At 40.3% G+C, this 60948-nt stretch overlaps 2 protein-coding genes across 2 annotated transcripts; both read left to right on the top strand.

Moving 5' to 3' along the window:
- Nucleotides 1-26902: 26902 nt before the first annotated feature.
- mmp2 (matrix metallopeptidase 2) lies at nucleotides 26903-47768 on the top strand. Its single transcript, XM_083917455.1, has 13 exons — nucleotides 26903-27203; nucleotides 27400-27626; nucleotides 28760-28908; nucleotides 29565-29693; nucleotides 30473-30646; nucleotides 31374-31547; nucleotides 32780-32953; nucleotides 34890-35045; nucleotides 35220-35346; nucleotides 40309-40445; nucleotides 41060-41219; nucleotides 42216-42325; nucleotides 46683-47768. Exons 1-13 carry the CDS (start codon nucleotides 27048-27050, stop codon nucleotides 46784-46786), a joined length of 1977 nt encoding a protein of 658 aa, XP_083773581.1. The 5' UTR covers nucleotides 26903-27047; the 3' UTR covers nucleotides 46787-47768.
- A 1063-nt stretch (nucleotides 47769-48831) lies between these two features.
- lpcat2 (lysophosphatidylcholine acyltransferase 2) lies at nucleotides 48832-60488 on the top strand. Its single transcript, XM_083911067.1, has 14 exons — nucleotides 48832-49075; nucleotides 49426-49568; nucleotides 51188-51405; nucleotides 51929-52041; nucleotides 52233-52293; nucleotides 52610-52668; nucleotides 53905-53939; nucleotides 54118-54172; nucleotides 55880-55962; nucleotides 56326-56451; nucleotides 56680-56833; nucleotides 57482-57580; nucleotides 58499-58640; nucleotides 58827-60488. The coding sequence occupies exons 1-14, from the start codon at nucleotides 48965-48967 to the stop codon at nucleotides 59003-59005; spliced, it is 1578 nt and encodes a 525-aa protein (XP_083767193.1). The 5' UTR covers nucleotides 48832-48964; the 3' UTR covers nucleotides 59006-60488.
- The last annotated feature ends 460 nt before the right edge of the window (nucleotides 60489-60948 follow it).

Below are 60948 nucleotides of genomic sequence, written 5' to 3' on the forward strand. Positions count from 1 at the left end.
ATATGATCACTGCACACCCAATTACGCGTGCTCAAACTGAAAAAAAACAAAAACATTTAAGTGTAAAACATTTAATTTAACATGCATGTTTATCTATCTTAGCACCCCTAGACAAGTTCATATGATTCACACATTAATGATAGATACTAAATTATTCCCTATTTGCAACAACGACATACGGCCCACATCTGTAGCACTGAGTCATTTAATTGCCAGGTATGAATAAACAAGTCCAACAATTTAACACTGAAAAACCTTGCATCCTCCACCTGAGGGTAAAAGTTATATTTCAAAGCAGACGATAAGACTAGGGTCAGACAGAATTTCTTTCTGATTACAGACAGCTCATACGATAATTGTATTTTAATGGGTGTATTCAAAGCCATAATTATGAAAACAAAGCTCACAGTAGGAACCTGTTGGACAACAGCGATGAAAAGGGCATTCAATTAACAAAGCCTGGGAGTGCCTGCTACCTGGGTTGTAATTTCCTTAAACACCATCCTCAGTAGTTAAAGAGGGGTGTTAAAGAGAAAACACCATGCAGTCGTGACACACTGGGCCCTGCCTTGGGGCAGCTGAGCAAATTTATGGGTGTACTTTACTCATTACACTAGAGACTAATCAGCCTTTTATAACAAACCCATAATTTTCTGTGTCTCTGAAGTCCACAAGTCTATTCAAATCATTTTGCTGCTCACCGTACTGTAAATTTCAAACAAGCATGCCTCTCTGTTCATGTGCAATTAGCTATTTCTTATTTATTGCACCTACTTGTGTTGCTTTGTGTTTGTAGTTGCTCCACTGGAATAATAATACTGATAAAATTGTCACTGACTGCACAGCTCATTTGCACAAGGATTTACTTTACTTTATCTTTTTGATGCAACTGATCACACACTAGCATGCAAAAGTAATGCAGAAAATAGATTGACAGCCTACTCTCACATACAAGAATATTGTTGAATCTAAAATTCTATCAAAATGTATTATTTTTCTTATTATTATTATAGATAATACTGTGTAATATAATATTAATTGTATATAACCATGTGCTATGCAAAACTGTATGCTGGAGTAATGGATTGCTTTAGTTAAATATTGAAGTATGTCGTAATTGAAAATGCCAGATTAATGTTTTTTATGCACATTTTTTTTCAAGGGATGGTTATATTATGTGATTTTGTGGACTTAATATAAGTTACCCGTCTTTTATTTTACAAATGCCTCTGTTTATCTCTCTCTCATACAATAGCCCTAACAAGGCACTCATCAAATGACTGGAGATTTATAATGACAATGGTCAACCTGAAAATATAATATTGTCATCACAACTATGAATATCAGTCATGTGATATTTTCACAGAAATAACTTGCTTTAAATCATTTCATCCATACAGTCATACCGTAATCCTTGTTGACAGGCTACGAACACATACACGCAGCTATATACAGTTCACCAAACATCACTGAGACTGGAAACCTGACCCTCCATTCAGAACAAAGTGGAAAAACGCAGGCTGAGTTAAGAGGGAATCAAAACGAGAACAATTTAGAAATTCAAGGGGATCAAATGGTTGCTTTATTAGGAGCTGAAGCTGCAGGGCTGGGTGGAATGAAAGCCCGGTCTGTGCTGGGCCATACTTGCCAGGTCAGGCGAGACACCCAGTGAGAGAGAGCACTCAGGCCTGGAGGAGCCTTCACACCGTCAACCAAACCCTCAAGGGTCATCCCCCCCTCCTGCCTTAGCATGCCTCTGCACAAATGTCTTTCTCAACAGGTACAGTTAGCAAGGGGGGAACCAGGTAACCCAACGCTGATGGGATCACTCAGCCTCTCTGCAGGCAGGGCGGTCATTTTTTGTGATCATCACGTTAGAACAGTCGCATATGAGATGGTAAGCTTTTAATTGAATGGGCTAAAAGAATGAGAAAAGCACTGCTTTGAGCAGCATATGCAGGTGACGACAATGCAAGTCAAAGATTATCTTGCGTCTTGCAGGGGTGTGTGGAACAAATCCAATTTTTTTCAGCAGGGACAGAAAGTAAAGCAGGCCAAAGAGGATATCATTCATAATTACAAGGCTTAGTCAAAGTAAATGTTCCCCCACAGAGAACTGCAACAATGGCCTTAATTACATTTTTTTTCCTCCAACCCCACCTCAAAGTAAAAACATGGATGACAAATTTGGCATTGGGATTCCAGCTCACGGCTACCCTCTGTGCCAATTTCACTTTTTTGCTTGTTGCCAAGACAAATCATATTAACATGTTACTAAAGAATACTAAAACCTTTTGGCTTCATACCAGCCTCCCGTTGCCAGCAAACTTCATTAAAGCAAAAAATGCTTTTAGGAAACCTTTCCTCAGTTGCAATTATAAATAAGTTCCTTCATGGAGCCCCCCGTTATGGGTGGGCTGGCAGCCCAGGGGCAACTGGCGTGCAGACAACTGATCACTAGCCTGAATGGAAAGCAAGCCCAGGGAGCCAGCTCAAATAACTGCTTTGTTGCTGAATAAATGTCACCAGCAACAAAGTTTACAAAGGACCATTTGTCAACATGTTTATGCAATAAAGGTCTATAACTATGGTGACGACAGCCAAAAAAAAAGAAAAAAAAGTGTGAGCCCATCAGGGAGAGGAAAATAGTCTGTTCTGACATAACAGAAAATAGCCTTGGTGGGGACTGGCTAATAGTTCTTGGACTGAGGAGCACAAAAGACTCAGTGGTTGATCCAGTGTGAACGTGTAAGGTGAGATGACTGGAGCTTCTGAGTACTATATCACAGGAGACTCTTACACATTCCCGACAAAGGCCTCTGCCCCTCCTGCCATCACTACTGATAAAAACAAGACTCTCTGACTTGTTCTCCCTAATTAAATCTTACTAAAATACACTGAATATGCAATTCATAAAAAGTGTTTCACAAATCTGGCAACGCTCACAGTTTTTCAGCTTCCTTATAGGCCCCAGAGGTATAGGCAGGCACATAATAACATATTAATTTAGTCTTAAATTGCATTATTTATTACTTAATTTATTTGCCTAAGAAGCACTACCCAATCTAGGAAACCTGCATGTTTTACCTGCCTGCAAATGAGCAATCTATTGAGACTGATATAGGAAAACACGTTTCAAGCTTGCAAACAAACACATTTGAACAGATAAAGATCTGCATTACTCCATCCCTAAAGCACTCAAAAGTCAAATACAACAAACACAAAAAAATAATTACTGAACATTTCATGTTTTGACTGAGAGTCAAAATTCCCTTCTCTTTCTTTGGTGCCATAAGCCTGCATAATAAGTGTCACAGCAAAAACACAGGCAAAAAGACTTCCTTTCTGCTTCTGTCTTGGCCTTGGTCTGCCCACACATGGTGTGATAGTTAAAAGTAAATTAGAGATCATTCTTAGACATATGAAACCAATTGCTGAATTAAAGAATACAAACCTGAGCTGAAAGATGTGAAGACATAACTGCTGTGTCTTGTTTGTCAACGTGTTAGCAGCAGAATAATAACTTGTTGTTTGATTCTATTCAAACTGTTCTTTTCATATCCTAATTAGATAAGGAGAGCTGCTGAGTGTTGAGGTCCACTGACATCCTATTAGGACCTTTTCATCGGCAGCTTGCCTCCTGAGAGTTGCTAGAGACAGGGCTATGAATGAGGGTGCTGTTCGAAGAGGCCAACCAAAGGCAGTTCACTGTCTCCTTGCCGCTCCATCACTCAGTGACCCCTCCACAGGACACGCCAAACCAATCAGCAGAGAGGCCTTAAAAAAATCCCCCTACCTGTCCCAGGCGATCCCCGGTCAGTTAGCAGACCCCTCCCTTGATAGGCAGGTCCGGGGTAACTGGAGGAAGGCCTTTATTTCAGAAAGGCCATTAATCTTTCTTCCCTTCTCTTTCTGACACCTGAACCAGACTTACCCAGCAGCCAGACGTTTCGCAACAGCCTCCTCTCTGGATCTGATCAGAGCCACGCGGCAGGCCGCCCGCAGAGAGCCAGCACCACTACACTACCTCCAAACACATGTATGAAAACACACACACACACACACACACACACACACACACACACACACACACACACACACACTCACACTCACACACACACACACACACACACACACACACACACACACATACCAGGTAAAAAATACTATGTATACTGACACGCAAACATACACTTCTCAGCTCACTAACAGGAAACCATCTGAGGCTGACACTGATAGCAAGCTGATCCCTTCCCCTCCTCTCTCCCACAATCTCACACACACACACACACACACTCAAAGTCATCTCTACCTGACAATTTCTCTCATTGTAGTCAGACACCAAACGGAAGGGAGTCGAGGGTCTTTAGAGATGACTTCCGACACTCACTGCAAACGAGGCACCTTAAAGATGCTCTTGAGGATGGGGGTTTGCCTAAATGCGCGTTTGTTTGAACACAGGTGCACTCACACCCAGATGTTATTCCTGTGTTACTGACACTAAAATGATGTTTCTCACTTAAACCCCTGATACGGGCGCTTCCTCATGAACTGGGTGGATGATGCGATGACAGTAAGTTCAGAGGATGCAGATGATGCGCAGTGATACGACAGCTTACAGCTGTGATACCTGTTTAGACAAACCCTCTGACAACAAGATGTGTCACTAAGCAAGACTTTAGCACAGCCGATTCCCTCATAACAAGATGCGGATTTGCTTGCCTCAGAAGTATGGAGTCTAGTCTCACAGCCTCTCTTATGACGGTTAGCGCTAAGCCACAATGTTTACACAACCCCTTGGGGCAATTTCACTTGCCAACACCAAAATAGCAGTCATCTTCCAAATCTTCTTGTGAGAAGAGAAAGTCTCATTGGTGAGGATAAGTGGAGAAAGGGACAAGACAAGCTTGGGGATTAGAGGCCCTAAACTCCTGCACAGCACACTCCACCGTCTGGTACTGTGCATTGAGCCGTCTTGACAGGAGGGGGCCGTATGGCATTTGAGGAGGTTAGATGGGGTCATGGAGCGTTGCTCAACAGGGATTAGGAGGCGTGTGGCCCCCTTCGCTTTTAATCAAACCCTTCCAATCAGGTCAGATTACAATGGGATAAGCAGCTCCAGCACATTGTGTGGTTAATACTCTTCTCTTGACAGGTCTCCCAAGGTCCCCTCTTCCTGCAACTACAGTAGAGGGGGGCTGTATTATGCAAAGAGATTGCAAATTATTTTCATTATTGCTTTTTACAAAGTACGTTAGCCGGAAGTGATGTAGCAAAATCTAGAAATATTGTTCTAAGGACTTTTCTATGATTTTTGTGCACACCTTTTTTTTTTTTTAGAAACGGTTGCTTTCTTTAGTCTCTTTACACATTTGGTCTTTTTTTCCCCCACTACTGAGCCTCAGGGCAAATGCTCTGCCCTTTAATGCTGCCCTTGTCTTGCACATTTGATTACATTTGAAGTAACTTTATTTCAGGCAGGTTAGTCATAACTGATTCTTATTTGCTGTTCGTAAACAAGAAAGACCTGGCTGTCAGGTATAGAACAGAAAATCTGTTAATGTCTTAGATGAGTGCAACCGCTGGTTTGATTCACACACACCTCCGTAGATCCACGTCAGGCAGATCACAGAGGGGTTTTGTCGCAACTGACTGTTTTACTAGTTTCAACTCTGCAGAGCTTTTCTGAAATGTTAGGTAAACAGTGTTAACAAGGTAGAGGTTTTCATGGTCTGACTGAACAAAAGCCAGAGACGAGCACTTTGCCTGTTCTACCAATACAGCACGATCACTATTCTTAATCTGGGAGTCAGGCTGCATACCTTCTGATTTCTCTGTTAGAACATGGAGAGAAGAGCAGCCCATGGAACTTCAAAGGGGCAGGGAGACGCACATGGCTGCTAATTTTTCAGACTGGGCATATGTGGCGGTGAGCTTGGATTTGAGGCTCTCCTCTCACTTCAAAGCCAGGCGCCTTAAAAGGTCTGGCTGTGTTTTGACGTGAAACTGAAGAGGTGAATGAGAATCAAGCACCCGCTACAGACCCTTCAGAAGTCAGGCTCACTCTGTTTAACCCCCTCCCCTCCCCTCCCCAATTCTCCCTCTGCACACACTCTCTCCTCCCTGCCTTGACAAAGAGAAGAAGAAAAACAAGAAAATTCAATAATGCCTTTGAGAGGCAGGATTACCTGAGGAGACGCCTGCGCTGTTATGCCGCAAGTGAAATCTCATGTGCCCTCCTCTCCGTCTGCTCTCACAACATCCCTCCCCCTTTTCACTCCTCTCTCCCTTCTACTCCCAAACTTGGCTAAAGACAGCCCTCAAAAAGCGCATCAAAACTCTCCTTTGATGCCATGGCAGGCAATTAACCCCTTGAGTCCAAAATTACAGATTGCTAGGGATGTGACACATTTTGAATGGGTTAGGTGGCAAGTGCGTATGTGGCTGCTTGGGGAAGTTGTGGGATTGGGGTGGGTGTATTGTTTGTTTGTTTTAAAGCAGGCTACTTCTTTAATGAGTGATGCTGTGGCAGATTTGAGACAACCCATTTCTGTCAGTTTGAAAAGTAAAGTAGGGTAAACCTCCAGAGAAAGGGCTAGCTTCACCGGAGGAAGTGTTTGCACTCGATTATTTGTACTCCTGCTCACTTCTGATGAACAATGCTGCAATACAGAGGGAACAAAGGAGCCAGGCTCCTTGCGAATTTTAATTAAGTTGTGGGCGCAGCCAAACAATGATGAGGTCTATCCCGATTTCAACTGGGTTTTTGTGTCACTCGTTCCTCTTGTGTTGTTTTGCGCAAAAAATAATTAGGCTGGGTTGGAGCAACAGTGGTAGATGGAGATGGCAGATAAAGCCAGGTGTTCCCTTGACTGATGTAGGTGATGAAGTGTATTGTACATCTTTGGGTATTAACACAGATTGAACGCCATGTGCCGTTTTGGCACCGCAAAACGATTTACAAAATGACTCTATTTCAGTCTCGTCCGTCACAGGGCAGGTGTGTAACAAGCTTTGCCAACTAATGCAATGACACTGTAGTAGAGGTGCGACAAGCGCTACACGATGTGACAAGAATGGCCTAGTGTGAGCACAGCCATCCTGTGTGCTGTGACTGGTGACCCCTAGCAACAGAGGCTGTCTGTCTGATGAAGTGCTATGGCTGTTGCTGTTTATGCTGCTGACATTAAACACATCAAAACACCTGAGACCTTCATCGTGAGGCATTCAGCCCCAGCAGTGTGGGCACGCCAGATAAAACACAGCACAGGCCAAATAATGCTGTTAAAGCTGAAAAAATGACTGATGAAGACACACACTCACATACACACCCTTTCTGTTTTTGCTTTTTAATTTTATTATTCATGAGAGCAAGGACCTACCACAGCTTTCTCTCATGGTGAGTCCTGTTTGTGGCTTGCACCCATGGGTCTTTCACCTGCCAGCTTGAGAGTTAGTGATGCTGTCAGTCATGGCAGTGGGCGTCCTCAACTCTGTCTCACATATGAGGCCTCAGAGTGTCTCTCTGTGCACATTCCAGGCACTCACATGCACAATTACCTAAGTTCAAGCAAACATGCAGCACTCTGATCTCGACAATTAGCAAACATCACAGCAGTTGGGTTCACAGCCTAATTCTGCAGTTTTTCTCTGCTGACGACCAACGAGTCATTTTTCCTCCCTCGCTGCAGACTCCCTGCCTTTTTATCCTGCCAGATACAGGAAAAGGCTTCTGATCTTCTCAAAACATTGTTTTACGTTGGGCTTTTGCGCCGCCCTCCCCTGGCAGACAGTGAGATTACACAGTGATTATAAGCAACTCAATATTGTATGACAGCCTCTTCCACGTGAGGGACTTACAATCATGTTTTATTAATTCAGCTTGAATGAAGCCTCATTTCAAGCATAGAGAAGCTTAAGATTTATGTGAAATTAATAACAGAACAGATGTCTTCAGTATATTGTATCTCTGGCATAAATAAGGGAAATCTGATTTTTTTTTAAAAAATGCATAAATAAATAAAATTTAGACCTGCCTACAACCAGGCTTACTGGGGTGGCACGTAAGAGTTCAAGAGCTCTTCACTTACATAACGCATTGTACGGTACCAGAGGGGTGTCAAGTGACAAATTTGTATCAAATGGCCTTATTTAACACTGCCTCTTGGCTTTAATACTGGCAAGCCATAGCAAGCATTGTGTTGGATATTTCATGTAAATCACCCGGGGATCTTGCTAAAACATGGTATGCATCAGAGCTTTCCTGTTTTTAATTTTCATAAGTTGCCATTACCTCTCATCTATTCTTTTCTTCTGTAACAAAATGCATCTGTGTTTCGAAAAATGTCTCACGCACTTTGTTCAAGCTCAGAGAGCCCTACACAAGATAGCCTCAGGCCAGAACCGCTGTACTCCCTTTTCCTTTTGTATGCACTGTCTCTCTGCATAGACTAAATATGGGTATAAGAGCTTCACAGCCTACTGTCTTACATGGTGCTGCCCTCCCCAGGTACTCCACCAGCGCAGCTCAAACATAGGCAGTGGGGAGACAGCATTTCTCTGCTTCAAAGAGGGGGAAAAAGATAAATCATTCAGGTTGGGCTTTTGTTCCAATATGCCACGGAGCCGCGATCACAATCCCTTTTTCCACTCTCTTTGTTTTGAAACTAAAGCATCTGGATGTGACAGTGAATCTGACTTCCTCTGCAGGTTGTTTATGCAGCTCAATCACTATAATTCTTCAAATTTGAAATGACACCATTGACATGCTCGCTTTTAGAAAAGTGGAGCTGTGAAATCATCTTGTGCAAAGATCGCCCACTTGTCATTTAAGAAACAAAGTATATTCACACACATGCAGTGTAAATTACCAAACACTTAAATATATAGATATACACTGTACATAGACTATTTGATGTTTCAAACTGTACAATAGAGTGGAAGAACAATAAGTGCAAGCTCTTAGATGAAATGTGATTTAAATATGATCAGCAGAAATTAAACTGATAAACTTACAATTACCAATGTAATTCTGAAGCTATTTGAGTTGAGACGTATATTGATTTCCTCTCTAATTAATTTAATCACATTCATTCTGCTCCACTAAGTCAGTTGAACCCTGAATTCAACTTTTTGTCAGCCGTACTGAAGAGGGCCTGTATTTATTCATTGTCTCAGTCATTGATGTGAGCCCTGTGTACGTCTTTGTCAGCGCCAGCTACAGAACTCCTGTCTTTGCCAGCCTGCCATCCCGCCCGGTTAAGTCGTTTAAAGGAATACAATGCAAACAGAAAAAACAATAAAGGAAAATCTGAGTTATTAAATTGGATATTGCAGTAATGCATAATCTAACTTCATCTCAATGGATCCGATGGAAATTCTTTGTTTAGCCAGAGAGAGCTGAGGCACTCTAATAATTGAAAAACCAATTCAAATTTATATGAGAGACGGGTCTATGAAAAAGTGGGTGGATGGAAGAGTGAGGTAGGGGTGCATTAATCTTTATAACATTATTATTTTTTCTTCATTTCTAGAATAACAATTGTCTGCTGTATAATAGGATCAAAGTGAGTTTGCTAATAATGTCTTGAAGAAGAAGGGGCTTACACTATGTCAGTCAAACACTTTCTAATGGTGTCTAATTCAGTTTGAACTCAGCAACCCTTTGCGAGGCTGGCTCTGCTTTACACATCAATGGGCACATTGGCCCTCCAGCTCCTGCCGAGAACACAGTGGGGCAGAATAAAACACAGCATTGTGCTAAACTGTCTTTAATCTATTCACTGTTAGGGCTAGGCTAATGTTCAGTGTTTCTGTTTTATAATTACATCCTGACAACAACTAGTACAGCCCCTAACATTCATTGTACATTCGTTCTACATCGCACCATCACACCGTGTCTGTACAGAGAAGTCGCTTAAGCAAAGCCTGTCTGTAAATACCTTTTTTTCTTTTCTTTGACTGACATCCAGACACTTCAGGTCATGGAGGTGAGTTTGGAGATTCGGGCAGGAGGGGGTTGTGTGTGTATCAGTGTGACATGTTGTTAATTTACTAATAAATAGGGAAGGGAAGGGTGACAGGGGGTCCAGAAGGGGGAAAGTGCTCCTGCTTATGGCCCCTGGGGTGATGTGAGGAGACGTTGAGCCCAGAAGCTCTGGCCACTTGCCAGCACTAACTGTACTTCTCTCACTCCTCCCTGCTGAGAGAACATCCATCTCCCCCCCAGCCTGACACTCCGTTTATTCCCACATTCATTTGTCATGTCCCCAATCAGCTGGATGAATAGAAATGCTGTGACCATGATGAATGATGATTCTAATTAAGACCAAAAAAAGAAGAAAAAATATCCTCGCTCAACTTGAGATGCTATTTTCTCCCAACCCTTTCTGTGTATCTAATAAGAGGGTACCCCCACCTTTTTTTCCTGCTGGTGGTGATTGATGGTGTTTGCAGTCACTGTCAGTCAGCTGTAGGTCATCTGACAGCAGAGAGAGAGAGAGAGAGAGAGAGAGAGAGAGAGAGAGAGAGAGAGAGAGAGAGAGAGAGAGAGGAGAAAAGAGAGAGAGAGAGAGAGAGAGAGAGAGAGAGAGAGAGATGGAGAGAGGCTGGACGGGGAGTGGGGGGCAGATGAAGTAACTCTGGACCCAGGACGCTTTTGTTTGTTTGTTTGCTGTGTTTAAAACAAAGAGCGCATGGCATTGAGAATTCCATCTGACGGAACTCCCCTCAGAGATTAGTTATTCAAAGGCATGCAAATGACATCGCCATGTGCTGATTTACAAGGGGGTTGTGTTCATTTTGGATCTGCTTAATTGCTTCATTTCTAAAATAACTTCTCTGTTGTTTACCAGCACAATACAGATAAAGGCTGTGTACAGCACAGTTGTAGTGCATTTTTTTTGCATTGTGTGTGCATTATTTCACTGGTTGGTCTATAATATGTTTATCACAAATTCATAGGATGCTTTTTACAATACAATATTTGACTGCGGCCCTTTTGACAAATAGCAAACTCCGAAATTGAAACACATGGAAAGAAGTGAGCAGAAAACATTTCCCCCAATAAATCATCATAAAGGCCAATAACCGATTTTGATACATTTATTACATAAGAAGCAGAGCGCTAAATATATTATTTTACATTTATGTACAATTCTCTCCAATGCTTAAATCAGTAGGGGGAGTTGCATAGAAACAGCTGTTTGCACCTCTCTCTCATTACTGTCCCTTCACTTCCCTTCTGTCTGTAGATTTCTACAATGAGGGGGGAATTGAATGAGGGCCAAAAGTTCTATTCACAACCACGAAAGCAAGCTCGATAACAAAGTGATATGTCTGTGGATCTCCTCCGCGCCGCCTCAGTCAACACACAACACATAGCGATGTCTGTTGTTCTGTAACAGCTACAATCACTTCATATATATCGGCCAGTAATAAAGCTGTTTTTGGTTTTCAACAGATTAAACAGAAGGGGGAAAAAAAACTGACTGCTCATGGCACCGGCCCACTTCGAAATAATTGGAAGTCAGTCTCGCAAATAAAAATATGGATCAATGAGCAAAGAAAAAAAAAACATGATTCAACGATCAGCCGACGATAAAGTCTTGACCAATCAAATTTGACGTAAATTCTTATTTGAATTTAATATACATTCTGGGACACTCCTAGTTTATCAGTAGGCTGAGTAAATTTAGTTTTAAGGCTGTGGCTAGCTCACCAGCTAGCTATTACTTTATACAGCTCTCTTACTTTACCAGTCTTTACCGGTTATCTAGAGATTTTAAAACCAGTGTATGATTACAACTGCCTGAGCAGCAATACAAAGCCAGAATTAATTTACGATACTGAGGAATTATTGCATTTTGGCTAGATTTTTAGCTAGTTTTCATTATAATGAAATTTTTCAAAGTTGTTACCACAGAAATGATTCATTCAGAAAAACATTTTTAATGAAGTAGCTAAAAAAAGTAACTAAAAAAAGGCACATTCCTAACTTTTGTATGTCACTCCATATCAGTTAACCCCCCCCCCCCCCCCCCCCCCCAAAAAAAAAAAAAAAACGGGGGCGGGGGGGGGGGGAAGCCACAAACCAATTACATTCACATTTTAAAAGCCAAATCAGATAAAAACTGAGAGTATGTGAATGCGTGTCATTATGCATCAGATTACAAGGAGAAAGTGATGAATCCAGGAGTGGAAGTCCGGCAGCACATGTGTCCCTGTGAGTTAATCACCTTGGTTAGGTGCAGAGAAGCTAGATTGAATTACAAGAAAGCAGCATATCTGCGGAAGTAAGCCATGCGTGACATGGCTGTGCTCTTTTAAACATGCAATGCCAGCAGGGGCCTCAGCATTTTACAATCACTTTAAAATCATTGAAAAGAATCAATTACTGTAAATGCAACAGGGGCAGTCAAGCATGTAAGAAATGACATATCTACGCAGTGCAGTTTGGGGAGCCTAAAGCTGCATTTGGACTATCTATTGCGAGATTCTGTAGGGTAGCATACATTATTCTAAACTAATACCCATAATACATGGCACATACATCCCCTCAACGATGCTGGATACATTTCTAATGCATCTTTTGTGAAAGACCAATAACAGTTGACAAAGAGTGCCAGATTTTTTATATCAGATACAAAATAACATATGGCCACATGGGGATGCATTCAGCTGTCTTTCAATCATAGCAAGTTAGATGTTTTCCAATGTAATGAGAAAAAAATATTGTGCAGTTTGTGCTACCTAGCTTGCTTTGAAGGCACTCGGTTTTTTTAATACTTAAGTAATGGCACGCTGTAATATGTCCTAAAACCAAAGACTCCAGTAAAACTGAATGTGAAATCAATGGTATTTTGAATTGCTGTCCTCAGCTAAGCCTTTCAAAATAACCCCAATATTGCCCAAATATTCTCGTTATGTACATGACATAACCTGCTTTACTTCCAATCAGCCCAGAAGCCTTACTTCAGCTTTGTATCAGCAGTAACATGCCTAATCCCATGTTAAACGGAATAACACGTTATAAAAGGAAAGAAATAAACATCATTCCATGGTCAAGGCCTAAATCTCTTTTCCATGTTCATCCTGAGTGGACAAGCAGTGTTATTTATCGTAAACAAGGCAGGGACAAGGATCAGAGCTTCTCTTTGGGCACCGGCTGAGGACTGAACCACTGTTTTCCCATCATATCCCAGTGTATACAAGCTGTAAACCCGCGTTGGTATGGCCTTGGCCCTTTGTTAACACTTGTATATTGGTCCTTCTCTTGATCAGACATACTCACAAATATTGATCGCTACAAATTTCTGACATTGTCCCCATTGCCAGAACAGCAACCTTGAAAAAAGGGGCAATGCAGAAGAGGATTGCCTGTCTACTGTAGCTCGGTCTGTGTTCCCAATCAGCTACACACTGCCTGTGTATGCTTATGCTGGCTGTTCTTGTTAAGGGGCATTGCTTGATCATTCATTATTAGCTCACGTCTGTCAAACCAAACAATGAATAGACTGCTCAAAATTGATGACTATATAGAAGTGCATATGAGCAAAAAGCCTTTCATTTAGTGCCCTACTCTCCATGTAGGAGGTGACAGCCATGATGGATATGACACTATACACCAGATTTATCTTGGAAATGGAATAATTATGCACTTAATGCATGACTGGTGGTCTGCATTTATACTGATAGCTAACAGGGTAGGCAGCAGGATAAGCAGACGGGGTTACACAGTAAAATCCCTGAGGCTTTATAGCCTTGGGCCCCATTGGAAATCTTTAACTACTGGAAAACACATTTTCTTTGGTCAAGGTTAAGATAGAAGTCTACATATGCCAAGTGACACTCTGGCAGAGTCACCTCCACAGGGACGGTCGGCTCATTGCAAGGTGACCTTAGAACAGCTAATGGTGACTAATACCCCTGTAGAGGGAAGCCAAGGGTCATAACATGCCACACCACTTACAGTACGATGCAGAGACACCAGCTACCACCGATCAATATGCTGCACTACAAATTCCTCCATCTTTCTTTGTTCCTCTCTACAAGATCAGACATGGAGACACATAATGTAGAAATGATGTAGATTTCCATCCAATCTCCTGTGAAGGCAGAACACAAACACCTGGCATGTAAATGCTCACTGTTTCAAGAGAACGACTTTCCATTACAAGTTCTCACTTTGGCTGTTGCTCAGGGAACTGAACAAACAGCTTTACATGCAGCGCTGCCTTTATAATTGAATGTGCATTTCCCAGACATCAAAATGATCTGACTGTTGCAGCGGAGGCCTCTCTCTTCATTTTACCTCAGCCTAACTTCAGACAGGGTTTCTTCTTATACCATGGGGGCAGATGGAATCCCTCAGTAGTGTCGCTGAGTGTTTTGTGTAACACTAGACAAATAATCCTTCCTTCTCAGAGGCGTGAATGTATTTTACAGGTATCCGTCATTCAAGTGTCAATCCTACTAGCAGATTTCACACGTCACTGGCACCACTGCACCTCTGCCTGCTCGCTTCCTGATTGCATAAATACTCCCAGTGACACAGTGGACTGCATCCAATTCCACACCCGCTCAGACATCTCAGGCAAGTACATGCACAAGTCATGAGAGAGAGAGAGAGAGAGAAAAAAAAAACATTAACTAATAAATACACAGCGCCATTTAAGGATAGGGTGAGGCTTTTATCTGCAAGACCGGCTTTGCAACTCCTGAACTCGAGAGGTTCTTATTAAAAAACACACTCAAGTGAGGCTGTACATCATCAGCATTAATATGAGCAAAACTGAGAAATGTGACATTTGGGAAAAGGGTCGTCAGAGTGCCTAATAGCTCATATTAGCTAAATACTCTGTTCTCACACCTCAAAGACAGCTACTCTATGATTAAAGTAATTGTGGTCATTAGCCTTGCATTTTTTTAAATAATGAATTCCCAAAGGCTTAGTATGATTACACTGTTGTGCTGAGGCCCTTTGAAAAGCCACAAATCTACCCTGGTGCTAAGCTATGTAGTACAAATGTTACAATGCTAAATTCCAGGTACAGGATGATGAACAGCTGAATGGGTAAAGGGTTCCAATCCATCTGGCGGGTTCCTATTAATTTCTGTTCCTTTGGTTTTAGAAGTCTGTGGTGGAGGTGTGCAGCCGTGCCTTTGATCAGTTGATGGAGACAATGGCACTCTCCTCAGCCCTGTGGCACAGGGGTTTACCTGCTGCTAAGTCAGGTATCACAGCCAGGGACCGAGCACCTTAAAGAGGCTTTAACCCTCCTCTGGATCAGGCTGACATGATTCATGTGGGCTGGGTGTGGATTTGAGTCCCTGCTGTGGCACAGCGTCTTTCATGTCAGGCTGTTTATTGAGAATATGGAGATGGGTTTTGCGAGCTCGCGGGTGTTCCTTAAAGCAGCGGTACGACCTCAGGCTGGGCTTGATCCCTGACGAGTCAGAATCTACCTCTCGATGAATCTCTTGTAGCACACTTAATACCCATAAGAACATGGTGCATGAGGCCCCTCATCTTGGTAACAGAAAGGAATTTGAGAGCAGATTAATATTATGAACAGTAATATTCCCCCGGCGGCATCTGCATGCGCCAGGGATTACAGGGCTCTGGGGTGATTACCGGCAGGGGAAGAGGGGTTACAAGTCCAAAAAACTTTTCATCTTCACCCGGGGCACAAGAGCACACACATAGAAAGACTATAAACACACACAATAAAAGAGCATGTGTACCTGTGTGCATGTCCGCTTAAATATGTGCCTTGTTATGTTCATCGCAGCAATGCATTTCTTTGGATGAGCACTACTGTGTCATGATTCATGAATCACATTTTCTTATATATAAACTCACCTTTTTATATTTTATGTTTTATTTCCAGATGAAAGCCAGAATTCTGCATTCCTGCAAGTAGAAACATTATATTCATTTACATATCAGATGTGCTGAATTACTTTGGGCCTGCTAAATTCCATCACCAGGCCTGTCATTCTTTTGTTCATCATAGGAATAACCCCACTTCATCTAATTTTACCAGAAGCCACTTTCTGTGATTATTTAATGCTTTTTGTTCTCCCTGATGTGTAAGGTACATTATTAGTTTAGTGAATTAATAAAGGAAGCATACAAGGTGATGGGTAGCAAATCTAATCTCCCATAGGACGGCATCTGAGATCTCTCAAGGCTCCATGTCCGGCCCACTGTAGATATCAGTTTTCTGTGAGGCATGAGGACCTGCCAGGTTTAAGGCCCTACTCACTCTGAGCCTCATTATTCCCCTAGCCACCGGGCTGACGCCAGGCCACGCGTGCGAAGCAAGCCAAGGAAATCGCCTTCAGGACTCAGCAATTTCCTCAGCACCTTTTGCGTGAGGAAAACACACAGTCCACTTTGGCCATGTGCAACCAGTAAGTCGGCCTAATGAAGGCCAGGCCGTGCAGGCAAGGGGGGGGGGCTACAGAGGGCTGAAACAGGCCTCTCATGTCTGAAATTATCCAGAGGAAAGTGGTCTGACACGCTGTTCTGCTGCTAGGTGGTGGCGTGAAAGAAAAGAAACAACACTGTTTCCATTTAAAGTTAAGTCGGAATCACAGTGCGCCAAAGATTGCACACATTTGTGAGGGAAAAACAGCAGGATATTTCCCTTCTTCAGACTCTGATGTTGACTTTGTAGATTCCACAAGGTCTCAGGGCTTGAATAGAGGAAGGAAGGCAAGGGGCACTGCAGTATGCCGCCATGCAGAGTCTGAGTTTGTCAGCAGCGCATAAGCCTGAAGTTCAAAGAGCAATCTGGTAGATAAGCTGTCTTGACAGTGGTTTCCTTCTGTGTGTTTGCCAGCAGACTGCTTCCGTTGGACAGCACCCAGTAGTCATCAATTAGAAAACTGAAGGGTGCCATCCACACACAAGCAAAGCCACTATTTGGGTGTGAGTTGAGCAGAAATCCTTGCTGAAAAGGCCTACAATCATACGGGACCAATAAACAGTAATGTAACATGATATGTCCTTTTAGCTGCAACATACTTTTCTGTTTTTGATTGAAGTGACTTGTACAATATTCGTACAATACTGTATGATCAACCTGCAGCAAACTAAATAAAAGGGTAGTTTTGATAAGTAGTTTTATATTTGTAAATAGAAGACAATAAATCATCACAGTATTCTTCATTGTTTTTTTAAGTTGCAATTCATATATTATTTGGAAGTAATGCATAACCAAAGTGAGTACACCTGTAGAAACTTGACAAATTAGTTTGAAGCAGAACTCAATTCAAGTGTGATGAAAAGGGTAGAAAACATGATCCATTTTTGCTCCATATTTTTAAATACATGAAGACATTGAATGCATTAAGAATTTTCCAGCCACTGATTGGCTACTTCTGTATCAGTCAAAATGTATTGAAGATTGAGTCTGACTAATTCATTGTAAAATAATATTTTCTAAAAGTGATATTCTTTAGTACTGTCTGACAATTGATAGTTTTTAGGGTGCACTCACACTGTCCATCCATACCGTTCCCAAGCACGTTTCACGGCTAAAGTCCAAATCCGTTTGACCAGTGTAAGTGCAACCGTACCGCGTACATGCTACGGCGTGATGATGTATAGGCAGCAAGAAGCATCCCGCCGAGGCCCAGGTAGTGTGAGTACAAACAGGCCTGGGCCACGGGGGGAGAGGGAGGGGGGGGGGGGCAAGTACCCTATAGCACGGGGCACGGTACGGATGGACAGTGCGAGTGCGCCCTTATAGTAAGATTTTAACAAAGCATATTATATCGCTTTTGACATTAAGGCAAACACAAACATTTTTAAAGCCTTGGATGGCAAGTTAAAGCAGCTATAATCAGCTATAATTCCAATATCAATATTTATACTAAAGATAAAGAAGGGAGAAAAAAATGTAAAAGGAAATAAATAGGATAACTGTTTTAGTTATGCATAATTTATAAGACAAAGGCTTGCCAAGAATTCACTCTCTCTCTCTCTTTCACAAATTACTTATGGAGATTAAAAATCTCAAGTCTGCAACAGCAGCATGTGAGGTATTTAACAAAAGGCTAATGATCCTTAGACCTTTTACCTAAATATCATTTAAAGTCTTGTGTGAGGAAACATTCCAATTCATAATGCCTAAAATTTATCATTATTGGGATAATACGTTGGATGAATTACTTTGCAAAAGCGCCAGGCACCTGGAGGGTGACCTGTGACAATTCCATACAACACCTTTTCAGAGCCAAGGGAATTCATTTTCATCTCCCACTAGCTGTCTTAATCAACATGTTTCATTGTGACAGAAAGTTCACTGTGGTTGCTCACATTTAAAAAATGGGACTTTAAATGGGTTTCACTGCTGTCCAGTCACATTCTCCATGGGTAGTAACAAGGAATTTAATCAAACACAGACAGACTTGTTGATCAAAACAGCATCAATTACAGTTCACTTTCTATAACGGCCTGTTTTTGGGGGTCAGCCTATCATTTGTGAAGATGGTTTTAGAGAGTACAGAGGTGACAGTCAACATCAGACAGAATGTAACTTTTACAATATGTCAGATAATGTATCAATCACAGCTGACTGTGTGAAAGGTTGACAGGATTAGAATTCATCATAATAAACCATCTGTTTCAGCTCTGTATCCTCTTTAATCCCCTGATCTTCAATAGATATGTTTCATATCCACAATGAGATATAAAGATTTAATCATTGATTTTGCAAAACACTAGACATTACTAGCTGAGTGTATCTAATAACATCAAATAAGATATCACATTGTATTTTTGCTAAACACCATGCAAAACCATTAAACATTAATTAATTAACGGGGGTGGCCGGTGGCACAGAGGTTAGAGCAGTCACCCCATGTAAAGAGGCTGAAGGTCCTCGAGGCAACTGTGGCGGGTTCCACTTTGACCTGCGGCATATCTCCCCGCCTCTCTCTCACCCCATTTTCTGTCTGTCATATCAATAAAAATGCCTTAAAACTGCCAAAAAAAGAAAAGAACATTAACTAAAACATATAAAGACCAGCTGTGTTTTTCCTGGTTGTTTAAATAACACCAGTTTCGGGGTTAGAGATGTGGATGGAAACTGTGGGTATCAGTAAGGAGTACGGGCAGGAGCAAAAGCGAGAATGCTGTAGAAATCAATACCCCATTGCATTTGAATTGCTTTAATCATGTACAGCAGGACCAGGGGATTAAGTAATTCAGATTCTGCCTGACAGGCTGATCATTAACACTAGTCTGCAATCTGTCTGTGCATCCACTCTAACACCATGGGAAACACAAGTGTTCTACATAAGTGAATTTGGGAGGGCACATGTAAGACAGTGGCTGAAACAGGCCGAACAGCGTGCTTGGTGAGTGTTGTGTCTTTAAATCATCGTCTGACTTCAATCAAATCTAACTGAGAGCCACTTCAGTAAAGAAAGAGGTGTAGGTGAGATCAAATGCTTCAGTTTCCTGGAAAAATAATCATCGGATCTTTGTAGCTGAGGATAGATGGAATTTGGGTCAACAGTGACCATGTCGGAGGGCAACCTTTGCCCTCTGTCTCTCTCCCTGGTTCACCCTCCTCCCTTTAATCCAGAAAAGGGTAATTCTGCTTTATGATTTAGTGCACTGATCCATGGACTCAAAGTACTATTTTATGTCAGTGATATTCATGATGCTGTACATGACTTTTTTTGGCTGTGGTCTGCCACCTTTTGCGTAGTCTTAACACACACATGAAATTACAAAAAAGAAAACCAGGTCTCAGTGTGGCCGAGTTGTGGAAATCACTGTCCCTGATACATTACAAAGATATAAGATATAATGTAGTGGATTATGCTTTGATATCAGCTTTTACTTACTACTGGGTGTTCAGGAAAAACACCTGCCCTCTATTCCAATAGGATCAGCGGATTAATCTTGGTAAGACGTAACACACACAGATGGTCAGGCAGGAAAAATTAGAAAAAAATGCAATATGAATACATTTGTCTTGTGTAATATCAAATACGATTCATCTATCACAGAGATAATGGCTTGATGCATAGCCGTACTTAGCAAAGAGACAAAGTTAATTTCTTTATAGGCCAAATATTCCCACCAAGATCCCCTGTAATAAAATTGATTCTACTGGGAATATTATATAAATTAAATGTAAGCCATCTATCTGGTTTGCATAGTAATAGCAACAGCGCTACCTTGTGCATTGATTCATTTCTAGTCACATTTCAATGCTGCAAAAAAAAATGCACTCAGGAAGATATGTTACTGCCTGCCATGTGTTGTATATTATTTTAGACAGCAATATATAAATGGTGGTGGAAAATCTAGCAGAGACCAGGAGAAGACTCGTCTTTTGCTACTTCTTTTAAGGTATGGTAAAGTAAAAGAACCTGCTACATGAGTGTCACAAATCAGACATCTGACTTTGTTGTTTATTAGGATGAATAAAGAAAGATGATATGGTAATTTGGAGCAGCATGATCACTGCTCCCCAATGGCCAGTGGGCCTCAGCTTCCTGACAAAGATCTTTTTCAATATCCTGCAAACATGAACGGCGGTGACGTGCATGCTATCCGGTACTTAAAATACAGGGGGGTTGTGGGCTGCAGAGACGGCCGTACAAGACTCAGATCACAGGTAGGAGCAATAGGAGGAGGCACGACATCCTTTGCCAGAACACTGGCTCATACATCGGCACACATCTGCCGCTACATGACACAACAAAGCTGTTTTCATGCAGCATAGTCTAGACACTGGACTCATGGTTAGACAAGCCATTACTAATGTTAGGAGTGCGAAATCAGTTATACAAACCCTAATTTAGTTCCATGGAATCAACCTTCGCGAGTATGTTCTGGTTATTGTTAGCTTTGTGGAAGTAACATTTCTTAGAACGTCCTCTCCAAACAGAAAAGGCTTATTAGCAGCTTATTATGACCTATATTTACGTTTGTAGTTAGGTGGTGACATCTAGTGGCAATGAAATTATCGGGAGCAAACAAAGAAGTCAGGTGACGTAGTTCAAGGGTGCCAAAAGTCTGCTTAGTGTGGAGGATTGGGCTGTTCGATGGGTCAAACAAACACAGGACTTCACCCATTTGTGTCCCGTGTAAAGTCAACTTTGTTACTTTGACTACACATCTGTGCTGCAGTTATGTCTGTGGTTTGAAGCCTAACCCTGACCAAGTAGTTCTGTTACAGAAACCTAACCATTAGTTCCATTTCAAAATGTTAACCACCTGATTTTGGAGTCATTGGGAAATAACCTAGTGTTTTAGATATGATAATGTGTTGGGTATTTATTGTATCTTTAAGAAGTGCATGAAACTAAAATACATATTTCAACATACTGGTTAAATTGTTATCAGAGATTTCTACAAGTCAGTCTGGTGTATTTTTTGGAAGCCTATAGAGTACTTGCTGGAGAAAAAAAACTGTAATTCAACTCTCTTTCATACTAACAAGGTGACTAGGGGTCAAAGAGAAAACTTTATTGAATCATGCTCCCTCAACTTCAGAGGTGACATCGAGCTTGTTATGGACAGGGAATAGGAAATTCACTTTTGTCTGGAATTTGTGACAGTGGACCCAAACCATAATAATGAATGGCCTATTGAGCAGTAAAGGCATTACTGTTATCTTCCAGGAAGCAGGTTCGGTAAGGTGACTGTGGGGATTTGTTTGAGCCACTTCAAATGTGACAGATGTTTGACTTTAAGGAGGGGGGAAAGCAAAAGAAAAAAAATCAAGTCCAGCTGTTGAAATTTGCTGTTTTACGTAATGTAGGCATGCCTGAAGATACCCATCAAATCAAATCCAATCCTGTTAGCGTGCTCAAATCAGATTAAAGCTTCTTACCTGGGTGTATTACTTCACTTTCCCTGAATGAAAGCCTGCTAACCCCGAGGGACAAGTTGCTCGAAACCTTACCTGACTGACTGTGCCAGTGACTGACCCAGAACGGATATATTTATTAAAATGAAATGATGGGTTTGAAACTTGTCTTTCCTGGCAAGTAAGGACATTGCATGGCTATGAAACCTTTACAAGAAAGCTGGGAAGCAGTTTTGAAGCTGAAGGAGACAGGAAGGAGCTAGGTCTGGTTGTCTTCTCCTTTTAATGAGTGAAAGGAAATTATAGTGAATCTGATTTCCCAAAGGGTATCTGTTGCTTTTGAAACACAATTCCCATTCTCTTTCAATACACAATTACATATCTTTTGATTGTTTTCTCAATCCTAATTACACTCCAAAGGAGAAAAATCCCCATTACCATGAAAAGCTGGTGTTATTAAACTCTGGCTGAGGTGGAACCCACAGATTATTAGTCAAAATGTTTTCAGATAAGTTTTCCCCTAATAATTATTTTAGGGTTGACTAATTCATATTCTAAAAGCAACTAGTAGACAGACAGAAGCGCCTGAAGCCAACATGTGCGAACAACATAATAGTTAATCTGGAGCACAGGTCTCTGAACTGTCAAGAGCACCAGGCAGACGGCAGCATTTCAACTCTCCTTTCACTCACTTGCATCATGCAGTATTTCATTTTCAACAACTCAGGTAGCAATGTTCCTGACTTATCAAGGCTATCCATTTGCTGTGACGGCCAAATCAGATCACTGCTGAAAAATTCATCCCAGAGTGTCAGCCTGCGCTCAACGAGCAAGAGCCGCGGCACTCCAAAATTACCAGTGTGAATATTTCAGAATTACTAAAAGCAATCTGAGGTAGACATTCATATTTCATCTGTGTGTCCTCGTACCTCGAGACATCTTTGGGAGTAATTTGTTTTTGATGTGAGAAAGGCATTAATATTTCAATTTTTTAAAAGATCATACTAAGAGGCCAATAATGTCTCCATCAGGAAACATGGCATTAACAAACACGCTTCTTAGTTGTTGTGATAACTGTCATAGCTCACATTAAACCTTGAGCTGAGGATATATTTGGGTAAGGTGTGTATTTTATGTCAGAAGTCCTGAAGCTGCAATATTCTCTGATCTCTGATAATGCAGCATCACAAAGACCTTTGCCAGCCAACTCCCTCAGATATTTAAATACTCTTAGACATACAAGAAACAAGGCAGGACAATCAAGAAAACAGGTCCAAGAATTAAGAATTAAAAACAGAATCAAACAAGGCTTAACATGAAACAGAGATAGACAGAAAGAGGAAAGAAAGAGAAACATACTGCTGAAAGAGAGAACGGACTGTGAAGTGCTGTAGCGAGGTCAGCCCTCCCCTCTCATGCTAATTTCCATCTGCTGTTGCCAGCCTCTGCCACAGAGTGGTGCCGACACCGCTGTCTTGGAGTGAGGCAGGGCCAGCCCCGTGTCCTATAAACACACACAAATCATTTACATGCTGTACTCATCAAAGGCAACTCTTCCTCGTCTCCGCTGAGATTTGCTGCTGATCTGAGTTCCAATATTGCATCTCAGAGCGTCGCGGCTAACCTTTGCAACTGCCAAGAATGTGATTAATTTTTTAAATACAGCTGTTGACCTATTATTGAGATGGAGAGGCGCCACAAGAGACACTCATCTCCTCTCCTCTGTATAATGGAATGCATTATTGCATCAGTGTTTACAAGGCGTGCTAAAAGAGAAACAGAATGTGGGAGAAAGCATTAAATAAAGCAATTCGGCTAATGTCGCTTTGCGCCTTGTGCACACACACAATGTCAATCAAAACTCGCAATTCTTTGATTCATTGCAGTTTGCTCTGGCAGTTGCATCTGAGAGAAGAGTGGTGACACAATGTGGAACAATAATTACCCTGCAGTGTTAAAGTCCTCCAGTGTCTTGGTGCATTCATAAATAAAATATGTTCCAGATAATGGATTTATGTTCAATAATTCATCATCAGAATGTTTCAAACAGAGTGATATAATATGTGTCACAGTATTCTGTAACACAGTGCTTAGCCAAATTAAGTTATCTTGAAACAGATTTATTGACAGGGCTGTTGCTGCATTCATTTACTCAGCAACCATTGCTTAATTACTCCTGCAAAGCACATAAAACAAACAATGCCAATAGACTGATTCTAAACCACTCAGTGTCAGTATTAACTACACACCCAAACTAACTATGCATTCAAGCCAGGACCAAACCGCAATGAACACTACACACTCCATCCTCTCGAGCACTCTGAGCAGGCTGAGTTGGAGTGAGAGGAGAGAAGCAAATGGAGCCGCAGTGGGACTGTGATATTTGTCATTCATGACCTTGGTGGTAGCCAATCCTACAGGCAGTTTGGTTTGATGACCCATCAGAGAATCTGTCTGGGTCCTTACAGGAGCCATTGGACCAGGGTGAAGGAAGAGGTGACATCCAGGGCTGCAGTCTGTTCAGCTGGACTGGGGTCAATCAGTGCGCCTGAAGATCCAGAGCCAGCTGGAGAGCCATGACACGCCAGAATGTCCAGAATGTCCCATTCCCAGTCGCAAGAGGAGGCCATGCTGGCATGGTGGAGAGAGCCACTCATCCTCATAATTAATGACATGAGTTTGTCTGGTGTAGGACGAGGATGAGCAAATAGCAGCATTGCATTAAGTTGCATGTGTATAACAAAGTAATGAAGGTGACATGAGTGATTTATTTGTTGGAATGGAAACGTTGAAGTACAAATCAGCTCTAGTAGTGTAAAGCATTGCATACAACCATGATTGTATTTAAATCAGCCATCTCAGCAACAAACAAATACAAATGGAAGAGATGCACTTGCAATCAACAGCAACAAGACACACAATTTTTTTTTAAAGCCAACAGTATTTCATCAACCCCCCCCCCCCCCCCCCCACACACACACACACACACAAACATACACACATACACACCCAAACATTGTGTGGTGCTTCAATCTAGACGGAGCTTAAGCATTCAATAGCGGCAAAAAAAGAAAACAATTTACATGCAAATCAAACCTTATCATCGCAATCTCTTTATGCCACTTTCGCCTGCAAAATTGCATTCATATGCACAAAGGCATTCAATTACTGTAGCTGTGGCTCAACTTTTCACTTCTCAGCGTTTTCTATTTGGAGAGGCAGGCCCATGTACATTTAATAGGTAGCCATTCTGTTCCTCGGCTCTGCCAGAGATCACTGTGAGTGTGTCAGTTAGAGGAGATGGCAGCATGTATCAGTGCATGAAATAAAGCTCCTGCTCTAAAGTGACAGGCCCTGGATATTGTTGGAAAATGGATGTTAAATTCACTCTGCAACCACCAACAGCAGCCCCGGCTATGAAAAATTAACTGTACTCTAGCTAAAGGGAAGGGAAATTGCTTTGCTAGATATACCACAAAATCCTGTTTGTGAGCTATCCATCTGTCAGATCTCTTTCCAGAAAAAAAAAAAAAAAAACAGTAATTCAGCTTTCTCTATTAAGGAGTCTGCTCTCATAGTAATCCAGTATGGGAGCGGAAACAAAGAGATGTCAAAGAGAGTTAGAGTAAATCCTTAATCTATACCGTAGACTACAAGTCAGTAAAGAGGACTGGCTCCTAGGGCCTCACAACAAACAGAGATACTAGCGTATGTCAGCCACCAGAGGGCAGCGACACAGATTAATCTTACTCTGTACATTTTCTGTGTGTGAATGACAACACGATCTGAATTTCTGGCAATTAGTAACTTAATAATAATAATAATAATAATAATAATAATAATAATAATAATAATAATAATAATAATAATAATGCCAATAACAATAACAATAACAAATAAACATTAGTACCTTACATTTAGTTCTGGAGAGAGCATCTACACACGCGACACATACTACAGCTAATGAAAAACATGTTTAATGTATAAGACAAAAGGAAGAATATGTGCAATTTAGGAAAAACTGTATTCTGCTACTGGAAGTCCAACTTCCACTGGACAATCATTTTGGTGAAATGTCTTTTTCAAATATGTTTGCCACAACAATCTTTTCATACAGTGTGGACTTTCATTTTCTAAGCCTACGTGCAGAGCGACATCAATCTCTCTCAAGTTGAATGAATAAGAGTGGACATGACACCTGCATCGTTTTGATACACAATCTATATATTTTTAAAATTAGATTTTATTATTAGATAAATATGGGGCAAAAACAACGATCAAATGTTTGGGGTTTTAGTTGCAAAATGGTTCAGTGGGAATTTTGAACCTACTGAGGTGAGTTTTCATGTCCCGCCACCAGATGTCAACATACCACTTTAAATAACGTTTGGAGCTTTCTGCAGCTGGGTGCCTCTGTTTGTTTCGACTGACAAAGTAGCATACCAAGTGATGTTTAGGGAGTTGGACATTTGAACAAGACAGTTTTGCAATCATAGCCTACCTTTTTTTTTTTAGCAATCAATATCACGGTGCAACTTGCCCTTTAATCAAAAAATCACATTAAATTGGCAGAAAGACTGGATTTCACTGTTAATTCTTGAGACCATACGACATAACGGCCCCCTCCACCTGCACATAATGAACCCAGTTGTAATGTAACCAGTGGGTGATTAGGTCTGATTTTAGAAATCAAGCTGCCTGTGTTGCTAATGATGTTTTTAGGATGATGATTGGAACCCTATAGGCATTCAGCATGAACAATGATTTCCACATAGCCTATATTTGTCACATTTAGTCTGTTATGTAAGCGGTCTAATGGGAAAATAGGTAACTGCCATACATTGATATTGACAGTGTACGTTTTAATCCTGAACTACGCTCTCAGGCATTTCAGTTTTGGAAAAAACAAGTCCGAGGGAGAAGTTGGACATAGGCTATGAGTAATCCTGAAATCCTCCCTGTGTTTGGTTGTGGGCTCCCCCGCTCCTATTTCTCAACCTGGAGACTGCGCAGAAAACGGTGGAGAAAAAAGTGCATGTGCAAGCAGAACTGAGAAAGTTCATAGAGCCGGGGTGCAGGATGTCCCGTTAAGGAGAAAAAAAAATCCTGCAGAGGAGCACAAGCAACACAAGCTGACGGGGTGAAAGCAGTGCAACTCAGAGCGAACGGCATTTACCACTACTAAGATATTGTTTAACTGGGAAAATGGGCTCTCCGACGATATTTAGCTGTCGTCGGATTGTTCTCAATTCGTTTTTGATTCAGTTCATCGCCTTTCAAGCAACATATGCTGCCCCTTCGCCTATTATCAGGTTTCCAGGAGACGATACTACTCCCAAAACAGACAAAGAAGTTGCTCTGGTAAGTTTATTGGTCGTTTTTCCTAAAACTATGTCTAAGTAGGTCAGTCAGCTGTGGAGTAAGTAAGAGCTGAATTGTTGGGGAATACTTTGTACGTTGTTTTGTTTGTTTGTTTATTTAATCAATTTCCAATCACTTCTAAGAAAGACTTAATCCAGGAGAGTTAACCATTTGCATGTCTATTTTTCTCCCTAAGCACTATCTGAATAAGTTTTATGGATGCCCACAAGACAGATGTAACCTTATGGTGCTCAAGGACACCCTGAAGAAAATGCAAAAGTTCTTCTCTCTGCAAGAAACTGGAGAGATCGATGCCAAAACTGTGGATACCATGAAAAAGCCCCGCTGTGGCGTTCCAGATGTGGCCAATTACAACTTCTTCCACAGGAAACCCAAGTGGCAGAAGAAAGACATCACTTACAGGTCAGTGAATCGCCTTTTCCTACACATTTACTCAACGAGCATTGGATTATCCTGCACTTAAAGTGCTAAACTGTATCCTGCATGGGTTATTTTATAATGGGGGAGGGTCCAAATTCATTCTGAGTATGAATTAGTAATACTAAAAAATGACATCCTGGAAGTTTTGATGGCCCATAGGAAAGGTAAAAACATTACAATTGGGCCTGATACTAAAGGTATTTTAGATGCTATGTATACATCACATCACATCAAGACATCACATATGATGTTTTCCAGTCACAGAAAGGTAAAATAACTCAACCCCACCCAACTGCTGGCCATAAATCCAACCGTAAGTACCGAGAAATGCTACTTGGGATATGTCTTAGTCACTCAAAAACACTTCAGTTTTAATGGCATTCCCAAAGCAGTGTTTGATAAGTGCACACAAGTTTAAATTCAAAGCAAGAGTCTGTTTGCTTTGAGAGATGGACCACTGCTTGGCCCTGCCTGACCCCCTCCCCTCAACCTCCAGTCCACCCCACCCCCACCCGCACAGTCGCCTGCATCTTGTTTCTCGCTTACACCAGCATTCCTACACAGTATGTGTCAGATCTTTTGTTTTCGTTCTGTTTGAGCTTTACAACAGTGTGCAATTGGTTTATTTATGTCAGCGGTTTTGTGTGCCCTGATCATTCCAGCCCGTCTGCCTGTGTATTTGTAAGGAAGACTGCGAGCCAAAGACAACAGCAACTAAAGGATCTTAGACTGTTTTAAAGAAAGGCTTGTGTAGACGGGGTTTGTGGCTGAACACTGTTTCAGGAACCATTTTCACTAGATGATTCATGGACTGTAATTGGAGCTGTTTAGCTGCTTTTCCATGCTCTGAAGTTGAGAAAATAGATCTTATGGAATGACACTCAAAACACTACCACCACAATGCTGATTAACCACCTTTTGTTTATAGCTCTGGAAATGTCCTGCTTCTCTTTGTTTTAAGACTTTGAGAAACTGAGATGGACATTTTTCACAATTTTCTGACATTATATATGGAAAATAATTGGCAGATTATTCGATAATGAACTATTACATACAGGTATTTTGTCTTAATTTTCCTTGTTTAGAATGAAACTGACTCTCTGTTATCTCTGTAGAATCCTTGGATACACTCCCGACCTGGATGAGGAAGTCATAAATGATGCTTTCTTCAGAGCTTTCAAAGTATGGAGCGACGTCACCCCACTCTCAATCACCCGCATCATGGACGGAGAGGCTGACATTATGATTAATTTTGGCCGCAACGGTATGCCATGCAGTACATAGACAATAGACACTATATAGATATGTTATTTATGAAATAATATACTTAAGAGACAACTGTAGTTTGAACTATCGTCAGGTTATACTGTTATATTATTGGACAGTACAGTTCGTATCTATAAGCAGTTGAAACTCAGTTGTTTCACAACAACTGGTCAAAACTCAAAGATTTAGTAACTAAGTTATGGTTATATAAAGTTGCCTTCAACTTCCAAGTGGATTCATACAGCCACGTTAGGTCATAACCCAAGTTAGGGGGAAACAGTTGAGCAAAAGTTCACTGCCTTGTTGACTAACGGTGAAGGAGCATTACAGTTATTACAGTGACTCTGCACACCGCCAACCCATATTTTAGGCCACACAGGTCTTTCCAGTCATTACAACTAGAACAACCATTTGATGTTTACACACAGAGTCATAATATCATTCTGGCCATCCGTAGCTGACCCTGACAAGAATCTGATAATTATAGTAGAACACAAACACAAACCAGCCACTTTAGAAGAGGTGAAACTGTGAAACTAATGAATATTTTGATGTTTTAAAAAACACAAATGTTCCATCATGCTAATAGCTAACAAAGAAAACAACTCCTGATATTCGTATTGGAATGTTAATAGTGAATGATGTCATCGACAGAGCACGGAGATGGTTACCCCTTTGATGGAAAAGATGGCCTCTTGGCTCACGCCTTTGCTCCAGGGCCAGGAATTGGGGGAGACTCCCACTTTGATGATGATGAGCAGTGGACACTGGGAGAAGGCTCAGGTAATGGGAAATACTGTTTAAAGAAAGAAAAAAAAAGACTTTTGCAAAATCTCCACTACAACTGTTAGCTGTACAGTACTGTATATCATTTGTAGCAATTTGTCTAAATATGCACTTAGGTGAATTTTGCATATCCCTTTTATTTAGAACAAAGTATAGGTAACACACTTGTGAGATGACCTACACAAAACAATCACATTGATTATACATCTGACTTTAAACTACTTTGTTTTTATTTTCTCAACTTTGTCTGAACTTTCTGGCACTGGATATGATGAACCTCAGCCATCTGGAAGCTGAATAGAAAAAAATATCTCTGTTGCAGTCATTTATATTTGCACGCATTGACCCAAATAGTTTCATGTCTTTCCCAATTTTTCAGAATCATCTTGTCTGAATTCATCATTTATGCAGAAGTAATCTATAAACCTATTTCCCCTGTCCCATGCCACAAAATAGTCTCACGACACTTAGTTGTATCCCACTTACTAAAAAGATTGTATACTATACTTCTGAGCTGCTAACATTTGTGAGAGCCTACTTTTTTAAATAATACTGTATGTATCCCATAGTCCATGTAGCCACTTGAGTCTATTTAGTTTAAAACAATATTGCAGTTTACTTGCTTGAGATAGGCAGTCTATCACATTGGGCTTAATGTCATTACATAGTTTAGGGAAAATGGATGACAGTAATATAATGTTTAAAAAGCTTGTAGTAAAAACATTTATAGTTACAAAATGGACAAGTGTCAATAAGATTCTTAATCTTTTCAACAGTGGTGAAAGTGAAGTATGGCAATGCTGATGGGGAGTTCTGTAAATTCCCCTTCCTGTTCATGGGCACTGAATACAAGAGCTGTACACCTCAGGGCCGTGACGACGGCTTCCTGTGGTGCTCAACAACTTATAACTTTGATGATGACGGCAAATATGGATTCTGCCCCCATGAATGTAAGTCTGTTCTGAGGTTCTCCTTTCTTGTTTGATACAACAATATGACATTTCAATGTCTCTTAACACATTTTCGCGGTAGCCTCTGTACAGATTAGTAGTTTCGTGGCCCCACTTGACCTCAGTAGTAGTAGTGCCATGCCCTACTTGCATCTGAACTGGCAAAGAAATACTTCATATCAGATTTTTGCCATATTCAAAGATGTTCTCCTGAATTTGGACGGGAAAAAAGTAGGTTGAACAGTATGCCAAGAAAGTGTTGTTTTTGTGTTTGGAGTGGATTGTGGAATATTTCTTTTCCAAGTCACTGGCCCACTTTAGAACACTGGGCTTTGTTAAACATTTTGTTTATTTGTTATATTGTATTACTGTCCATGTTACTAACATGATCACATGCCCATTACAACAAATTGCCAAAGTACACATGTACTAAGTTGTTTTATATGAGAACAAGAGTGAGGCCTGTTTGTCCTAGAGCTGTTCCTGTCTGTTCTCTTTAGCATTTCTATTGATTTATAAAAGTTATTTTCCATCTTTTTCTTTATTCAGATTTATCTTCTCTGAGCACCTTTATTGTACATCATCACTCAGGGGTAAAAGGGTCTTAGCTTATTGCTTTAATCATATAGGAATTGTAGCTTATTCTTTGTAAGCATTGGAAAAAAATAAAAATACAATGTGTATGTTATATGTTACTCTATAACACCTCTTTGTCTTTGTTTTACAGTACTATTTACTATTGGTGGCAACGCAGACGGCGCCCCATGTAAATTCCCCTTCACCTTTCAGGGAGAGACTTTTAACGAATGCACCACTTCAGGCAGAGATGATGGTTACCGCTGGTGTGCCACCACTGAAAACTATGACCAGGACACAACCTTTGGGTTCTGCCCTGAAACTGGTAGGTGGTGTCATCTACTGCCAGTTCTGCTGATCACATAAAAGAACACTATCTAGTGCTTCAAGTAAAATGTATTGCCCATATCCGTTGTGCAGACATCCTCAAAGGTGTGTACACTACATTGTCATCTGTACATGTGTCCTGTTTGGGGTTGCAAGGTTTGGTAAATTTCACAGCAGTTTTCCAAGGGAAGTTGAGCTTAGGTATTTGGGAATTTTGTACACTTTCAATAAACAAATACAACCTATTAATAACTAACTTATCTGGAGAGAAAATACACATTACTACTAATACTAGGTCTTATGGCATGTTCTGGTTAAAGGTATGGTCATTTAATTGAATTTTAACAATGCAAAGTAAGTTATTCACAACTTCTGCTAGTTTTTGCTAGCTAACATTAGCTAGCATTAGGTAATTTGAATGAGACAGTGCAGTCTAAAACTAACTACTGTTTGCAAGTGTCAGCTAATTAAGGAATTATGTCTTTTTTTATGTAATAGTTTTTTTTGATATAGTAGAAGTCTTGTGTTTTTTTTAAATACAGCCTGAGCAAATAACCCCCACTTTTCCATTTTATTCCCTTTATTCCCATAAATTCCCATTATTTGCAATGGAAAGTTTCCACCTACAGTATTCATGGAATTTTCTTCATTATTCCAATTTAAGGCTTATTGCGTACGTAGATGCATACAGCGTGTTTTACTGGCTGTGTTTATTTTGATGTGCAGTGTAGCTGCCCTGCATTGTGTGGGTCTACAGGAATGCTCCGGCTGGGGTTTTCGGTCTTGCTCATGTTCTGCTGAATAGCTGTGAAAGTATTTTAATGTGCAGTGGCAGGGCTTATTTTCCATTCTGTCAGTGGGGCTGCTTATGAGATGGGTACGACCACTGGAGCTTCCATCTGGTACCAATTGATTAGTTTTGTTGTAAAGCCTTGTGCTTAATACGATTTTTTTTTTTTTTACAAGCACTAAACCAGTCTTGTTAGATTGAAAATGATCTCTATTTAAAAGAAAATCAATTTGGGCAGGTGCTTTTTGGGTTTGACCCCAGTGGATTAGTTATTGATGTCATGTGTGTTATGCCAGTGCTTTCATGATGATGTTTTCAATATCATCTGTGCTCACTTCACATTACAGTACAAACTGTTCTGGAGAAACACTCTGGCATATGACTAAATTAGGTTCACTACACATTTCACCTTTAAAGTACACTTTTGTTGCTCCCCCCAGCCATGTCAACAGTGGGAGGAAATGCAGAGGGAAGCCCCTGTGTCTTCCCCTTCACCTTTTTGGGTGACACCTACGAGTCCTGTACCTCATCGGGACGCAGCGATGGCAAGATGTGGTGCGCCTCCACCAAGAGCTATGATGATGACCGCAAATGGGGTTTCTGTCCTGACCAAGGTATGAATAGAATTTGCGGACGGTTCTTGTGTATGTATTAGTCGTTTTGTTACTGGCTAGTCTGGATTACCAAATGTGCACGGCTGCAATACAGTTTGACATCTGGCGCAAAAACTGGAAGAAAACAAACATCCAAGGTCATTTACACAGAGACAACAACAAAAATGTCTGTCTAACTGAAGGGACAACAAGATTCGGTTGCATAGTGAGAAAGAAAATCGGTAGAGTCTGCCATGCTCATGTTTTATCTGCCCTGGCAGGTACGTCTGGTACCCCTCCCATTTAGACAGATTTACAGCGGCTTGAGATTTGACGGGCCAGTCACAACCCTTGATCTCACAGTGGGGCGGGTTGAAGACAATGACTGACAGACGAGCTAAGGGATTAGATACCAACATTCAAAATTGTCGATACTTTTGCTGTCAGCAGTGCAGCCTGTGCCTCCTCCAGTTGATGCACAGTGTCACCCAGCAGCGCTGCAGACAGTTAGTCTAGTAGCTAGTACTGCTGCTGGAGAATCTCTGAGAAAAGTTTTAGTAGAAAATGAACAAAGCAAAAGTGCCATTTGGAAGTATTTAACATACAAGGCTAATGAACAGGGAAGGCTAAGGATGTAAACAAGCCGCTAGCGTCTAAAAATAAACATTAACATTAGTTGTGGAGCTAAGCGGCTAACGCAATCAGTCCTGCCCGTCTAACGTTAAGATACATAATTTAACAGGATGACACAATAACATGTCTGATAAGTCAACCAGCCACGAGACAGAAACAGTGGCAGGCTGCTACACTACCTCTGTTTAATCGTCAATGATAATATGGTGCCAAGTCACCATAAAAACAGAAGATCAACAGGACTGTATCCCGGTTTACACTGTGGATAAACCTGACCAACAACAACTTATTGACCAACTGCATCCAAGGTTTAACCTCCTTCATGGAATCATTTAATGTACACAGAAATCCCTGAGCTATACAACACAATGAAACAAACACCCTACAGTTATGTTTTTTCTTTCTTATTTTCACGACATCAGACAACCTTTTTAAAAGTGTTGTTATGGATGTTGTTTGTATTGTTCTAATCTTTATTTAAAAATGATGCCTTCATTTTTTAAAAATGTTCTCCCTGTGGTATCCAAAAGGGTATTGAGTATTTTTCTGGGTATCGGTATCAACTTTGAAATTCTAATATCGTGACAACCCTAGTCCAGAGGCGTTTGGTCTGCACCAATGATAACGCCCCTTGGGAATCAAAAATGAGCTGAGAGGTTCAGACTCAGACTAATACCATGCCAGGCTAGGCTGACATCCTAATCATCAAAGAAATTCAAGGAACAGCAAGAGACTTGGTTTGTTTATGACCAAATTACAAACCGGCTACATGGCCGTGGGGTGGGCAGGTCTACTCATGTGCTACCCCTGACCTAAACCATACAGAGTATTTCCTTGGATGTATTTTCAGGAGCTGATATGGCGCTGCCGCTCAGCCTTACAGCCAATTTTTTCCAGTGGCCACCACAACAAACCCCCCCAGCCCTCCTGTGTAATGTTTGTGCAGTGGGAGAAACTTTACTGCGCATATTTAGTGGACCACATCGCATGAAATTATTCCCGGAAGCCCAAAAACTTTTTTGACTTATACGCCAGGCGACCAGTTCTCATTTAACTGAATAGGCGCCACTTCGGGATCCAGTTTCCTGTTCTAATAATACATCCATGAATATTTCCAGTGAGAAATCCAATTCCAAGTGAGAATGTGTCTACCTACCTTTGTTCTGCATGTTATTCGGAGTTTATATGATGAAACAGTAGTAACTAACAACTGAAACCTCTTCATTAAATGCAATTACCATTTTCTACAGAACAGTATCAGTATTTTATGAAGGGGTGTTGATTTTTTACTGTGGCATTTCTTAATTGTGCTCTATATTTCCAGGCTACAGTTTGTTCTTGGTGGCAGCCCATGAGTTTGGTCATGCTCTTGGCTTGGAGCACTCTCAGGACCCCGGAGCATTGATGGCCCCCATTTACACTTTCACTAAAGACTTCAGACTTTCCAATGATGACATCAGAGGAATCCAGGAGCTCTACGGTGAGATGAAATGTCATGTGTGGCTAGTTTCCTGGACAGGAATCAAGCCTTATTCTAGAACAAACAAAAAAACTCCTATATTTTTCTTATTAGAAACTGGGAAAGATGAATGTACAGTTAGTGTGTAATCACTCCCTCAAAGATGAAATATTCTGGTAAATCTCTTATAAACAGGTGCGTCAACAGACCAACCTTTGCCTCCAACCCAGGGTCCAGTCACTCCAATGGACATCTGTAAAGAGCCAGTTGTCTTTGATGCTGTAGCACAGATCAGAGGAGAGACATTCTTCTTCAAAGACAGGTAATCAAATCAATATCTAATCAAAGTCGTATTATCTTGACCCGAACCAGACTTTAGCAAGTGTACATAAGCCACATTATGACCAAATGAGGTAAGAGCACTAACAATGGATCCAACCAAAATCAAAGTTTCTGACCACATTGTTTGAATATGCTAGCTGCAATGTTTTTCATTAGCTCTCTGAGTCATAAATGCAATATGAAGTCCATGTCCTCTTGAAACTTGCAAGCACTGCCAAAGTCTGATTGAATGTCCTGTTCTTTATCTAAGGGAAGAACGACAACCAAAACCCAATAACCTTCTTCTGACTTTATGACTTGTGTAAGTGAAATAAGGCGGCCTACACAAGTCAAATTTCATAATTATTTCCCCGCAAACAATGCGCAGTTTGACATGAGGTTTCTTGTTAATTATTGTTTCTCTTATCGCAATCTTGTGCCACTTAAATATTGTGATTTAAATGCTTGTTTCATGATGTAACAATTAGTTAGAGGGAAAAAACAAACTCTTCCAACACTCATTCAGTGACAACCAAAATAGTCATCAGTCATTAACACAGTCTACAGTTCTCCCTCTCCACTGGCGCCAGTGAATGCAAAGTCTTATAAGCTTACTGTGTCTACTGGCTGAGCCTGTGTAGAAGAGTTTCATGAAGTGCGGTGGTTTTGTCAACAGTCTTTGTGAGTCAGTTTATATTCCCGTAGGAAGGTGAATTTTCATCACATTTCACAACAGCTGAAGTTTGTTACAGACAACTTCTCTTGGGAGTCACTTAGAACAAAATAAATAATTGTTAGAAAAGGAACTGATAGAAAACACAAAAAGCGTCTTTGTTAGTGATGATGAGTAAATACTAATAGCTGTGCTGGAACATAGACTCCTTCCTATACCTGTCATGGCTGTAAATGTCTCCAAAGCAAACAGGCCAGCATACCTCTGTACCAAAGAGCGCAGTCTTTCAGTTAGGCTGTGGCTTGTTTCTCACAGTTTATAACTCAAGGTTCTCAGAAAGGAAAACCAATCCTGCTCAGAAATCCTGCTCTAACACAGAATAATTTTTCACCTTGCCATAGCTCTCTTCTGCACTTTTGCAGTGCTCGTCGTCGTATTTTTTGGAGCTCAAACTAGGCTTAAACATTATTCTCTGCTCCTCACCAGACATTTCAGCAAATGCTTAAGTAGTCTAAAGATTCAAAACAATGAACTATAAAACCAACAGAGGAGAGTACCTGATAATCATTGGAACTGTTTGTGATTGTATAATTGCTTATAATTACATAGCATTGCAGCCCTATCATCGTTAATTGTAACATCCATAATTGTCCGTAAATTCTATTCAGTCAAGGAACTACACTACTCTTATTTGGGTATTGGCAGCTGGGCCAGTTTCAACAGACGTATAAACTGAGCAATCATTTTCATCCAGTCTGGAAAGGCACATTGCTCTACCATATGCAGTAGCTGAAATATGTTGAGAATATATTGCATTTACTAAAAATCTGTTGACTTATTTAATACCTTCTTCACACTGAAAGGCTATTTTGCTTCATGTTTGGCCATGTTCAGCAGCTGACTGTATTTATTGGCTCTCTTGTGTGACCATACAAGGTGTAATATATTTAAGCAATTCTTGATTTGATATTTGAATTTCAATTCAATTCACTTATACTTTATTCATCCCTGAGGGGAAATCCTTTTACAAAAGAGGGTAGGAAAGGTGTACATCACATGAGGGTGAGGGGGGGTGGGGTCTGGGTGGGGGAAAGGATAAAAAAAAGCACTCCCCACACTGCGTTACTGTGGGAAACACAGTGCGGAATTTTGAAAAAAAAAAAAACAGCACATAAAACAGAAAACTCGAAACAGTTTGCATAACAGGTGAGGGAAAAAGCTCAGCGAGATTGCTATGTGAGAATGTACTCAAGCACTAAGCGACTGATAATTGATGTGAAGGGGAGAAATTGTGAACAGAGTCATCTCGAGGCATGGAAGTGACCGTACAGTATGATATATCTCTCTGAATTGAGAGATTAGTAAAGTTTCAGTACAGGCCTGTTGTTCTGACCTTCACTGAGACTTGTTGAGTTGCCTGAAGCAGCCATGTCAGGTTTGTAAGCTGTAGAGCTCTGGTTCAAGTCAAGTTTGATAGCTTCATAGAAGAAGCATTGCCCTCTGGGTTTTTAGGTTTATGCTAACTTGACTTTCTCATTGTAAAACTGGGATACCTCTTTTTCTCCTCACTCAGCATATTTATGATGTAGGACAAATCTTGACGTGATGCAATGAGTAATACTTATCGCACTCCCTGAGTTCAGCATAAACTCTGTCTGCCTGTCTGGAGGCTTAAGGAGAAGGCAGTTATAATGTCTGTCTCATAGAAACAGTTTGGCCAGTCTACTGACTAGATCTTTTGCAAATAAGCAGTGCTTGTATCCTAGCATTTGGCCAACAGAAGTTGTTAGCAATGTACAATATTTATCTTACCTACAGTTTCTTACCTACAGTCTATGGTTGTTACCCTTAAGATTTCAATCCTGGTTGATTTGGTGATACCAGTGGTTACTGTGGTAACAGCAAGTCTGGTTAGGTACTGAAGCAAACATGAGCAAACAGTAGAGCGACTAGTATATCTTTGCATCTGTGTTTACAGTCCAGCCAAAAATTTTGACTACCGCAATCGGATTTCATGTTGCACATTTTGCAGGTAGTTTTCCACACAACAGCAGGTCACAGTAAAGTTGGTTACATTTCTGAGAAGTTGGTGGTGAGCAGCATGTTGTCTGCCAATACATTCTCACTCGTCACATACGATTGCTTGGTCAGGACCCCTTGGCATCCTGTTTTTATTGCTCTGTGTACCCCTTTGGTGTCATTTTCAATGCGCGGTCAAGTTTAAGTAACAAACTACTTAGCTAGGTTAAGGAAAAGATTATGGTTTGGGTTAAAATGAGTATGTTTGTTATGTAACTTATGTATGTGCGGTTAGTTATAGAGTTATAGATTTTTTCCCCATTTTAATCCAGGTCTATGTTATGGCAATATGGGCATTGTGTTCAGATGAATGGTGTTTAGCCACAAAATGCGTCATCTGAACATAATGCCCACATTGCCATATGACACAGACCTGGATTAAAATGGGTTAAATATCTCTTGTTACGTTATTTTTATGATACGTACGTTACTTAATTTACATAGGTTACGTTTTTACGTCCATATGCAATTTAAGTTAAAACACGTCAACTTTGACTTTCAGTTAAAAAGACTGGTGCACCATGTGTGTCGGTATCAGATGTTGAGGCCCATCGGCCAAACTGCCATATTTGACAAATGGGGGGTGAGAACTGGATACAGCTCTCATTATTGTTCCATTACTACTTTGCAAAAAATTTAAATCATCCCGTCGAAAAAATACAGAAAAAGACTTTGACTGTCGCAATTTGGATTAACCATCGTGGTCAGTACTAATTGCTGTGACAAGCACGTTTTGTTTCTTGTCTCTACTTTAAAATAAAAGACACCTGTATTTCAACAGTTGAACACTTTTACCGCTTGCATTAGCAGCTCTTAAAGTCAGGTTGTTATCCATGAGTTGCACTGCATTACAGGCATGACTTTTCCCCTGAATCCCTTGACCTGGCTTCTCAATATGAATCCAGTGCAGGAACGGCTGCCACTACCAGTACAAATTAACACATATTACTGGTAAACATATTGAATGGCTATGAATCGAATCAAAATGGGGTTTGATTTCATGAAAATCTTAAGGATTCTAACTTCAATGCAGGCTAGTTCATAGAGTTCTTAGAACACCCTCTTTACTGCCAGTTGGCTTTTCCACTCACCCAAACGGGTTTCAACTGGACAAGAGCAAGTGATATGTAGGATTAGTACTGTGTGTTTGCATGGTTGACTATTGACAGGAAATCTCATACTTTACATTACTTAAACTTTTCAAACATAAAACTTCTGTGAGATGCAAAATCCATTGAAGTGATGATGTTCACATCACAGCTGCTGATATGAGTATGAGTTACATTATGCTTCCAATGTAATGCAGGAGCTGCATTACCACAAAATTCTAACTGTACTTTGATAATAACAGATGTGGATAAATGGATGACCTACTTGAAGGTTTGAAGTTTCAGCAATGATTTGGAAAAATCTCTTGGAGATAAGTACAGCACTACAGTATATATGCTTTATGGCTGAATCCTGTTAGTCTGTCCTCTTAAACAGCCACCAGGCAGATCCTTTATTCATTTCTTTGCTTTTAATTGAATAGGGAAGGGAAGAAAATACAGAAAAGCCCTCTGGATATTCTTTGTACTCCACATGTACTTGACAAATTGATTCACAAAATAATGCAATTTATAGATGGTTAGTTCGGATTGAAATATGTCTCCTTTCAATGTATACAGTACTTAAGATATGTCTGTATGTTAGTGAAGCTTTATTCTTGTCTCTGTTTTATTATTATTGCAACTCATTTTTGCAATTGGCAGATCATTTTCTTTTTAAAAAATAGGTCAGTGGAAAAGAGTTTGGAAAGCTGCCGTTGTTGTGCAGCTGTGTATTGGAAATCCGGGCAAGATAGGTCTTGTTCCGCTGGCGTCTGCAGCCCCAGTTCTAACGAAAACCAGATGCTCATGAATCAGGCCATTGTGGCTGGCTCGGCCAGTGAAGCACTTGCACTAAAACCTCCTCTTACACCGAGACACGCACGCACGCACGCACGCACGCACGCACGCACGCACGCACGCACGCACACGCACACGCACACGCACACGCACACGCACACGCACACACACACACACACACACACACACACACACACACACACACACACACACACTTACACTTCCCCCACCTTCTCATCATCCTTCTCTGCCCTTCTTTCACTCTCACTCTCATTTCATCCCGGGCTCATCTACCGTACTCACCAACTCATTCTCTTTCTGCCAGGTTCCTGTTTAGGTCAGTCAACTTCAGAAGCAAGCCCAGTGGCCCTATGCTGGTGGCCACCTACTGGCCAGACCTGCCTGCCAAGATAGATGCTGCCTATGAAAACCCAGTGAATGAAAAAACAGTGTTTTTCGCAGGTATGCTGGAGAAAACAAGAAACTGTGGAGAAACAGTTAATTTAGATCTTTCTGAATATTGATGTCATATTACATAAACTGTTAAACCTTCATATATCCTTCCTGTACCTCTAGGGTGGTCAGAGAAACAGACAGTTCTACTTCCATGAGTAATGATGAGGTGTATTGACTCTTTTCTCATTTGGATTCCCTTAGCTGTGGCGTTTCTAAGGACTGAAACATTAGGAAAAGCAGGAATGTTGGCTGAGCACTCTTGTGTGCGGTGTGCACTCTTGGGACACTTGAGATATTCCACCATAGTTATTAGTGGTTTATGATACATTCTTTGCATTTTACTACTATGACAACCTTCCTGAATAATGATGGAAGTTACATAATGTATATGTCAGCTTTGAAGACATTAGCAGGGCTGGCTTGGCTATGGGTCAAACTTGACCTGAATAATTAACCGATGATCTCATACTGATAATATATATTTGGTTAATAGATTTGTAAGAATATGGGATAATACCTTAATCAGATAGTTCTGTGTTAAAATAATTGCCTTGAATTAACACTTAGCATTATTTTATCCATGGTTAGACTATTTTTACTTACTAACACTTTCTTCCCAGGCAATGAGATGTGGGTCTACAAAGCCGATGAGTTGGAGACGGGCTACCCCAAGAAGCTCTCCAGCCTTGAACTCCCCACTGACTTGCAGCAAATCGATGCTGCCTTCAACTTTAGGAAGAACAGGAAGACTTACCTGTTTGCTGGGGACAAATTCTGGAGGTGAGGTGAAGCAGAGCTTATGTGACCATTGTTGTTGCTTAGTCCGACGAGACTCTGGACTTAGTGAATGAAAAAGGGTATATACAAGAGTATGAGAGTACACAACATAGTTGCTAACAACAAAGCTAGCTAGCATCTGACACATTGCTTTCCATTTCTGCTCCTAGAGCATAATGGGCAGTGAAGTCTTTAGTATATCAATTAGTCAAATGAACTGTATAGTCTTCTTTTAACTCAATATTTTCCCCTATTAACTGTCTTACATGAATTATTAACTTATTAGGAACCCTTAGAAAATAGTGCTATGAAAATAGTTACATCCAAATGAAGTCACAACAACCATTAGTGAGTCTAAAACTGTTGTCTGGCACCCTAGCTTTTTGCTTCCATTAGCCCTATTAGCCTTTGAATGTTCTCATTTGTGCAGGTCATCGTTATCCCCAAAGAAATTTCTGTCAAAAGCAACTGGACTTGTTTATTTGTCGAGGAAGACGTTTCACCTGTTATCCAAGGGAACCCTTTGGAGCAAAAAGGGTTCCAGTGACATCATCGGCCTTGTGAAAGGTTAAATACCTGGATCTCCACACCAGTTAGTTAGATCAGACCCAGCCTGGTCAGTTGCGTACATGAACTGATGAAGCCTCTTGGATGAGAGGTGAATTGCTTCCTAGACAAATAACCAAGTCCAGTTGCTTTTGACTGAAATTGCTTTGGGGATGATTTGCCATATAGAGTGGCCGCTTGGAAAGTTTCAGGGCAAGCCCTCTCAAATGGCTTTTCACTTCCCGTGTTTCCATTACAAAAAAAGGCCCGAGAGGGATTTATGAGACTCCGGAGGTGACGTATAACTCTGAATGGGTTTAGATTGCCGGTGACCAGCTGATCAGTGATATAGCGGCGAATATAGAAAGTACCTAACTTGTGTTTTAAAGGATTAGACTGTCTAAATGTACTTTTTTATGTTACACATGATATGATATTTGATATTTTGTACAGATACGATGAAGATAAGAAGAAAATGGACCCTGGCTTCCCCAAGCTCATTGCCGATTCCTGGAATGGCATCCCAGATGGCATAGACTCTTCATTCAGTCTTAATGGCATTGGTAAAAAAAAATTATTTCTTTAAAACATAATTAATAAATTTAGAGGCTCTGTATGATTTGATGAAGGAACACCTTACCAAAAGATAGCAGCACCAGTTGAATAAATGCATGAGTTCCAATCTGATTTTCAACTGTGTCTTCCAAGCAGCACTGGTTTTCAGCCAAGTCATTACAGAATAACAAGACTAAGGATCCTATTTAGACCCTCTAGATCTATGGCGTATGGTCTAAAGTGCATGGCATGCATTTAGGGCGTGTCCAAGTCCACTTATGCTAATAAGCATGCATGATGCGCTGATCAGCTCTGTCGCTACCAGTCCTTGTAGGTTATCAGAAGCAGAATTAGAATATCATTATTGTCATCGCACATTGTACCACGAAATTTAAATGTCAACCCAAACAGTGCAAATTTTTATCGCCATATTGCTTTTCAAATTATGCAATGTATTGATACAAGAGTGTTTTCTTTAATGATTAGAGACTGCTTACAGTAATTGTAAACATTTCCATGTGTGCAGTAAAGATAGTGCAGCAAATATCAACAGACATTTACATGTAAGCAGCAAAAAACAAAACAAACTGTAGTTATAAACTTGAAAGAGGAACCAGAACTAAACTTTTAGCTTCTGAAATAATAAAGGGAACAATGGCATTCCTTGTGCGTAAATGTGTACAGTGTACAGCAGTGGATCTGCAGCTCTACTCTGTTCATATTTTAGAGGATGTAATTAATATTTTTCGTCATTAATAATGTATTATTTCACCCATCCGCAACCCAGACACTCCCAATTAACTGTGAGGCTGGAGATATTACAGCAATCTGTTAATCACAGATTTTACTATATGCATGAAGTGCCCTTTTAATAGCAATCAATTATGCGCTGTGACCAAGCCCCCACCACAGCGACTTCCTGGTTGATCCAATACGGAAGTGCCCAAGACTGCAGTTCTCTGAGTCTCCACTAAGAGTAGTTTGCACAATAGACCAGTTTCTCATTGACCCTCATGTTAAATAGGCTTTTTTTTCACAGCATAATTTAACTTATTCAAGACCTGGTATAAAAAAAACATTCTAGTCTGTATTTTTTAGGGGTTTTTTTTGTACCAGGCTAGTTTTTATTTTATTGGAGGTTAAAGTTTATGAATGATTAGGGGCGCAGCCTCTTGAGTGACAGTTAGCCACTAGCCCCCTTACTTTGCCTCAGAGGATAGTTGTCAGGATTAGCACGCTAATTCCATCACCTCGACCTGGACTGCGGTAATTTGCGTGGTGGTGTTTTTATAACAGACAAGATGGTTTGTTCTTTGATCAATTGTACAAACAGATGGTTTAGGAACACACCGTGTAAACGTTAGCTTTGTTATGCTAATTAAATAGCTGCACTTGCACCATGACTTGCAATACAGCCTTCTATCAATGGCACATACACTAGATACTAATCCAGCGCACCGGGAGGATTCGGGCTGTGAGGGCTGGTGCTTTACAGTCTATGAGCATGGTACTGTGTTGAATATCAGTTTAAATCATAGATCATAAATGCTGGCTGCCTGCACTCGACTCGCCGAGCCGGTGTAATCTCCGCTAGAGACACAGAGTGCCGTGTGGTCTCTATCCTCTAAAATATTCCGTTCTTGTTACAACATTTTAAAAAATGACTAGAACTACCTAAAGTGAAGTGATACAAACCATCTTCAGGAAAAATGGGAGCTGTCATATCGTCCATCTTTATATAATGGTGGTTCGACCAACCAGTAGACAGACATTGCCATCCCTAGACCAATGTCGCTAGCATGGCTAAAAAGTGACCACATCATTTGTGACAATATGAATACTACAAAATGAACTTGTATTTTAGAACATGAAATAAATGCTACACTAATGTACCAATCATGGAGGGGCTATGGAAAATTGGAGAAATAAACCAACAATGGTCGCTGCATCAGTTGTAAATTTAGAGAATAGAGACAAAATACCAAAGGCATCCTCGCTCTACAACTTTGTTTGAGTCTTTAAGAAGACCTAGGGGGAAAAAGGATTTTGACGTGCTTTGATTATATCGAGAATAGAGTTGGTGCACTGCTTGCTAGTTTACATTGTTCAGCCTGGCATTCCTTCTGGTTAGATTACAGGCAAATGCAGCGCTATCAGCGAGTCTGGCACTGTGCCTCTGTCAATAAAACCCCCCATATACCACAGCCCAGCAAGCAATGACGCCACCTAGCCATAAATTAACAGTTTCGAGAAACTGACTGGAAATGAGGAAGCAAAAAGGGGCCAAAGGGAGTAGTTCTGAAGTTAGGGAGTCATCCGTGGCCTAATGATGAAGACAGTCAGAGGAAGAGCAGTTGCTCTAGTACTCTCATGCTTTCATTTGCTTTTAGTAAATAACTCATGATTGTTTATGTTAGCTTTAGGGCATTGCAACTAGAGTGCAAGAAATATATGGTGGTGAATTTTCATCATGACACCAACTTCCTCTGAGACTCACTGTCAGCCATTTATCCTTGAGGTTAGAGGTGGTATGCAGATTTTTTTCTGTGGTAAGCAACCAGGGATATTTCCATTACTTCTCCCTAACATACACACATTACTGTTAGCATCCCGTAGCCCCTTACCCACACAGTGGACAAACATTTATATAAAGCAAGTCTGTGCCCATCTACAGAAGTGCCTCTGTATTCCTGATTAGTGTTGGGGCATTTGTAATTACCCTGAGAAAAGAGCGAATAAATCCATTTTTATACAGTAAGAAGTTTGGTTTAATTACAAAAGACAAACAGAATTCAGAGTACAACAGAGTTATTTTACAGCTGGGTCAGAGCTCCTACACCATGGGCTAGGTTCAAAGGTCTGAAACCCAAAAATAGGGTAACAAATAGTATATATACAGCTCTGGAATACTTTAAGAGAACACTGCAAAATGATCAGATTAACTGATGTTACTATTTATAGGTATGTGTTTGAGTAAAATGAACAGTCCATCAACTACTGACAGCATTTCTCCCAAATTCCAAATAAAAATATTGTCATTAAGGGAATTTATTTGCAGAAAATGACAAATGGTAAAATTAACAAAAAAATGCAGTGTTTTCAGACCTCAATTCATAGGTGTCCAAAATCATTTAAAAACACAATATTAATGTTTTAACTTGGGAAGAGTTCAGAAATCAATATTTGGTGGAATAACCATCAGAATTACAGCTTTCATGCGTCTTCACCAGTCTTTCACATTGCTGTGGGGTGACGTTATGCCACTCCTGGTGCAAAAATGTAAGCAGTCCAGCTTTGTTAGATATCATATGACCATCCATCTTCCTCTCGATCACATTCCAGAGGTTTTCAATGGGGTCTGGAGATTGGTCTGGCCATGACAGGGTCTTTATCTGGTTGTCCTTCATCCACACCTTGATTGACTTAGCTGTGTGGCATGGAGCATTGTGCTGCTGGCCAAACCAATCCTCAGAGTTGGGGAACATTGTCAGTGCAGAAGGAAGTAAGTTTGCTTCAGGATAAACTTGTACGTGGCTTGATTCACATATCCTTGGCAAAGACAAATCTGCCCAATTCCCGCCTTGCTGAGGCACCTCCAGATCATCACCGATCCTCCACCAAATTTTACAGTGGGTGCGAGACACTGGCTTGTAGGCCTGGTCTGTTGGGCAAAGCTGAAAATCGGACTCATCAGAGAAGATGGCTGTCATACATATAGAGATGCTGATTTCGGAAATCTTGGTCTGGACCAGATGACTAGGTTACCAAGGCAGAGGTTCATTATCAAAGGAAAAACAGGATCCATTTGATCAATCTTATCCTCAAAGCAATTTCAGTCAAAAGCAACTGGACTGGTTATTTGTCTAGGAAGACGTTTCACCTCTCGAGCGAGAGAGAGGCTTAACATTGACTTTAGTAGAGCCCAATTGGATGTTTTAATCCTCATTACTTTGCTTGAAACCGATTACACTGTAAGTCTATATACTAAAAGTTTTAAACTTAAATTTAAACTTTTATTAAAAGTCTCATTTTGTCCTAATTTTCAAGTATATAAACTTGTGTCTCTGCACCGTCATGCAGCTGGTGAATGACTGCAATGGTACCGTACCGGCACTTTTGAGTATAGTTGTGACATCACTACCGTACTGTAGCTAGTCCTGATGTTTCGTCTAAAGGAGGCCTTTCTGAATATGGGCTGTATGCATTTCTCTGAGGATTGAGTGTTTTGATATTTTCACAATAATTATATAGCACCTGATTGTTTTTATTTTATTTATTCATTATTTTACTGTTTTTACATAGTAGTTTCCCTTCTTTTGCACAAGCAAATATTGACAAAGTGTGCATTGTGCTTGTCTTTAACAGACTACAGCTACTTCTTCAAAGGCAACCACTATTTCAAACTGGAGGACAGCAGTTTGAAGATTGTGAAGTTGGGCGAAATCACAAAGGACTGGCTCGGTTGTTGAACACTTCCAAGACGTTTCGCAACTGGCTAATTCCTGTAATGACATCTGGCCTCATGAGGACAATTACGTATTATCGCACACAACTTGAGGTCGCCGCAGTGTACTGTTGTAAGTTTTTTATCCTGGCAACTCTGCACGTTTCTGTGGGAGACATGTCCCTTCCAGCCTGTATAACCAGCCTCCAGCTTTGTAGACAGGCACCTTGGGACCTTCTACACAGGCTGAACATAGGCAACTGGATATTTGCTATATTACTGTGTGATGTTAACATTTGATTTGTTATGCTGATGCAGATTGATTTCAATATGTACCCCCCGTTTTTTTGTTTTATAGTTTTTTTGTTTGTTTTTTTAAACTCAGACATCAGGTATGTCAACACTGCATTGAACGCAGTGCTTTACTGTTCTGTGAGATATTGCCGTTTTATGCAAATTTAATTCTTAAATCTAATAATTGAGTGCAGTTTTTTTTATATGTATCACTTTTAATTAATTTTCTCATTTTTGTGCAATACATTTGACAAAATGACTTTGCACAATGTGTTTGACCGAAAATGGTGCTTTAGAGATTGCTTTTTGCATATAGTCTTATACACATTTTATATTCTGTGTAACTATATTTGACTACTTAGTGTCCTTTGGATGTTAGAAAGTAGTATTTGCAGGCACATGTTACTCTTCATTTGATTAGCACTTTGTTTAGGATTTTTTAAGAGAACTGCTCAATATGGAGACCAAATTATTGTCATGGGAACTGCATTTCCCTTCACTAATGGTACAGGAAGATTAAAGGCACAGGTTGCCTCTACAGGCTGTATTAGTTTGCTGCATGATGGAGTCATGAGTACCGCAGTAGTATTGTTTAATAATCTTTTTTATATTCTCTTTTCTCTCTTGGGTTTTAACAATACAGTCATTGTGTTTTCTGTTGTTTTTAATGCTTGTGCACTTTGTCACTGTTATCAATAAAGATGGTCAATATATTTTGGATCATTTATAAATATACATGCAAAAAGAATTCAAGTGCATTCACCATTAAGCTTGTGAATTCAGCAACCAAATAACAGTGAGGGATGTAGTTTTCAGATAATTTACTTGAGCAAAAGTAGCAATGTAGAAATACGCTTACAAGTAAAATATTAATCAAGTAAAATCACATAAGAATTATCAGCATACTATCCAAAACACATAGCCTAGATAGATTGATGAGTATACCAAAATCAAAAGCACTACTAATGCAGTTACAATGGGCTCTGATAGTATGAGGCTATTTGATCATGAAAGACGCTATGTGTAAAAAACACTAATGTTGCAGCTGGCAGTTAAAAAAAAGTTCAAATCTTAATGTGTTTTACAGTTTATTAGGCTTTTATAGCTGTAGCTGTAATACACAGTGGAGTAAAATGCACATTATTACCTAGTAAAATGTAATGAAGTACAAATATGAAGTAGCACAAAATGAAAATACTTAAAGGTAAGTACCTTAAATTTGCACTCACATAAGTACAGTAGTTTTACCTAGAAATACTTTCCACCACTGCATAGTCATGTTTATTTGGAGACAAGAAGAGACTTTCTTTTTAGGGCAATAGCACCAAAATCCAATGTTTGTATGAACCTGCGCCATCTTGTGGACATTTAGGAAAGCTTGTAAACAAATATGTAAATACGTCATACTTCCCCCTTGAAATCGGTACTCACTTGTGCATCATGTAAACTCGCTGCACATATGTTGTACACAGACTTATAAATATCTGTTTTTACCTAATGGGTGGTGTTTACACAAAGCACATGCATGGTCACTGACAGCACCCTCATTTACTTTGGCCTTTTGCTTCAATCTGATTTGTAATAATAGGAATACTTCTAACGGACTAATAGCATGTTACACACCTCCATAACGAGGGTTAACATGCTGTAGAAATGCACGCAAATCCGCCTGCAGGATTCAAAAACATGACCAGACTTGCTTGAACCCCGCTGCGGCCACGTTGGAGGCGGGGCTTCGAACGTCTGTTTCCGCTCCTCCGCTGGTTTGTGGTCTGTGGTCGCGTTCGTCCGTATGATCGTCTGATATGGGGAGAAATAAGAGAACAGGCTTCACGTTGCGGAAGTGAAATGATAACATAACGGCGCCTCGACTAAAACATTCGCCTGCTTCATCTTTCGCTGGACTGCAATGCCGCCGCAGCGAGTATTCGCCCTGCCGAGGCAACAGTCCCTGCTGCTGCCTGCGGTCATCAACCCGTTTGTTCAAGACACCAAACTGTCCAGAGCTGCTATAATAAAAGTGAGTATGGCGTTTTGTAGCTTTTGTAGAATATAGGCATCGCTATTGGCAACACGACTCACACACGCATCTGATGTGGGAGATTGCATACACACACCATCACACAAAGAGGCTGCTGTGTAACCAGGGCCTATAATCTTTTCAAACGAGGCTTTGACAATCGGCTTGTAAAGCACAAACAATGAGAGCCGTTGTGTGCTTTCTAGAAAGCTGTCCAGTGATGTGGATTTCCACACTCGTGCATGTCTGCTGTGAAAAAATGTCAGGAGCAGGAGTGTACCCTGGCAGTAGTCTTCCCTTTTAAATGCCTGTAATTGATAGTGTGTATGTGTGTGCCCATCTCCATGCAGTGTGTCCTCCTGGGAATCTTCCTGGTCCCTATTCGCGCCATCCTTCTGTCCCTGGTTCTCATGGTGACATGGCCGGTGGCAGTCATAATAACCCTCAACCATCCTCTGAAAGGAGCCGTGGAACCAATGACAGGCTGGAGACGGTAACTGGGATACAAACACCATCCCACTGCAACACAGCTACACACACCTCAAGGTCCCTCAGGCTCACCGGACTGGCATCATAAGTCATGGCCTTGTGGTTATCAGACTCACTTATAGCCAGTGCGGAAATTTACAGTTACCAAGGCTGTTGTGTCAGCAACCCACTTGGACATTTGTTTTTACTTCCTTCTACCAGTGTAGTGTCATGCAAAACCTTAGTTGTATGCAAAACAACTGCATAGACAATGAGTCGCCACATTAAACTTAGCCAACGTGGAGTTAGTTTGCAGCTGAGCAACCCTATTGATAAAGGAATACATTAAAGATTAAATATTTTGATTTGATTCTACTAAAACATCTACTAAAACTGAAGCAGCAGAATCAGTGCGTTTCCTAGGCTCAAAAACACAGGGACAGCAGCATATTCTCAAAATACTAGTTCCTGACGTGACTTGTAGAATGTGCAGCTGCTTGCATTACAGCCGAATCATGTTTCTGCGGATCATATCTGCACCACAAGCACCACTTAAGCTCAGTTCCCCTCGGTTCTCAGAAAGGAAAGGGTCAGTGGCATTAGCAGGGCTTAATAAAAGGAACTGAAAGTGTGATTTATGTCTTTATAATTTAAACCATCATTTAATTATTACTATATTATAGCATGTCATAGGCCCCATTCATTATTTATTTATTTATTATTGTACTTAGCATGTCATAGGCAGCATTCACTATTTATTTATTTATTATTGACATATTAAATGTTAAATATCTATAGGTTTACCTCTGTGTAACCAAATAAGGCGTGGCATTGTGCAGATAGTAGCTGCTGTATACACAGTGTGCAGTTCGACAGTTAACAGGAACATTCTTGTGACCTTAGACTGCAGCCTTTTACATGGTTATGGCCAAATATGGTGTTGTTGGAGGAAACAAGAGAGAAGCTTATCTTGCTCACCTACTTATTGCTTTGATGTTAACAAGTTCAGATACTAGGGAGGTTAGAGCACTGAAGCTTAGGTTTCTCACTGGTAGTACAACATTACCAAATAGTTCACAAGTTGAATAACCGTAGTATTTATTCATTAAAACAGACAACTTAAAGTTCCAATAAGTGGTGTTTTTAATGTTATCATTCTATCAAAACAATGCTCCAAATGGAAGTGTGCATCACACTTTGTTAATCTAGGCCTTCGACATATTAAAGTAGGCAGTGTTTTTGATCAGCTGATAGTATACAAAGGTGTTGTTGATGCTTTGTGTTTGTGTTGGAAGCTTTCTACTAATAACTGCTCACGTCCCATTGAGCAGCAATCTATACTGTGGCTTCCTACAGTTTCTCTTGGTCATGAGGAAGTAACTGATGATGGCAAAATTCTTAGCAAGAGAAGTACAAAGTGGTGCAACTCTTCCTGTTCTCAGTCCATTAAAAAAAAAAACACACACAACAAAAGTGTTGCCTCCTTACATAATAAACCTGAAGAGCACAATGATTCAGAGACATCAAACGGCAAATCCCAGTTTGTATCTAGTGCCTTTTGAGCTGTACATTTATTATTCCATTTAACATCATTTTCTTTAGTCTCCTAAATTCAGTAATGTAAAATGTTCTGGTCATCTCAAGGTTCATGTGTCGGAGAGTGATGGCAGCCTTGGGGAGGACTTACTACTTCTGCTTGGGCTTCAGAGTGGTGGTCAAGGGCAAGCAGGTCGACAGCAATGAGGCCCCCATCCTGGCTGTGGCCCCCCACTCCACCTTCTTTGATGGGATTGTGTGCATTGTTGCAGGCCTGCCCTCCACCGTCTCCCGTGTCGAGAACCTGGCTACACCTATCTTTGGCAGTGAGATGCTTATCATTTGCGTTTTGCTGTTTGCATACAGTGCAGAAGCATACAATGCAGTGTGTGTTTGTGGAGGTTCTGGTTCTCTTAACCTTGTGTGTGTGTAAAGTTGTGTAAATATACAGAACTGCAAAACGTGTTTCATGTAGGTAATTCCTGTTTATCGTCGTCTGACTGCACAATTTCACACCCTCTTTGTACCTTGCTCTTAATTATTAGATATTTGTTCAGTTTGGAAATCCAATTTATAAAGGTCCTTGCCAATTGAATACTAACTAACATTTACAAATGTGCTTTGTGAAGTAAGACTGCTGTGGACTTAGTAGTGACACCGCAGAGCTTGTTTAGTTTAATTAACTGTCACATAATAGTGATATCACCAGAAAGTGACTATTTAATGAAATGGCCTTGCCTTATTTAATGCTAATAAAGTCACATAATTGACCAAAGCCTGGACGAAAGCAGTCATACTTTTCCTCTTCTAAGTATATATGTTAATGTGTGTGTTTTTCCCTCTCTTCAGGGTTTGTGCGCTGTCTTCAGCCAGTGTTGGTGTCCAGAAAGGACCCAGACTCCAGAAAAAATACAATACAGGAGATTGAGAGCAGAGCCAAGTCAGGAGGCCACTGGCCACAGGTCTGTCCCTACACAAAAAAAACATCCCCAAGTAAACCTTCTCCTAATATTAACCTCACATTAGCATTGATTATAGCTGTAGAGAAAACTTTAAGCTTTTTAGCTTCGAAATTCCAAGAGCCACGACTCAAGATGTGGAATGTTTCCACAGTTGTCTTTGAAACCTACTAATGATTTTTTTTGTTCCTCAGGTTCTGATATTTCCAGAGGGAACATGTACAAACCGCTCCTGTCTTATCACTTTCAAACAAGGTAAGATATAAAATGTATATGCAATGTAATGGGTTTTTTTGTTGCACCAAACCTGTTTAATACAAGGAACATCATAACGGACAAAATAAAAAATACAAAACAACTATTCTGTTGCTCATAGCACATTAAATTGCACTGAGCATAAAGACTACACAACAGAAGGAACGCATGATACTTCCACTGCTCCAGTCATTCAGTATATGATGCGGTATGTGCATTTGCTTTTGATTTTTGGTTTGAGACAGTGATTCAGTCTTCATTCATTCATCATGAGAACTGTCCATTTTTTTTCATACTCTGTGTCTCCCGACTCTAGGTGCCTTTATCCCAGGGGTCCCTGTGCAGCCTGTGATTATGAGATATCCCAACAAACTGGTGAGCGATTGTGATTGTAATACAGCGTTTATATATTTCACCACACATCTTGACAGCCAAATTCGTAGAGGCCACACTGCACTAGTGTCGACCAAAGATATTTATATAGAGGCAGAGCTAAAGATGAAATTCATCCACTTGGGTTAGCAGTGCGCACATTTTCAGTATTAAAACAGGGTGTCTGCGCATCCTTAAAAATAAATAAATAAATTCATGTTTCTCAAGGCCTTAAAATATCTGTAAATTATTAAAAATCGTATATGCTGGACTTAAATACATTACTCAAAGCTCTTAAATTTGTCGGGGCAGAACTTTTTAATATTCTGGTTTTTTTTTTCGAGAAGGAGATGTAGAGATGCTACTACTTCTAAATGGTTATATATATATATATATGTGTGTGTATATATATATATATATATATATATATATATATACATATATGTGTATATATATGTGTGTGTGTGTATATATGTATATGTATATATATACATGTGTATATGTATATGTGTGTATGTATGTATGTATGTATATATATATATATATATATATATATATACATAAATAAATAAATAAATGGTTATCTGCATGCTTGCTAGCTAGTCTGCGACTATGGGTAATTGCAAATTTATTGAGAGTTGGCTGGACTGCAAAACTACCTTCAAGCTCGGCAGCATGGGTGGTTAAGGCTGTTGAGAGCCACATACAGTGCAAAAAGCACAAAACCGCTGCCAGGAGCCACAAAAAGACCCCAGCCATATCGCAGTTTTGCTTCTCTGCCCCAGGGCCAGTGTGGGCAGACAGTGGTCTGCCCTAACCTGAGAGCAGCATTCGGTGCAACACAGTGGTCAAGCACCATTCTTAAAACTCCAATGAGATCTCTTCCATTTGATGTTCCCTGACTCACAAATCTTGCAAGCACGTTTAATTCTGGAAAGGACAAGACTGCCTATATAACTTGTTTTGTACTAGCGTTTTCATCAGAAGTGAGCTAATCTGCAGTGTAAACAAGTCTTTTTTGTTCAATAAACAAAGAGTACACTGAGTCTCATTGAGTGACACACATGCTTTGCTATCCTCACATGTTGTATGAGATTTCAGTTTTTATGAATTTGTCTGGCTGACCTGTCAAACAGTCTCAACAAGAGACTGATATGTCGCAACAACAACATGTAAACTATTGTATTCCAGTGTTGAATTTTTATGACGCTTTTTGCATTCCCCTCTGTTTTCCTCCAGGATACAGTTTCTTGGACTTGGCAAGGTTTCAGCTCGTAAGAATGCTTTCTTTAGCTTTTCATCTTTCACCTATAGAATGCATGTTTGCTGACGGTGTTGTCAGCTTTTTCTTACACTAAACAATATTATAACATTATTGCCTTGTATTGCAACAACTGTAGGTTCTGTTGAATCAATATATGTAACTGACTGTGCTGCTTGGTTTATGTGCAGGAGGACGCTGCTGCTTCTAACTCTCTGCCAGCTCTACACCACAGTAGAGATAGAGGTAATGAGCACTCATCAAGTGTGCATCCTAATCTAAATAAACTGCAAACTGTTTTTGTTGTATAGATATAAAAAAAATTAAATTTATTTGCATTTTTATGTTGTGTTTTAGTCATGGGAACAGCTAAGTGTGTAACCTTGAGGAGAGACATAATAGGCACTTTCATGCATTGGTCAGTTTGGAGATTTTGTCTTCTTTGAGACTAGTGTAAGGAAGACATCCAAAATACACATTTAGGTGTTTATTCTTCTATATTTTATTTGTGTCTGCTGATTTCTCTTAAATTCACCAAAAGTGAGCATTACATAATGCCTCATTTGCATATTTAAACATAATATTTCCGAAAACTTGTAATACACAACTCTTGGTGATATCTATTTGTTTTTTTACCCTATTCAAGTGGTGATCTATCTTACTTAATATTTATTTACCTTATTCACCTGTAGTGTCTCCCCTTAGTAGGCTTTAATATAGTCGTTGAATTTCATGCTGTACTCAAAGATACTTTATCAGCCTCTGCATTAGGGATCGACTGATACATATTTTTTTTTAGGTCCAATGCCGATACCAATTTTTATTCATCAGTCTTAGCTGATATTTGAAGCCGATATCACTTACACAATGTAATGTTAGGAGTTTCAATTTAAAAAAAGGAATTTTTATTGAACTTAAAAAAAAAAGGTGAGGTAGAACAAGTATACAATATTTAACAAATAATAACAACAGGTGAGTTAGAACAAGTAAAGGGGTGAGGCTAAAGTCCTCAACGCAGCGGCTGGTGTTCGATTTCCACCTGTGGCCCCTTTGCTGCATGTCACCCCTCTCTCCCCCCTGTTTCCTGTCACTATCAATTAAAGGCATGAAAACGCAAAAAAATAATCTTTTAAAAACAAAATATTAACGTGTTCAGCTTCGCTGGCTATTTTAGTTTAAATGTTAATTGACTGCAGGTGAAGCCCATTTCCTGATTTTGCTGCTTCACAATAAAAGCATTTGAATAATAAAACAACAGGCAAGGGAACTCAGCCCCGCTCCAAGTAGGGAGAGACAAAGAGAGGAGCACACACACACACACACACACACACACACACACACACCACTCAGAGTAGGGAGAGAGGGAGAGAGAAACAAACGCACGCGTCCAAACCTCTGGCCAGGTGGTCGCTAAATAAAACTCCTACAACACTGCACGGAACCACGTCGGCCTTACCTAATCCTATGACCAGTGTTTGTTACAGCTACTGTATAAATACATAGAGACACAGCTAGTTTCAAACAAAACCCATACAGAGCATGCATTTGGCATTTGTGTTTCCACTTTCCACAAGTGTATTACAATATTACAGCTAAGTTTTAAAGAGCTCAAAGATGCTTTGAAAGTGTAAAACTTACCGTTGTCCTGAAGAGCAGGCTTCAAGACAATGGTAACACTGTACTAGTGGGGGAGGGGTTCTGCACGGTCTGCAAGTGACCTGCAGCGTCTCCAGCAACACGGAGCTGCCTGTGGACGGCTGTAGGTGAATAATGCTGGAAAAAACTATTAGCAAACTCAGCAGCCCGCATCGATACCGAAACATGTGAAAAACGCAAATATCAGCCGATCACTACTCTGCATTAGGGGATTTGGTTTCTGTTCAAAGGTTTAGAAGTCTACTTTCTGCTTGACCCTACTTGTGAACTCATTTTTCTGTTTCTCTTTTTTTTCAGTTCCTGCAAACGCATATCCCCACAGAGGAGGAGAAGAAAAGCCCTCCTCTGTTTGCGAGCAGAGTGCGAGAAACTATGGCCCAGTAAGTAATAATTGGTCTGAAAGGCACATTCAAATGTATATTGCTCAAGCACACAGTACAACAAAGTGCAGTAGAAAAGTAAAAGTATATATGCTTGTACAAGTAATGCAATGTTGAACACATACGGAGTACATGTAAGTTGATGAGAACATTTAATAAGTGTTGGAGACTGGAGAGCATGTAATACGATGGCCATGATTTATTTATTTATTCATTTTGCATCTTCGCTGAGATTAGAACTATTGCAATGAGTTTGTTATATGTCTGACTTTTGCATATATTGCTGGTCTGCTGCATCCAGCTCTTAACATGCATCACAGACATCTGAGCTGACCACTGTCTGTGCAAACTGTCTGCTTTCAGGGCTTTGGGAGTTCCGGTCACAGACCACACATATGAAGACTGCCGTCTGATGATCTCAGCTGGTGAGCTAACGCTGCCCATGGAGGCTGGCCTGGTTGAGTTCACCAAAATAAGCCGTAAACTCAAGTAAGAATATCTCACTTAAGTACACTGTAGGCATCGCCAGATAGGGACAATGACAAATATCGCTCTGAAGTTGTTGCTGTTTTTTTGGTTAATGTTACTGTCTATCACACATCCGGAAAAGATCTTCAAGCAATTGACCTATGTAGCTAAAGAGGAATTATGTGAAATGTAAAGTATGACACAGTATGATATACACCACAACCTCCTCCTTGTGCCTTGCTCCCTCAGTCTGAAGTGGGACAATGTGAAAAGGGAGCTGGAGGGCTTCGCAGCCATGGCCAGCTCTTGTAAAGGAGGACGGATCACCATCGAGGAGTTTGCCACATTTCTGAAGCTTCCTGTCAACCCAGCTCTCGCGGAGCTGTTTGCACTGTTTGACAGGGTGAGAGACATCTATATCAAATATTTAGTTTTAAAATAACCAGAGCAACTTGGACCACCGGATAGTACCATTTTGAATGACACTTACACTAAATACTGAAGTTCTATTAGTTGACACACAGCCAGGGTCTTAGTACAGTAAAATTGTCCCTCACGCATCATGCAGGAAACGGCCCATCAATTTAATGGTTGACAGCATAATGTGCAACAGTCTTGATATTCAATATGCAGAATCACGTACATATTACATCACTGCATATCATGTGTAGCGATGAGAGTAGAATGGGGAGGTGTGGGTTCAGGATTTATACAGCCTGAAAGAGAAAACTATGATCACAGTAGTTTGACCTCCTTCACTGGTATGTCTACCAGAGGTTTGAGCGGGAAGCATAAAAACAGCCTTTAACATCCAGTTTAATGAGAATCATTTTTCCTCAGAATAGCTATGCCTCACAATTTATGGAAATCACTTTTGCTATTATAGATTACCCGGCAAATTCTCCCTTTGACCTTCAAAACTGTTGATGCTGGATAAAATTCTATATTTCTAGACCATAAAGAGTAAAGTACCATCTATCAGAATGATGTGTGCATTGACTGACACAAGCATTTGTATTGCTTTATGCTTGCTTTCTTTGACTCTGTCTAGAACGGCGATGGCACCATAGACTTCAGAGAGTATGTTATCGGCGTGACCATCTTGTGTCGACCAGCTAACACAGAAGATGTGCTTCGAATGGCTTTCCAGGTACAACAGAAATAATGTGATATTGCTGTGCTTCTAACAGCGCCTGAAGGATATGCAGTGCTGTATTCGAATTAGAGATGTCCCAATACTATTCATTCCTTCCCAATGTACTGTATATCAGCTGTATTCTAACCCTGCAAGGTTGCGATATGATTTTATTGTTGTATTGCCAGGCTCAGGTTATACCCTCATGAAAACATGAACAAATACAGGGAAAGAATGCAATAGAACTTTTATTTTATTTTTTATAATGGAAAAAGATCATAAATTAACTACTTTTTAATATAGATTTTTTTCAGGTGCTAAATTACATGTTATCCGATCGGTGCCTAGACTTGTGTACTCACCGATAGCAGCATTTTAGACAGTATCAGAGGCATGAACAACTCTAATTTTAACTTGCATTGAATACAAATGCACAGAAATGTGTATGGTGTTAGTACTCCTTAAGACTGCTTTTGTTTGTGAAAAGGCCTGATGTCTTTAAAGTGTGTAGTCAGCACTGTATCAGAAATAGTCCACATTGATCATTGTGATTTGAATTTTATCACACATACTAAGTATAAAAAATATTAAAATTACAATACACATTAGCAAAATACTGTAGGAAGAGGAAGAGGCTGCATTCCGAAAGACTTGGATAATGTCAAGTTAACAATGTCTGTCTGTTGTGGAGAGCATGGATACATTTTGCTGGCCATAAGGTCAAATGTGGTTTTGGAAAAACAGGTCTGCTGGGTATATAATGTGAAGTGAAATGTTATAAATTTCCAACTAATTTAGCAATAAGTGATTTCCCCAATTTTATGGAGGCTTTTCTAACCCGTCTGCCTATCTTCACACCTTCAATAGTTTTTCCTGAACTTGCACACATTTGAAAATGAAATAAAATGTTCTGTTTCTATCCCGCTCATGCAGCTGTTTGATACAGATGAGGATGAGAAAATCACCCGAGAGGAGTTCACCGCTCTGCTGCGCTCAGCTCTGGGTGTGTCCAATATTAACATGGCCAAGCTCTTCAAGGAGATTGATGCTGACGGCTCTGGTTTCATCACCTTCAGTGAGTAGACTCCAACCACAAGCTACACTTTGGTCTTCTGACCTCCTTTTTGCATTTCCACCAGGATATTATGGAATGGGAATATGTGCAGTGCATGTATTAAGTATTTTAGCATTATTATATTTACTTCCCTTACCCTGGGCTACACTGTATCCTCATGCTTTTCTCCTGCCTGTGATTCTTCAGATGAATTTCAAGCCTTTGCCATGACTCACCCAGAATATGCCAAGCTTTTCACCACCTACCTTGAGCTTCAGAGATACCAAGCGATCCAGGAGGCGAGTCCGGGTGATCTGGAATTGGCCAGTCAGACCAGTTCAGAGGAAAAACAGGAGGACAGCACCTCTGACAAAAAAGATGACTGAGACTGAGCATGACTTTGAACTCTCTTTGACTGCACTGAGACAGAACATTATCCACTGCACTGCGAAGAAAAAAACAAACAAATGTGTCATCTGCCCTCTGAATTTTAGCAAATTCAAACATTTATCACAGCAGAGCCATATTATAGGTTATGTGCTTGCCTTTTTATAGATTGTTTTTAGAATGCTTCTATTTTCAATTGTAGTGCCTTATAGAGATTTCAAAGAACTACTTCCCCAAATCACCGCACAAGAAATATTGTATTGCAGACTTTCATTGCTAAAGTTTTGTGTGTGTTTTGGTCAAGTGTTCATCAGAAAAAAAAGAATGATAAGCTAGTCATAGGATAAAAATATGTCAGAAAAATCATGTTGGCACTCATCCGTGTTTTAAATTTCTTAACCCTGCAGTCACTAGAGTTCTAATTTTCGTGACAGTGTTTTATGATATACCTACCTAAACTGCCTCACCATGTGTTTTGGATACATTCTTCTCTGTAGCCTGAGCTTAACCTTGCTTGGGCTTGATGAACATAGCTTTGTGTACCTTCTCCCTTGTCTTTGTGGACCTCTGTAAATGAAAAAAAATGCCAAACCAACACCTTTTTAAATATAAGCAAAAAGTCCTTGTGCTTCTGTGTTGCAGTGTAATTAGTGTACAGTAAGCTTTATTAAGATCTTTCCAATCTGGCAACCCACAGATGTTCTGTATTAAAGCTATGTCTATGAAGAGCATACATGCTGTGCATTACACTTTTTTCCAGTGCTCAGGGACACAGACCTTGTTCGACGGCTGTATAATTAGCCAGAGGTTTGCTTTGCATGTGTATCTATTTGCATTTCTACTGAAGACTGTTGCTGAGACAGCAGAACACATATGCAGCGTTAAGTTTACTAAAGCAAATCAACCACTGAAAATAGGGCAATTTGTGAGCAAAAAGGCAGCAGTGCTTCTTCACAACAGCATATCCCAGTGGGGTATGCTTTCAGATTAACTAGCCACACTGTTATTTATTTAGCAAGGTGTATTGCAATTATGCACTTTTTTTTCTTTTTTGTTAACACTGCAAATTTTGCTTTTTAAAAAAATAAATAAAACAATACAATTTCAATTTCGCCTATGTTCTTATATTCACCACTGAAGGAACTTGTAATGACTTCTGTAGAGTTTGTCTATAGTGAAGCATAGGTGCAATGAAAGGGCAACGGATGTACCTCTGATTCTCTAAACCACCACTAGGTGCCAGTAGTTACCTACTACAGTTTGTGTGTGTGAGTTCTGACCACCTTTAGTTTTACATCTTTTGTCATACTGGCCTTTCCTTTAAATGAATAGTAAATCTAGACGACAATGAGGTTATTTATGATGTGGCATGTATTGGTAATGGTAAGAGAATGCACAAGTGTGTGTGCATGAGAGCAAATGTTGCATTTAGTTATGACAACTGAAACAAGATAATGGGTGATAGGAATGAGTTATCTTATCACCTTTATACTTTCATACAAACAGAAAAGAAAAGTGAATCTTTAATCTTGAAGATAAACATTTCAAGAATTCTATCATTTTTTATTCGATGCACAGAACCCTTATCAATAAAATAAAGAAAACTTGTGTTACTGTGACTTACATACTGTAATTGCTTGTCTGTGTTGTTTCTCTTCATTCGGCCTTTCTGTGACCCAGCCTGTTTTGGGAAGAAGACTGAATCATGAACAGATGTGTGTGCTAATGGAACATTTTATCATTAAAGAAAGGGCATGTGAGACTTGGATAACATTGTTACTGTAATGTTTTGGTAAAGACCATGCAAACAATTATTTTTGTTGTTGTATACCATATATACTTGTCTATTCTGTCAGTACAGCATGATTTCTAAAACTAAGAATGTGTGTAAGTTACATGTAAATATGTGTACAAAAAATAAACATGTTCAAGTTCCAAGTTA

Source organism: Echiichthys vipera, assembly GCF_963691815.1.
Source record: "Echiichthys vipera genome assembly, chromosome: 1".
Classification (NCBI taxonomy): domain Eukaryota; kingdom Metazoa; phylum Chordata; class Actinopteri; order Perciformes; family Trachinidae; genus Echiichthys; species Echiichthys vipera.

Bases quoted from the DNA above. Each gene is read 5' to 3' on its own strand.
- mmp2 (XM_083917455.1), top strand. From the start codon at position 27,048: ATGGGCTCTCCGACGATATTTAGCTGTCGTCGGATTGTTCTCAATTCG. The intron at 27,627-28,759 runs GTCAGTGAATCG...TTATCTCTGTAG, and splicing joins AAGAAAGACATCACTTACAG to AATCCTTGGATACACTCCCG. The intron at 28,909-29,564 runs GTATGCCATGCA...TGTCATCGACAG, and splicing joins GATTAATTTTGGCCGCAACG to AGCACGGAGATGGTTACCCC.
- lpcat2 (XM_083911067.1), top strand. From the start codon at position 48,965: ATGCCGCCGCAGCGAGTATTCGCCCTGCCGAGGCAACAGTCCCTGCTG. The intron at 51,406-51,928 runs GTGAGATGCTTA...CCCTCTCTTCAG, and splicing joins GGCTACACCTATCTTTGGCA to GGTTTGTGCGCTGTCTTCAG. The intron at 58,641-58,826 runs GTGAGTAGACTC...GTGATTCTTCAG, and splicing joins CTCTGGTTTCATCACCTTCA to ATGAATTTCAAGCCTTTGCC.